Source organism: Pinus tabuliformis, chromosome 8 (assembly GCF_031772625.1).
Source record: "Pinus tabuliformis cultivar Carrire ecotype Pingquan chromosome 8, CPIR1, whole genome shotgun sequence".
Classification (NCBI taxonomy): Eukaryota; Viridiplantae; Streptophyta; class Pinopsida; order Pinales; family Pinaceae; genus Pinus; species Pinus tabuliformis.
Genome location: NC_142294.1, coordinates 225,180,908 through 225,252,996, shown reverse-complemented (window position 1 = coordinate 225,252,996; position 72,089 = coordinate 225,180,908).

Genomic DNA, 72,089 nt, shown 5'->3' with positions numbered 1-72,089 from the left:
GTTATACGTTATAAATCGCTTCTGGATTTGCTCAATCTTTCTCGAGGATTCTCTAGAGATGCTGCAACCAAAAACCTCACATCCATATAAGATAACAGGAGTGACTAAAGTTTCAAGGAGGAACTTATTTTTGTCCCACATTACGAGGTTTGTTGTTTTACAATTATTCTCAAGACCAAAGTAATCTTTCCATCCCCCATTAATCCTTTTCTCAATTCTATAGTTCCAGTCAAGCTTGTGATGAATATCAATTCCTAGGTACTTTTAAGAATAGACTTCCTCCAAGTTATTATTGTCATACATAAAATTAGCATGGGTGTCCTTCTTGGATTTGATAATCATAACTTTTGTTTTGTCAGTGTTAACAGTCATACCCATGGTAGAGTAGAAATCCTTAAGAAGCTTAAGTAACTTATCAAGATCGGATGGACACCTTGCGAGGAGAACAATATCGTCAGCATAGAGAAGAAGGATGACGACTATCCTAGCTAAGATCGTGCCAACACATCTTGCTTCCTCTAAATAACCTTCGAGCTTGTTAATGTAAACTCCAAATAGGGTAGGGGAGAGATGGCATCCTTGTTTAACTCCGATATTACACTTAATATCTTTCGACCACCCCTCATTGCTCTTTAGCTTGGCAATTACATTCTCATATAACTTAATAGCAGCAGCTCTCAACTCGTAAGGAACCTTTAGCTCTTCTAATCTATTCCAAAGGTTGTTTCTAGGAACCATATCGATAGCCTTTCTAAAGTCCACAAAGCAACAAAAGAGATTGGATTTATCATTACGAAATTCCTCCACAATGATCCTAAGCGTAATGAGGTGGTCTGTTGGTTAGTGATGCCTTCTAAAACCCACTTGGCCTTTAGCCCGCTTACCTTCACTTTCAAGCCATATGCTCAACTTCTTTTCCAAAATACTACCATATAACTTAGCTAAGAGAAGGCTGATCATAATTGTCCGATAATTAGAGGGGTTATTTGTATCCCAATTTTTAAAAATAGGAATAATGAGGCTCTGAGTCCATAGCTTAGGGAACCCTTGCTTGACTGCTTGATTAAAAGGCTTGTGGATGTGGGCGATGAGGAAAGGGCCTCCAATTTTTAAGATTTCCGCCTGGTAACCTTCAATGTCCTTAGCTTTCCCATTATCCAGGCGTTTAACCCCAAAATCAATGTGTTTTAGAGAGAAAACTTCTTTCATTGTGGACAGGGTTTCAAAGATATCCATGACACTTGGACATTCATAGAGCTTTTTAAGATAGGAATTTCACTCGTGTAAAGCAATTTTATTATTATCTTTAGTTTTCCTAGTTAAAATCTGCCTCCAAAATTTCTTAGGAGCTACCTTAGAGAGGTGTGAGAGTTTCTCTTGTCCTTTACGAATGTACTACCTCTTTTTTCTTTTAGTTAGTGCTTTGTGTATTTTTATCTTGTCCATTTTAAGAGATTGATCAACAACTTCCTTAACAGCTCTCCTGGCATTTTTACAATCTTAACATACCGTGGGTTGGTTTTGCTATTTATTTTATTATTTGAAACTTCAATTGAAAACTTGTTAATAGAATATGAGAGGGTTGTAGTAAAATTACGGTAGAGGTCTTTTATATCGTCTATACTAAATAAAGAAAGCAAATTAGTTTTTAACTATTTTAGAAATCCGTTTTAAAAATAAAGGTGGCCTTTATTTTTAATAATACATATGAAAAATAATTATGTTTCCGTCTCCAACGCTGTCCTGCTCCTACGAAGCGGCTGAAATTCATGATTTACACAACCACCCGGCATGACCCGCCTCGTCAGCAATTAGAAGAGGAAAGCGAGATCAGGTATTTCGAAGGTAGTGCTATATTTTATTGCAAGGGTTAACATCACGAACCAGCTATGTTAATTAACGGAAATGATTTTTTTTTTTTAATTTAAATAAAAGGTTATTTTACATTATTAATTTATATTTTATAAATAACGTTTATTTCACATTTAAATTAATTATTGTTTTTTTCCCTCTCACCTAACCTCTATTTGAATCCTAATAATGATTTTGAATGATATTTTTGTAGGTGAGGTAACACTTGTATGATTTATGGATAAAGAAATATATATCAAGCATATATGTTTACGGGAAACCATACTAGTGATACTTTTAAAAGTAGAAGTTTTATCCATTTGAATAGTTTAAATTTGACGGGAAAATATAAAATATAAAATATTTAAATTGCTATTAACATTTAAGATGGTAACATTATTTATATTAATAAATATTATATATATATATGATGTGATGATGATAATGGTGGTGGTTAACGTGCATTGAGACTAAACATTGGTTTATTGGACCTAAAGAAACAAATTATTTATTTCGATTTAAGATTTTATTTCTATGTTCAAAAAGCTTGGAGAGAAGCCTCCCGAGCTCACTATAATTTTGACATTGTAAAAGGCTAGGAAGGCTAGTATTGTAACAAAGATTGTGAAACTGAGATCTAATGTGGTTGTACGCGGGGCACTCTGAGGGGAAGTGGTTTTCATCCTCGATGTTCCTATTCTCACATATATGGCAGATCCTTTCCATCCATGGCATTTTAGGAATTGCCGAACGACCTGTTTTACTATGGAGCTCATGAGAATTCGTTCTAATCTTTGCTATATTAATTTTCTTCTTTGAGCTAGTTAAAATAGAGAGATACTTTTGATCTTCTAGGGTGGGGTTGATGACCTTCTTATAATAACTTAAGTTTCTTTTAGCCGCTAAATCTTTCTCACACCACAATTTTTCTTTGAACTTAGAAGTAACAATATCTTTAATGTTATTTATGTTTTGCAATGCATCATTCTCGTTGATCTCCCAATAGTTTAACCAGGTCCTTGTGTCTTTATGTCACCCCGATTGAGCCTTAGGTGGTTTTGACTGGAATTTAAAGTTAGCTTAGGAAATCTATGATTGTCTACGTTATTGAGAACTTGCTCAACGATATTAGTTATGTCATTTTTTTCTTAAAAATAAAGAATTCAAGTTTTTAAAGTTTTTTTGCTAAAATAAAGATCATATCTATTAATTTACTTGTTTCTTTTCGCATTTCTTTAATGTACAAAAATTTCACTTGCTAAATTTAGTCTGTGGTTTGAGTTATTTTGGATAAGTTTTTAGTAGAAAAAGTTTAAATATTTTTATTCGGTTTATTGTAATCAGCAAGTGCGAATAATTGAAGAACTAGAGCTAGTGTTATTGTGTGTGTCAATTTTGTGTTATATTGTGTTTTACCATTTTTATTTTTCAACAAATTAGTAAGTAAACAGACTAACAACAATAATAAAAATATCAGCTCCAACAGAAAAAGAAGAAGAAAAAAAAACAAAAAAAAATCTCTTAGTTGAACTATAACACACCTTGCCGTGATATTTCTAACGTTATAACGAAAGAGAGTTGAGTGTCGAGGAGCGTTACTACGTCAGCTTCCTATATTCTACGGCGCGTTAGCATGAATTTTGCCTTCCTATATTCTACAGGGCGTTAGCATGGAAAATTCACGCCAAAAAAAGGACAAAACCAAAAGTTCGTTGGGTGACGTTGATTTTGTTTGAGTTATTCATACATACTATAGTGATTTCTGAAAAGGTCTTTTAATTATGTTTATAAGTGTTCGCTATTAGAATTGGTTACTTTAATTTATTTTCTAATTATTTTTTTATACGATGGTTTACACAAAGATGTTAGTCTACCAATAATTGGAATTTACATTATTAACTTCTATGCATATTTAAATCACACATTTAAATTATATTAAATTAATTTTTTACAAAATATGATTAAAAATTTACTATTCACATTCAACCATTTGCCAAATGTAATATTTACTCCATTAGATGCATGCGTCCTCATCCATTCCTTTGTGAAACATATGCGGACTTATCACTGTAGTGGATGATAAACGGAAAAGTACAAACTCAACACAACTTTTATTATGGTAATAATGTCATAAATCGAGTCCAAGTTCAAGGTTTGGAGTGCAATATTATTTTTTCTTGGGCATTCTTTATTGTATAACTCCTGGATATGATACACTTTCTTTAATGTATAATAATTATTTTTTATCTCCTTCAGGTTTAAGTTTGGCTCTACATAATTATCAATTAGGGTTTTGTTCTCAGTTTTAATGTGGATCATTCACATAAACTACTAGATCGCAGCTGCTGGAACTTTCATTGCCTTTTTGTGTTTCTATTCCTGATATATATGTAGGGTAAAATCTTTATGATGTGAAGATTTTTTTTGTAAATTAATAGAGCAATAATTGTGATGGATTTTTATCCAGTCTATCAATGTAGCCAAATCATTGGTTAATGTGAAATGCAATAATGTATAAATGAACCAGCATTGCCTTGTGTTAATTAAAAGGTTGTGGCCATCTGAATGATAAAAAAAAAGCAAACAATGGATTCCAAAGAAATCACGGATGGGCGCATTCACTAGAACCCTGACAAATTACGGATGAGCATCGCTATCATAAGAAAATGTAGATCTAGCTCCTAAAGGAAATAGAAATTTATAATTTGCACAATGTTGAGGCAACACGATTTAGATTTATGAATGGATGGATTTCCGCGAAAGAAATGTTCAGGCTAACGTTTAAAGAACGCTAATAACAATGTCGAATTTTTCCTGCAGTAACCCAACTCCTATTTATTTTGGTAACAATTAATTTGTTAATTCAGTGATTATAATAATTTGGGCCAACTCCTATTTATTTTGGTAACAATTAATTTGTTAATTCAGTGATTATAATAATTTGGGCCAACTCCTATTTATTTTGGTAACAATTAATTTGTTAATTCAGTGATTATAATAATTTGGGTGATTATAAGAAATATATCAGTGAATCTCATAGAAAATAGTCTCTCCTCACAATTAATTTGATTTTCAACTTTTAATACATCTTTTTATGGAATAAGAATGTGGGTTTCCTAAATGTATTAGAACACAGGTAGATGGTTAAGATTCAAGGCTTTTTAATTAAATAAATGGCAATAATTTCATATTTAAAATAGGTGAGGATTTGTTATTAGAAAATATTCCTTTTGGTCATACAAAATGGAGAGGTAGATTTAACTAAAACTCTAACTTTGCATGCTACTTTATGAGTTAATAAAACTAGCAATTGTCCCAAAAGGTACAAAGAGAGGCCGATAGACTTATGAAGTTAGAATTGTTGAATTTTTATAAAAGATTTAAAAGTACAAGTATTTTTGTAAAAAATATTAAAAATAGAAAGTAGTGAATGTTGGAAACCATATAAAATATTTTATTAATTAATATATACACACACACACACACACACACATATATATATATATTCATTCTTCCAAACCAAAAAGTATGTAGTATAGTCAAAATTTATATGCTAATAATTTATCTAGAAAAGATTTTTGGTCAGTCCTCTTTGTTTAATCTTATGGAATCAGAGTATAAACATTGTCGTATTTATGGGGATTTTAATACAACTATACATCCTTGGAAAAAATGGGGACTCTTTCTAAGAGAAAATGGAAGATTTCAGGAATTCATAGACATCACCCCAATAAACAGCAAGTTCAATTGGAGCAATAAATGTGTGGGCACTTGGAAAATTGCTACGTCGCTGGACCGTTTTCTTCTTATCAGTGATGTCCTAGAAGAATGCTTCCCCTTCTCATCTTAGATTTTGGCCTGGAGCAGTTCAGATCATCGATTGATCTCTTTTTTTCTCCTTCCAGATGTAGATTACAGTCAGTTGCCATTCCAGTTCAACCCCCAATGGTTTCAAAAGAAGATATTTATGGAGGTGGTATCAAAAGCAAGGGAAAATGGGTGTCAGAATCTTTGGTTTATATATCATAATAAAAAAATCAAAGAAGCAAAGATATCTTTAAAACAATGGGCAAAAGAAAATCATACAGAATGGAAGAAGGTAGTGCTTCATCATATAAGTAGATTAGAAGTCATTCAACAAAGAATCGAACAAGACTGTTTCTATGGAGGTTGAAAAGGGTATTTTCTCTCAATCATAAGTCATTGAAAGAAGAAGAGGAAAAGTGGTGTTTGAAGTCTTGTAGTTTGTGGCTTCGTGCGGGGGATAGAAATACAAATTCGCGCTGAAAGGAATAATATTAAATCGTGATGACAGTATCACTGAATATCCCAAAATTAAAGCAATTGCTCAGCGTTTCAGCCATTTCTACAAGAACCCAAGAAATCATGAAGACGAAGCAGCTCACTATGTGTTGGAACACATCCCACTTAAAATAACCCAAGAAGATAATGATGCTATTCTTAGACCAATTTCAAAAGAATCTATTTGTCCTTAAATCCTTTGTTTCGAGCAAGGCTCCCTAGACCTGATGGCTTCTTGGTGCATTTCTTCTAACAATGTTGGGATGTTATAAAGGTTGATCTTAGTAGGATGATTGATTATGTTCACAAACATTGCAACGTACGAGGTGGAATTAATTCCTTTTTCATGGCACTAGTGTCGAAGGAAGTGACGCCTTCATGACTTGCAACATCCAAGCCTATTTCTCTGTGCAATGTGTCTTATAAGTTGATAGCAAAAATTATTGCCTCTAGAATAAAACCCTTGCTTCCTAAATTGATCACTGAAAACCAAAAATTTGTCACTAGCGAACAGATTGTTAACAATATCATATTAGTGTGGTAAAGCAAGGAGGAGAAAACAAATGATTATCAAATTATACATAGCAAATGTCTTATGAACCATCAATTCTTATTTGAGGTTTTGAGAAATTCTAGCTTTGGGGTGCAGGTGATAAAATGGATTTCTACTTGCATCTCAAGCCCATGGACCTTTGCTTCCTAAATTGATCACTGAAAACCAAAAATTTGTGACTCTCGGGCAGATTGTTGACAATATCATATTAGTGCAGTAAAGCAAGGAGGGGAAAACAAATGAATATCAAATTAGGCATAGCAAATGTCTTAGTTAACCATCAATTCTTATTTGAGGTTTTGAGAAATTCTAGCTTTGGGGAGTGGGTGATAAAATGGATTTCTACTTGCATCTCAAGGCCATGGACCTCTCCATTGGTGAACAGGCAGTCTGCTGGTTTCTTTGAATTCTCCAAGGGATTGAGGCAAAGGTTGTCTTTTATCTCCCATTCTATATATTTTAATGGAAAATTCACTCAACGGGAAACTACATTATGAAAGGAGAAGAGAATCACTTCCATGAATAAGGTTTGTCAGAGAAACAAAGAACATCAATCATTCGCAATTCGTGGATGATACTTGTTCCTGGGAGGAGCTTCAGTGATCATTGCTGCGAGGTTTAAAGCACTTCTTGTAATAGTATCATGGCTAGTCTAAAAACCAAGAAATGATAGTTCTTTTGTGCATAAATTCACTCCTCTGTGTCATTGTGCTACTCAAGGTTTCATCTTTCAGCCTTCTTTAAAGCGGTAGAGTAAGAATAAAGGTAGAATAAAGCTAGAAGGCAGATTGCCCAAGAGAAATTGATGAACCTCGTGCCTAGGTCCACTTTGATGGTGCATCACAAGAGTACCCCTGAACTTGTGGAGCTGGTGGGTCCTAACTAAGAGATGATTTTTTTTTTGTTGAAATAGGGCTGGTACATGGAATTAACAGTATTGCCAAGTGAATGGCCTTGTGGTTTACCCTTTTGTTGGCTGTTGAAAAAGGTGCTAACATATTGCAAGTGTTTGGAGACCAATAAAGAGTCCTTCTTAGTTCTTGACTGAAGTGCATTTTGCAAATTATCCTATGTTTTCATGTCAATGTTGTCAGGTACCCCACGCAGAACAGTGTCAGACTTGAACCTTGGAATATCTGATATACCAACACTGCCAGAGAGCTCTGGACCATTATTTTCAGGTTGATTATCCTGGTGCTTATCAAAATACTCCATTATATTCAAAAATAAATTGAAGTCACTTTCAAAGAAGGATCTGTAAAATTAATCAATTTGCAATTGTCTTCATCTTGTATATTTTTTTGAAGAGGAAAACAACTATGATTGTTGCAGACCCCTCCCTCCATTCACTTGCAGATGTAGAATGCTCCTTTTGTTGATGGAGAAGCATTTTTGTAACAGATAAGGCTATAAGTTATTTTTTAGCATCACAAAACAAGGGATTTGGTAATGACTTGTAGGTGTTGTTAGTTAAAGTTAGCTTAGGTACAACTACTAGTTCATCAAAAGATCCATGTGATATTAATTTGGACTCATCTGATTTTTCCCACAATACCCCCAGCTTCAGAAGCTGAATTAGTCTACAACATGGGATACCCTCTATCACTACTCCACTCAAGCCTTGCTTAATGCAATCATGAGTTTCCCAATTTGGTTCATTGTTCTTAAACAAACTCAGCCCATAAACATAATATTCCTTTCCCTCCCTTGATCTACATTTTTTATCTTGCTCCTTGTCCAAATTTTCTCCCTGATCCCAATCAAGGGCATGAAGCTTCAAATTTAGTATAGATATTTTCTTTCGTAGAGGGAAAAATGCACTTTTTCTGGACACAACCAAGACCTCGTGATCACTCCGAGGCAAGAAATATGATTTAAGTATCCTTTCAAGTGATGATAACATAGGATCTAGTCCTCTCAAAGTTGTATCATATTTCAAGGAACCTATTTGGGAAACCCTGTCCTTGATCAAACTCATTAGCTCTACCTATTCTTTTTAGCTCATTATCTAACTCATAAACCATTTCATAATCCGTTCGAATGCAATCAATAATGTCTATGACAGATTTGGACATCTCAATATGATGAAGTTGTATCATGTTCTTTTGACAATAAAAATCGGATGAAATAGTATTTGAGAATTCATTGAGATCAGTATGCAAAGAGTTTTGCATGCTACTTGTTTCTTTTGTTGAAGGATCTCCACATCTTACATAACTTCTTTTCACATTCAAGTAAAATGACAGTCAAAAGTACAAATTAAACTTTTGGATGCTAGCTTCTTAAACGGGACAGTTTTGAGTTCAGGTCAACCCTGTGTGATACATCACTAAGGTCAACAATAGCCCTAGAAGTTGAAATGCATACACAAATGTTGGTGCAAAAGTCCAACTTTGGGAAGCATCGGATGGTTTCCTTGCACTCTGCCATCTATTCACAATAGTGCTAAAGTAGGACTCGATATCCCAAAGAAAGGTAATATATATTTGCATTGGCATTCAATCATCCTTATCAATGTAGAGACGTTTCATTCATTTAGAATTAATTCTCATGTTCAAAATATGTGGTCTTGAATCAGCCCTCATTTCATAGAGTTCATTATTTATGCTCGTCTTTTCCAATTTATATACTAAAGTTTGGGAGCAGCCACTTATAAAGATAGAAGATATGCTAAAGGAAGATAATGATGTATGAATGAATTGAACTATTATTATTGCCTTTGGAAGACATTTACAGGATCCAAAAGCAGAGTGCGAAAGATTTATATAGCTCCATATAACTGTATAAGATATGTGATGTGAAAATATGAAATATAAATATCAAATTAAATTGTCAATTAATAAATTTGGTAAACTATTTATTCTCTGCCAGTGTTAGAAAAAGACTTTTTTCCTGCATTCGAATAGCTCCATGAGAAGCTTTCTACATGCTTGGCTGGAAAATTTAGTAATTATACAGTTCCCTAAGATGAAATTGAATTTGATGTGAAAATCATAAAGTTTCTTGTGATGGTATTTCTCATGGTAAGGAAATATATAATCAGGGAAATTTATGCAAATGCCTAAACTATTTGGCAAAGTTGCATGTGTGGGAAATTAGTTTTCTCTGATTTATGAACAAAAATGAGTTTGTTTTTGCAACTTCAATCCATGCGAAGATGATTTAGTTCTTGAAATTCTATTCTATCATCATGTTCGATATATCTCTTTTTAAACATCTTTCAATCCATTTATTAAAATCTCACACTACAACACTCAAAGCCTTTGTATACTTTCAAACACTCACTCCATAATAAGGCAGTGACATTGTTTCATGATCAGGTTTAAAGGTATAGGGTGACAATAGTACTTTATCGAAGGAAAAAATTAAACGTGATCTTCTGTCAAGAACACTGCAAGTTAGCAATATAAGTCTGTTGCTTACATTGGAGCAATTGTGTTAGCTTTTTAGTTACTATGGAACTCTCATTGAATTCATGCTAACAGATTCAAAAGAATTGCTTTATGTAGAGTATTCCAAGCCAGAAGAAACCCAGGATGCTTTGTCATTGAACAATATGGACGTTGGTAGGAAACGTTTAAATGTTGAGATGAAAAAAGTAGTGCCTCCAAAGATCGTAACATCTGCTTCTAATGCAAGTAGAAATACTACTCAAGCAGGGTTTTTGCCGATGATGATGCAGCAAGAAGTTGCCATGCAGCAATTGCAGTTTCAGCAAGCATTGATGATGCAACAGGCATTGGCATCACAGCAAGTTGCCAGCAGGGCAGCAATAATAAAATTTGCTACTGAGGCAGTTGCTCTCCGAGCTACATAAATAAGCAAAAGGCTCAAAGGAGAATTTGTTAACAAAGAGGAGAAGGAAACTAGGAAAACGAGAAGGCAGGTTTTTCCTCTTCAGATGCAACTGAGAGAAATGAAAAAAGGAAGAGAAAGCACAAATGGTGATAAGCTGCATCTTATTCAACAGAAAGTTCATCTAGATTGTTTTCATGTCTTGACAAATATTACAAGTACAGGAAGAAAGAGAAGCATAAGGGAGTTTCTAAGGCTATTTTCCCTATTCGAAGTTTATGAGACTCATGGCCAATTGAACAAGGAACTGTTGTCATTTGTCCCTGAATTCTTGGCAAGTGTTTATTTCTGCATGTCATCAATTGATGCTAAAGTCTTAGAATTCTTAGCTTTAAACCCTTCATTTCTCTGAAGAAGAGATTTTTCATCACCAATTTCCCACAAACGCTGAGAATTTGTGGCAACGTATGGGTAAAATATGTAAATTAACGCTAAAATCCTGTACAAAACCCCTTAAAACTCTGGAATGAAATTCCCAGCTCGAAATTCAAGATCTAACGCTGACAATTCGGAGGAATTTGACCTTAGGAATGAAAGGCGTGTTGTTCCCAGCCAGTTGCACTAGATAATTAAGATTTAGCAGGCTCCTAGCATATACTATTAAAAGTGGCTGGTCATAGTGGGGGTGAGGAAAACCTCTAGGATTTATAGCTTCAAGCTTTAATGGGGGTGAGAATGGGATAAAATTGAACATGTTTTTCCGTTATACTAATCCCCAAAAGAAAAAGCCCTAATTTTGAGCACTGTTCGCAGTCCAAAGTAGAGAGTGGCTTTCTAGAGCCTGTTCACTACCAAGAACCCTGAAAGGCAAAGTGCTTGGATCAGGTTGTGAATAGTGTGGTGGCTGGGAAAATTGTAGGAGGGTGAAGAAAATAATATTACAATCACTCGTATGCAAAACTTCAGACAAACTACCATTTTTATTGCTATTCATGGGCTATAGAGAGTGCATTCAACAAAACCTAAAAAAGATGAGATTCATTGAAAGAACTATATGCAACAGAGATTCACATTACATTTACCTATAGGGCTCTAGTGCTTCGCTGTATTTTCTATATGTATTCTGAACACAGCTCCGGCTCATGAACTCCGGCTCCATTCGTGAAATTGTCAAACAAGGCTCCTCTATCAGTTTCAACACTGGTATACTTTGTGGGATTGTCAAACAAGGTTGTCTGTTTGTTGATGAAGTTTGATCCAAGAAGGCCACCGGTAAGGTCATGGAAGCACGGAATAAGCACATCTTAATTGGTCGTGCACCGCAGAACAGGGTTTTCAAAGCACAAATTTGTTGATCGTGCACCGCAACCAAACCATAACTGGGTTTTGAAGTAATAATGCCACCAAACCGTAACTGGTTTTTGGAGAAAGTGTCAAACAGCAAAAGATATAGCCAGATGTCTAGTAGGAAACCATATGCCAGATGTCAATAAGAGAATGAAAGTGTTGACGACTGAAGTCATTCAAAAGGAAGGCCTATCGGCCTAATAAATAATATTGTTGTTGCTTCATGAGGTCAGGTTTGAATGGTGTGGGGACACTCCACTTACTAGGGCCACGACATGGTTTCCATTCACATGATAGTTCATTTAATTTTGATGTCTCCCCTCCAAGCCTAAGGTGCTCTCGTCCAATTATTCCCACGATGAATCTCCATAGCAGGACCATCATAGCCATTGTATCCCAAGTTGACAGTATTTGTGTATCTCAACGTGTCTCGGTCCTGTAAACTGTATCGGTCTTCCCAATTCCTGTGATTACAAATTTTTTTGTTTGTCTCTAGATCTATTTCTTTCACTGTATGTGGTTATGCTAATTAAATATAATAATTAAATATTATTATATATAAAATTTCACTTATTATATTAGATTTCATTAATATTACTATAATATTTAAATAATAAAATTAACATTGGTTAAAAATAATAATAACACATTATTATTAACAAAATAACATTATTATTATTATTATGATTAAAATGATTAGTAATAGTAATATTAATCTAAATTTAAGAATAATTTCAATATATTAATAATTATTAAAAAAATATTATATATAATATTTTAATTAATAGAAATATTAATTAATACAGTACTATATTAACTAAAACATTAATTTATTAGTAATTAGTTTATTAATACAATATTTAATATGTGATTTACATATTAATATTTAATTATGACATATGTGTATATATATATATTCCACCATAGTGAAGGTCAAGCATAATCGAACCATGATCAAGCATGACCAAGTATCATTACAATGATTTTCTATAGTTAGCTTGAGCATACTTAATCATAGTCACGTACAATTGAGCATAGTTAACTATGGTCACCATGGTCAACCATTGTCAACTATAGTTGACATTAGTTAGCATTGTCGACCACTGCCACCCATGGTTGAGGGTTTCGAAATGAATAGTCTAAGTTTTTTGTTTCTAAAATGAATGGTAGAGTTTCTATGTGACATGTGAGGTGGAAACAAAAACCATTTCAAATATGTCCATGAATCATTTCAAACTATTCAATGGACATATTGGTTTCAGTGGTAATCGAAAATAAAAATTTCATTGTAGGGTTGGTAATAGTAATCCCTTCGGTTTATTAATCCCAAAGGTTTATAATATTAATCCCTTTCATTTATTAATCTATTGGGATTATAATACTTATAATCACTCAGGTTTATTTTACGGTTTATAATATTTATGTTAGGGTTTCTATACCTTTGGTTTATAAATTTTATCCCTTGGGTTTATTACTCCCTTGGGTTTATAATATCAATCCCCTGGTTTATTGATCTTAGGGTTCATATTGCTAGGGTTTAATATTTCTCAACAATGGTCAACCATTGTCCAGCGTCACATTGTGACAAGGATTGTCTCAATATGAAAAACACCCATGGTCAACCATGTTTATTTTAGTTTTTTTTAATAACTTTCTTAGAGTTTACATACCTTGGGTTTATAATATTATTCCCTTAGGTTGATAATCACTTGGGGTTTTAGTATTAATCCGTTGGGTTTATTGTTTCTTTCGGTTTATAATATCAATCCCTTGGGTGTATTATTCCCTTAGGTTTATAATATCAATCCCTTGGGTGTATTATTCCCTTAGGTTTATAATATCAATCATGGTCAACCATCGTCAATCATAGCCAATCATGGTCAACCATTGTTGAATGTCGCATTGTGACAAGGGTTGTCTCACCATGAAAATCAACCATGTTAATGTTAGTTTTTATGATATTTAGCTTAGGGTTTATATACCTTGGGATTATAATATTAGTTCCTTGGGTTTAATATTATTCCCTAGGTTCATAATCCCTTGGGTTTATTTTTCCCTTCGGTTCATAATATCAATCCATTGGATTTATAATATCAATCACTGTCAATCGTGATCGAATGTTGCATTGTGACAAAAATTATCTCCATATAAAAATCATGGAAAATCATGGACAACCATGGTTGCTCATGGTCAACCATGTTTTATAGAATCAAACATGATCAACCATGGTCAAACGTCACATTGTGATAAAGACTGTCTCAATATGAAAGTCAACCATGGTGAACCATGCTTATTTTAGTGTTTATAATATTTATCTTAGGGTTTATACTATTAGTCCCCTGAGTTTAATATTATTCTTTTGGGTTCATAAGCCCTTGGGGTTTTAATATTTATCCCTTGGGTTTATAATATAAATCCCTTGGGTTTATTATTCCTTTGGATTTATAACATTAATCATGGTCAATCATGCCCAATCATAGGAAACCATGGTCAACCATGGTTGAATGTCGCATTGTGACAAAGAATGTCTCAATAATGAAATCAATCGTAGGAAGCCATGGGCAATCGTGGCCAACCATAGTCGAATGTCACATTGTGACAAATATTGCCTCAATATGAAAATAACTTATGGTCAACCATGGTCTGACGTCGCATCATGACAAATATTGTCTTGATATGCAAATCAACCATGGTCAACTATGGTCCAAGATTGCATTGTGACAAGGATTGTCTCAATATGAAAATCAACCATGGTCAACCATTTTTATTTTAGAGTTTATAATATTTATCTTAGGGTTTATATACCTTGGGTTTATAATAATACTCTCTTGGGTTTAATATTTTTCCTTTGGGTTTATAAACCCTTGGGCTTTTAGTATTAATCCATTGGGTTTATTATTTCCTTTAGTTTATAATGTCAATCCCTTAGGTTGATTATTTCCTTGGGTTTATAATATTAATCATGGTCAATCATGGTCAATCATAGGCAACCATGGTTGCATGTCGCATTGTGACAAAGATTGTCTCAATATGGAAATCAACCATGGTTGAATGTCGTGTTCTCACAAAGATTGTCTCAATATGAAATTCAATGGTCAACCATGGTCTAATGTCGCATTATGAAAAGGATTGTCTCAATATGGAAATCAACCAGGTTCGACCATGGTCAACCATGTTTATAAACTGATAGGCGTCCTCCCTATTGGAATTGGCTACTTTAATCCATTTTCTAAATAATTTTTTTGATCTGATCATTTAAATTGAAAGATGCAAGTATATTCTCGTCGTCGCCACACCATCAATGGATGGAATTCACACCATTAACTTCCATTCATATCTAAATCACATTTTTAAACCATACTTATATTATTTTCGTACAAAACATGGTTAAAAATTTACTGTACCTATTATTCATAACCACGCATCATAATTACTAGAAATAAAATTAAAGAAACATGCATTGAAATGTTATTATAACGATTCACATTCAAGCATTTGCGAAATTTAATATTCACTCCATTACCCGTCCCTATACATTCCTTTTTGAAATGTATGTGGACTTGGATGTTAACTATATTGGATGAAATAGTGGATGATAAACGGAAAAGTGCAGGATACATCCTAAGGTTTTGTGCCTACTTCCTTGAAATGGATGACCGTTCATATTCTCCCAACAAAGCGAACTCAACAAAACCTTCATTATGTTTGTAATGTCATAAATCGAGTTCAATTTCATGACTACTGCAAATATTGAGATTTCCATTTCATATGTTAGATTTGATTGAAAATTTCACTCATGTTTGATTTGATAGACAGGTTTCCCATGTTCAAGGTTTGGAGTGCAATATTCCTTTTTCTTTGGCATTCTTTAATGAATAATTCCTGGATATGATACATTTTTTAATGTATAATAATTATTATTTATGTCGTTCAACTTTAAGTTTGGCCCTGCATGATTATAAATTAGGATTTTGTGCTCAGTTTTAACATCGATCATTCACATAAACTACTAGATCACAACCGCTAGGACTTTCATTTCCTTTTTGTGTCAACGATTTTCTATTCACGATATGTATGTAGGATAAACTCTTTATGATGTGAATATTTTCTTGTAAATTAATAAATCAATAATTGTGATGGGTTTTTACACATTCTATTAATCCAACCAAATCATTGGTTAATGTGAGTTGCAATAACACATAAATGAACAAAGATGGGCTTTGTGTTAATTAAAAGGTTATGGCCATCTACGGGAACCCTAACAAATTACCTATGGGCAAATCGCTATCATAAAAAATGTAAATCTAGCTCCTTAAGGAAATAGAGGTTTATAAATTACGCAATGTCGAGGAAATGCGATATAGATTTATGGATGGCTGGATTTCCACGAAAGCTTAATGTTCCGGTTAACGTTTAAATAACACTAATAACAGTAAGCACAATGTTGATTTTTTCCTGCGGTAACCTAGCTCCTTCTATTTATTTTGGTACAGTAAATTTGTTAATTGAGTGATTATAATAATTTGGGTGATTATAAGAAATATATCATCTAATCTCATAGAAAACAGTCTCTGCTCACTCTTAATTCGATTCTCAACTTTTAATACATATTTTTATGGAATAATAATGTGTGTTTCCTAAATGTATTTAAATATTCTTGAGGCTTACAAAATTCAGGTAGATGGTCAGCATTCAAGGCTTTTAAGTTAAATAATTGGTGAGGATTTCATATTTAAAATTGCTTAGGATTTCATATTAACGAATATTATTTTTGGTCATAGAAAATGGAGAGGTAGATTTTAACCAAAACCCTAATTTTGCATGTTACTTTATGAGTTAATAAAATAAATAATGTTGTTGGTGCTTCCTGAAGTCATGTTTGAATGTTGTGGGGATAGTCCACTTACTAGGGCCACGATAGGGTTTCCATTCACATGACAGTTCATTTCATTTTGATGTCTCCCCTACAAGCCCAAGGTGATCTCGTCCAATTATTCCGATGATGAACCTCAGTAGCAGGACCACCATAGCCATTGTATCCAAGTCGACAAAATATGTGTATCTCAACATATATCGGTGCTATAAACTATATCGGTCTTGCCAATTCCTATGATTATAAATTTTATGTTTGTCTCTCGCTCTATTCCTTTTATTGTATGTGCTTATGGTAATAGTAATAAATTGTCGACACTACTTTCAATCTGTAACTAGCTCCATTGGTAATTAAATATGATAATTAAATAGTATTGTATTATTATATATAAAAAATTATTTATTATATAAGATTTTTTTTTTTTTTTTGAATTGGACTAATTCTATTAATAAAAAATATGGTACAAGAAGATACATTCAAGAGAAACAGAAAACCGGCAACTGGAAATGATAGGACTATCAACCTCGGTTCCGGAGAAGAAGTGAAACAAGCAAGAAGCTACAACATATGGTTGGAAGCAGAAAAAAGACTAACTTCTACCCAGAATGGGTAGAAGCCTCAACACGAAGCTTTTTCCCTTTTCTTTTTTTGACTTCGACCCAACCGTCGTGGGGTGAATGAGCAATAACAACTTGAAGATTGGGGTTCTCCACAGGGGAGCCCTCCTTTTCTGAATCAGAGGAGGAGGTCAAATGGACGCGTTTATGAGCAGTGGCTGTATCGGAGGACTGCGCCGGACCATTGGTGGAAGGGACCACAGAATGAGGGGCTTGATCCATTTCCGCATCGCTACCTTCATCTTCAGAGCTAGAGGAATCAGAATCCACGATTGGAGGTGGAGAGCAAGGAGCCCATCATTTGGACTTGGGCTTGGAGAGGTTATCCTTATTCTTTTTTGCTAGGCGAGATGAGCAGCTGTTCTGCAAATGCCCTGATTGGTGGCAATGGCGGAAACAAAATGCAGTATTTTCGTAATCCAGTGTTTGGGACCAGACAAAGTCGTTTATCTTGAGATTGATTTGGTCTGGAAGTCCTTTGCTCAAATCTAACTCCACACATATTCTGGCATATGAGTAGAGACCTTTGGATTCCCGCCAGTAGTCTCCCATAAGGAAACTGCCCAAGGTGTTGCCTATAGCTCTATAGACACTAGTATGCCATAGGTGGGCAGGTAAGTTTGGAAGCCTGATCCATACAGCTGTCTTGGTAATGACTATAGTTGTTGGGTCAAAATCTAGGAACCAAGGAGTCAAGAAGAGCCCCGCAGTTCCCATGAACCAAGGGCCTTCTTCTAAGGAATTTTCATAATGCTTACTATTATCATATAGAATAATGAAGTAACCTTTTGAACAGAAACTGATCTTGCAATGATGAGTCCAGTTTGCATGGATCCATGCGTAGAGATCGCGGCCACAGTCCGTTAAATCTGCAAATGATGGCTCTTTCTGCGAATTCCTGAAGTTGGGTTGCAAGATTTTCATAGGTGATTTCAACAGAGGGAACTTCTTCTATCTTATCAACCAAAAAGGCCTTAGGTTTAAGGGCCTCCAGGGTTTTGGGGTTCTCAGAGTGTACTGCATCCTTGTATGAGAAGGGATGAGCAGAGGATGACTATCCCACTACACGTTCTCTCAAACGAAGGGTTACCACCAAAGAGTTGTTCCTGATAATGCTATAAGAAGAGAGGGGAAGAAGGTCTTCAAGTTGTTTACCTTGAAAGAGAAGCCTCTGAAGGCCTGAAGGGATCGCAATCTGCCGTTCTAGATCCAGTTTGAGATCCAGCACCAGATCTAAAGGACTGACCCAGTGCAGGATGATTCTGCCTGTAGGCTGAGAAATTTGGATCTGAAAGGAGTCAAAGAAGTGCCTAGACCCCGTGCCAGGGCTTCTTGTGCTTCCTAGAGCAGATCTGCCATGGTGATTTTCCATCTGGGGTGTCAGACCTGCAAGATCTTGGTCGATCTGTCTATTGAGAGCCCGATCTAATTGATCAATGGCAGATCTGGGGTTTTTATACTTGATCAGATCAACGACTTCACTCATAAATGCAGAAATAGCCGAACCCGCCATTGTGGAAGGCGCTGTAGATGAAGCTGAAGACTCCTCCTGCGCCCCGGCCTTGAACCACACAGCTTCCCCAAATTTCACCCCATTTTTGGCCAACAGCTCCGGGAAAACGCAGTCAAGCGCTCCCAGCATGGCCCATTTGTAGTGGATCACCTCCAGCTCTCTGATTTTTGCGAAGGTCTCTGGATCCGCCGAGAGGCCGGCAGTGTCCCACCCGTAGTCGCCGGGAAATTCTCCGGTGAGATATGACGGCGTCTGTTCTGAGAAGGGGCCTAGGTACTTGGGGCGGTCAGGTCCATACCAAATGCTCTCGGGGGCGCTGCTTACTGTTCTTCGCATGGTGATTCGAGCCTGCGACGTGCCCACCTTCTTGACAAGCTCATTCTGCTGCGGCCCTAGGAGGATCTGGCCTGCCAAGCTTGAGCTTTGGCTGGCTGAGGCTGTTGCCATGGTGAATTCGCCCATTAAAACCCTAGCTCAGTCTCGGTTTATATTAGATTGTATTAATATTACTATAACATTTAAATAATAAAAATAATATTTGATAAAAATAATGATATTACTAGTAATTAATGTTATTAATAACACATTATTATTAACAAAATAACAATATTGTTATTACTATGTTATAATAATTAATAATAGTAATATTAAAAACTTATTAATATTAACTTTAATATCCATTAATAATTATTAAAAAAATATTATATATAATTTTTAATTAATAGAAATATTAATTAATAGATTATAATATTAACTAAAACATTAGTTTATTAATAAAATACTTAATATGTAATTTACATATTAATATTTAATATTATTTTTTATTTATATTTAATTATGACATATATATATACAGATATATAACGTAACACCATAGTCAGGGTCAAGCATAATCTAACCATGATCAAATATCATTACCATGATTGGCTATGGTTAACTTGAGCATAGTTAATCATAGTCACCTACGATTGAGCATAGTTAACTATGGTCACCATGGTCAACCATTGTCAACTATAGTTGAATTAAGTTAGCATGGTCGACTATTGTCAACCATGGTTGAGGGTTTTGAAATGAATAGTATGAGTTTTTTGTTTCTAAAATGAATGGTAGAGCTTCTATGCAACATGTTAGGTGGCAACAACAACCATTTAAAATATGTCCATGAATTGTTTCAAATTTTTCCATGGACATACTGGTTTCAATGGTCATTGAAAATAAAAATTTCATTGTAGGGTTTCTAATATTAATCCCCTATGTTTATTAATCCCAAAGGTTTACAATATTAATCCCTTGGGTTTATTAATCTGTTGGGATTATAATATTTATAATCCCTCAGGTTTATTTTAGGGTTTATAATATTTACGCTAGGGTTTATATACCTTGAGTTTATAACTTTTATCCCTTTTGTTTATTTTTCCCTTGGGTTTATAATATAAATCCCTTGGTTTATTGATCCTAGGGTTCATATTTCTAGGGTTTAATATTATTCAACAATGCTCAACCATAATCAACCGTGTTCAATAATGGTCAACAATTTTCCAACACCACATCGTGATAAGGATTATCTCAATATGAAAATCAATCATGGTCAACAATGTTTATTTTAGTGTTTTTAATATTTTATTAGGGTTTGCATACCTTGGGTTTATAATATTATCCCCTTAGGTTGATAATCACTTGGGGTTTTAGTATTAATCCCTTGGTTTTATTATTCCTATGGGTTTATAATATCAATCCCTTGGGTTTATTATTCCATTAGGTTTATAATATCAATCATGGTCCACCATCATCAATCACAACCAACCATGGTCAAGCATCATCGAATGTCACATTGTGACAAGGGTTGTCTCACCATGAAAATCAACCATGTTAATTTTAGTGTTTATAGAATTTACCTTAGGGTTTATATACCTTGGGGTTATAATATTAGTCCCTTGGGTGTAATATTATTCCCTTGGGTTCATAATCCCTTGGTTTTTTAATATCAATCATGGTCAACCATGGTTGAATGTCGCATAGTGACAAAAATTGTCTCCATATAAAAATCATGGACAAGTATGGAAAACCATGGTTAGCCATGGTTGATCATGGTGAACAATGTTTTATAGAATCAAACATAGTTAACCATGGTCAATAGTTGTCAACCATGGTCGACCGTCACATTGTGATAAAGATTGTCTCAATATGAAAATCAACCATGGTTAACCATGATCCAATTTCACATTGTGAAAAATATTGTCTCGATATGAAAATCAACCATGGTCAACCATGGTCCAACATCACATTGAGATAATGATTATTTCAATATGAAAATCAACCATGTTGAACCATTCTTATTTTAACGTTTATAATATTCATCTTAGAGTTTATATATCTTGTGATTATAATATTAGTCCCTTGAGTTTAGTATTATTCTTTTGGGTTCATAAGCCCTTGGGGTTTTAGTATTAATCACTTGGGTTTATTATTCCCTTGGATTTATAACATTAAGCATGGTCAACAATGGTCAATCATAGGAAACAACGGTCAACCATGGTCAACCATGGTTGAATGTCGCTTTGTAACAAAGAATGTCTCAATAAGGAAATCAACTATAGGAAACCACGGTCAATCGTCGTCAACCATGGTTAAACATCGCATTATTACAAATATTGTCTCAATATGAAAATAACCTGTGGTAAACCATGGTATGACATCGCATTGTCACAAATATTGTCTTGATATGCAAATCAACCATGGTCAACTATGGTCCAAGATCGCATTGTGACAAGGATTGTCTCAATATGAAAATAAACCATGGCCAACCATGTTTTTTTTTAGTGTTTATAATGTTCATCTTAAGGTTTACATACCTTGTGCTTATAATAATATTCCCTTGGGTTTAATATTATTTGTTTAGGTTCATAAGCCCTTAGGGTTTTAGTATTAATCCCTTGAATGTATTATTCCCTTGGGTTAATAATATTAATCATGGTCAATCATGGTCAATCATAGGCAACCATGGTTGAATGTCACATTCTGACAAAGATTGTCTCAATATGGAAATCAACCATGGTCAACCATGGTCCAACGTTTCATTCTACAAACATTGTCTTGATATGAAATTCATTGATGGTAAACTATGGTCTAACGTCGCATTGTGACAAGGATTGTCTCAATATGGAAATCAACCATGATTAAACATGGTCAACCATGTTTATAAATTGATAGGCATCCCCCTATTGGAATTGGCCACTTTAATCCATTTTCTAATTAATATTTTTCATATGATGGTTTAAACTGAAAGCTACCAATATATTTGCATTGTTGCCACTCCATCAATGGCTGGAATTGACACCATTAAACTCCATTCATATCTAAATCACATTTTTAAACCATACTTAAATAATTTTTTTACAAAACATGATTACAAATTTACTCTTCCTATTGTTCATAACTATGTATCATAATTACTAGAAATAAATTTAAAAAACCATGCATTAAAACGTTATTATAACGATTCACATTCAACCATTTGCCAAATGTAATATTAGCTCCATTCCTTAGTGAAACGTATGCATTCCTTTGTGAAACGTATGCGGACTTGGATGTTAACTGTAGTGGATGAAAAACGGAAAAGTGAAGGAAACACGATAATGTTTTTGCCTACTTCCTTGAAACGGAAGGGCATTCATATTCTCCCAACAAAACAAACTCAACACAACTTTAATTATGTTTATAATTTCATAAATCGAGTTCAATTTCATGATTATTGCAAATATTGAGATTTCCATTTCATATGTTAGATTTTATTGACAAATTCACTCATGTTTGATTTGATAGATAGGTTTTCCAAGTTCAAGGCTTCAAGTGCGATATTCTTTTTTCTTGGTCATTCTTTATTGTATAACTCGTAGATATGATAGATTTTTTTTAATGTATAATACTTATTCTTTATCTCCTTCAACTTTAAGTTTGGCTCTCCATGATTATAAATTAGGGTTTTGTGATCATTCACATAAACAACTAGATGGCAACCGCATGAACTTTCATTGCCTTTTTGTGTCAATGACTTTATATTCACGATATATATGTAGCGTAAAATCTTTATGATGTGAAGATTTTCCTGTAAATTAATAAAACAATAATTGTGATGGGTTTTTAAACATTCTATCAATCTAGCTAAATCATTGGTTAATGTGAAATGCGATAATGTATAAATGAACGAGGATGGGATTTGTGTTAATTAAAAGGCTATGGTCATTTGAATGATAAAAAAATGCAAAACACTGCATTCCAAAGAAATCACGGATAGGTGCATCCACTCGAACACTAACGAATTATCGATGAGAAGATCGCTATTATAAAAAAATGTAAATCTAGCTCCTTAAGGAAATAAAGATTTATAAATTGCGCAATGTCGGGCAATGCGATTTAGATTTATGAATGGATGGATTCCGAAAAATAAGAATGTTCAGGTTAACGTTTAATGAACACTAATAATCCTATTTTTGGTAACAATTAATTTGTTAAGTGAGTGATTATAATAATTTGGGTGATTATAAGAAATATATCATCGAATCTCATAGAAAATAGTCTCCGCTCACTTATAATTTTATTTTAAACTTTTACTACATATTTTTATGGAATAAGAATGTGGGTTTCCTAATAGCTTTTAGGCTTACAGAATTAAGGGATTTTTTATTAAATAAATGGTGAGGATTTCATATTTAAAATAGGAAAGGATTTGTTAAGGAGTTGTCTATAATGCGATTTTTTGGAGATTCCGGTGACGGAATCCGGCGGAAGAAATTGAGGTTAAATCTTGATTTGTTGCAGTTAAAATGGTTTTTTAACTGCATATTTGGATTCAGCACCCTCGAAAACCCCTGGGACGCTTTCATTGTGCAGAAACTAGCTATCAAACTTGCGATTCCAATAAATTCCTGCCGGATTTCGACTGGAAAAACCCGCCGAAAAAACTTTCAAAAAGTCGCGTTATAGACAACTACATTGGTTAATAACGAATATTCTTTTTGGTCATAGAAAATGGAAAGGTAAATTTAACCAAAACCCTAATTTTTCATGTTACTTTATGAGTTAATAAAATAAATAATGTTGTTGCTGCTTCATGAGGTCAGGCTTGAATGATGTGGGAACACTCCACGTACTGGTGCCACGACAGGGTTTCCATTCGCATGATAGTTCATTTCATTTTGATGTCTCGCCCCAAGCCCAAGGTGATCTCTCCCAGTTATTACCACAATGAATCCCAGTAGCAGGACCCCATAGCCATTGTATATAAGTCGACAAAATATGTGTATCTCAATGTATCTCGGTCTTGTAAACTATATCGGTCTTCCCAATTCCCGTGATTACAATTTTTTAGTTTGTATCTAGCTCTATTTCTTTAATTGTATGTGATTATGGTAATAGTAATAAGTTATCGACATTACTTTCAATCTGTAACCAGCTCCATTGGTAATTAAGTATGATAATTAAATATCATTATATTACTCTATATAAAAATTCATTTGTTATATTAGATTTTATTAATATCACTATAACATTTAAAGAATCAAAATAGTGTTTGATAAAAATAATGATATTACTAGTAATTAATGTAATTAATAACACATTATCATTAACAAAATATTATTATTATTATTATTATTATTAATTTAAATAATATCGAAAACATATTAATAATAATTTTAATATCATTAATAATTACTAAAGAAATATTATATATAATATTTTAATTAATAGAAATATTAATTAATACATCACAATATTAACTAAAACATTAATTTACTAATAATTAGTTTATTAATAATACTTAATATGTAATTTACATATTAATATTTAATATTATTTTTTATTAATATTATTAATTATGACATTAATAATATATATATATATATATATATTCCACCATAGTCAAGGTCAAGCATAATCTAACCATGATCAAGCATGATCAAGTATCATTACCGTGATTGGCTATGGTTAACTTGAGCATAGTTAATAATAGTCACCTATGATTGAGCATAGTTAACTATGGTAACCATGGTCAATCATTGTCAACTATAGTTGACTTAAGTTAGTATGGTCAACTATTGCCAACCATGGTTGAGGGTTTTGAAATGAATAGTCTGAGTTTTCTGTTTCCAAAATGAATGGTAGAGATTCTATGCAACATGTTAGGTGGCAACAATAACCATTTTAAGTATGTCCATGAATTGTTTCAAATTTTTCCATGGACATATTGGTTTCAATGATAATTGAAAATAAAAAAGTCATTGTAGGGTTTGAAATATTAATCCCAAAGGTTTATAATATTAGTTGTTTAGGTTTATTAATCTATTGAGATTATAATATTTATAATCCCTCACGTTTATTTTAGGGTTTATAATATTTATGTTAGGGTTTATATACCTTTTCTTTATAACTTTTATCCCTTGGGTTTATAATATCAATCCCTTAGTTTATTGATTTTAGGTTTCATAATGCTAGAGCTTAATATTATTCAACAATGGTCAACCATAATCAACCATGTTCAACAATTTTCAACCATTTTCCAACATCGCACTATGACAAGGATTGTCTCAATATTAAAATCAATCGTGGTCAACCATGTTTATTTTAGTGTTTTTAACATTTTCCTTAGGGTTTACATACCTTGGGTTTATCATATTATTCCCTTAGGTTCATAATCACTTGGGGTATTAGTATTAATCTGTTGGGTTTATTATTCCTTTGGTTTTATAATATCAATCCCTTGGGTTTATTATTCCCTTAGGTTTATAATATCAATGATGGTCAACCATCATCAATGATAGCCAACCATGGTCAACCATCCTTGAATGTCGCATTGTGACAAGGGTTGTCTCACCATGAAAATCAACCATGTTAATTTTAGTGTTTATAATTTTTACCTTAGGGTTTATATACCTTGGAGTTATAGTGTTAGTCCCTTGAATTTAATATTATTCCCTCGGGTTCATAATCCTTGGGTTTATTTTTCCCTTCAGTTCATAATACCAATCCCTTGGATTTTTAATATGAGTCTTCGTCAAGAATGGTCGAATGTCGCATTGCGACAAAAATATTCTCCATATAAAAATTATGGACAATCATGGACAACCATGGTCGAACATCACATTGTGATAAATATTGTCTCAATATGAAAATATTCCATGGTCAACCATGGTCCAACCTCGCATTGCGACAAATATTGTCTCGATATGAAAATAAATAGTTTAACCATGGTCCAACATCACATTGTGATAAATATTCTTTCTATATGAAAATCAAACATGGTGAACCATGATTATTTTAGCGTTTATAATATTTATCTTCGGGTTTATATACCTTGGGTTTATAATATTAGCTCCCTAGGTTTAATATTATTCTTTTGGGTTCATAAGCCCTTGGGGTTTTAGTATTAATCCCTTGGGTTTATAATATCAATCCCTTGGGATTATTATTCCCTTCACTTTATAACATTAATCATGGTCAACCCTGGTCAATCATAGGAAACCATGGTCAACCATGGTTGAATGTTACATTGTGATAAATAATGCCTCAATAAGGGAATCGACCATAGGAAACTATTGTCAATCGTGGTCAACCATGGTCGAACGTTACATTTTGGAAAAGATTGTCTTACTATGAAAATAATTTATGGTCAAACATGGTTTGAAGTCGCTTTGTGACAAATATTGTCTCGATATGCAAATCAACCATGGTCAACCATGGTCCAAGATCGCATTGTCACAAGGATTGTCTCAATATGAAAATCAACCATGGTCAACCATGTTTATTTTAGTGTTTATAATATTTATCTTAGGGTTTATATACCTTGGGTTTATAATAATACTCCCTTGGGTTCAATATTATTCCTTTGGGTTCATAAACCCTTGGGGTTTTAGTATTAATCCCTTGGATTTATTATTCTCTTTGGTTTATAATGCCAATCCCTTGTGTTTATTATTCCCTTAGGTTTATAATATTAATCATGGTCAATCATAGGAAACCATGGTCAACCATGGTTGAATGTCACATTGCGACAAAGATTGTCTCAATATGGAAATCAACCATGGTCAATCATGGTCCAACGTCTCATTATGACAAAGATTGTATTGATATGAAATTCAATGATGCTCAACCATGGTCTAACGTCGCATTGTGACAATGATTGCCTCAATATGGAAATCAACCATGGTCAACCATTGTTAACCATTTTTATTTTATAATAGTTATGTTATGGTTTATATACCTTGGGTTTATCATTTTTATCTCTTAGGTCTATTATCCCCTTGGGTTTCTAATATCAATCCCTTATGTTTATTAATCTAAAGGTTCATATTCCTAGGGTTTAATATTATTCAACAATGGTCAATAATAATCAACCATGTTCAACGATGGTCAACCATGGTCCTACGGCACATTGTCTTAATATGAAAACAAACCATGGTCAACCATGTTTATTTTAGTATTTTTCATATTTATCTTAGTGTTTATATATCTTTGGTTTATAATATTAATCCCTTGGGTTTAATATTATTCCCTTTAGGTTTATAATACCAATCCGTTTGGTTTATTATTCCCTTAGGTTTATAATATTAGTCATGGTCAACGATTGTCAATCATAGCTAACCATGGTCAACCATGATTGAATGTCACATTATGACAAGGATTGTCTCACCTTAAAAATCAATCATGTTTATTTTAGTATTTATAATATTTATGTTAGGGTTTATATACCATGGGTTTATAATATTAGTCCTGTTAAACACACACATGGCAGCAACAAATATGAAAGATAAAACATGAGAGTACAATTTTATTAACAAAAGATATACATTTATAGTACATGGTTTGACTTTTGAGTTCCACACCCCAAGGTCTCTTGGACTCGTTTGTCTATTCGGCTTCCACACTAACCCATTGAGGATTAAGTGTCCAACATTCCCGCCTTTAATCCGAAGGGTTATGTATGAGTCCAAGAAGAGAGTTGTAATACAAGATGTGCAAAAATGCATGGAAACACTAGGCTGAATGTGCTCTCTGAAGTGTTGGTATAAAGGGTAGTGGTTTAAGGATGACCACCAACACTGGAACTCTTAGTGCAGTTCCCAAAACTCTTCCAAAATTGGAAAAAATCTGAAGTCTTCTGCTAGAGGAAGTGCTCCTATTGTTTTGAAGAGGGAAACCTTCAACCATGAAAGGGAGGTCTCACCCTGCATAAAATGGAGAACTTCAACCTAAAAAGGGAAGTCTCAACCTATGATGGTTTAAGGATGACCAACAACTCTGGAATGCTTAATGCAATTCCTAGAACTCTTCCAAAACTAGAAAGAAGATGAAGTCTTTTGCTAGAGGAAGTGTTCTCAATTTTGTTCCCGGAATTCTTCCGAAACTGGCAAGAAGCTGAAGTCTTCTGCTAGAGGAAGTGTCCCAAATTACCAACTGAAGGCATGCTCAGGGGCATCTTTGTCTCTAGCTACAACTCTGAAACTGTTGTGGCAGGTTGTGGCTCAGGCTCGCTTGATGTCACTTTGAAGCTTGTAGATGACCATCATTTCCCCCCCTGTCAGATACAAGGTGAGATGATGGAGAATACTCAACTGCAAGACTATTCAATACTCCGGAACAAGTTCTGACATGTGATTGCGATATATTCTTGGCTATTGATGTCCATTGCGAAGACGCGATCCATCCAAGATGACTCTTTGTTCTTGCGGGACATTTTTTTCTAAAGCATCTGTGTGAAGAATGGCTGGTTTTATGACAGTGCTTACATGGATGAAGATCAAAACAATGATCTTTCAGATGGCCAAATCGATCACAGTGTTGCCATTTCATAATCTGTTGTTGTTGCTGTGGATGAGAGGCAGAATCTGGAACAGCTAGACGTGAACTGTCATGAGGAGCAGGTGAACTGTCATGAACGAATCCAGCACTCTAAAACTGAATGGGCTTTGAGTAGTCTGGAATATGAAAGGACAAGTCATTCTCATATCCAAGACCGGTTCTATGCTTGTTGTGGATAAGTTGTTCCCAAGGTCTGATGATGGGCTTGGGAAGTGCAGACTGAGTTTGTACATCTGCATGTACAACTCCTGCTTTATTGGGTACTAAATTTGAACCAACTGTAACATTATTGACTTGCTTATGATGGGTTGCAGTCTCAATGTTCTGAAGAGAAACATGTTCAGAATGACTCATCTGTTTTAATTCTTCTTGCTGTAGCTGAGATTCGAGATGCAAAAATCAATTTTCTCTTGTGCATTTTCTAGATAGACCTGAATGTCTGTGAGAGAAACTTTGTTGACTTTTAATGTATCATGAGTAGTAGACAATATGAGTGTTTTGAGGAACTCTAATACTTCATTGATTCTGGAATTTTTTTTTTCTTCAATGTCAGAATTACACCTTAAAAAACTGAACAAAACTACTACTTAATGCAGAAAAGTAATATCACTCATACTACACAAAAATATCCTTTATAAATGTGCAGCAAATGAGCAGTGTGCAACCAGCAAGCACCAATTACAATCCATATAAAAATAAGAGTTTACTCATGACCAACACTATGTTCTGACAATACAACCGAATAAACTTTTCTCCACAAAAGATTACTTTTATTTGTCAAAACAATCATAGCCTTTATACATCCCACCAGACTCTTATGCAACAGTCGAATCAAGAAATCAATGCATATATATGTAGACAAAAATGGGTTTTAAATACAATGCCATACTAGGGCAGCAACAATTGTAAACTTGCTTGGATCCTTCAAATACTCCTTTCACTTTCCAAGTAGAAATGATGGCTATCAAAACTACAACAACTATAGCACCATGTCATGGATAGGACTTGAATGCTCATATACAAATACTTTGACTAGGGTACAATTCAATATTCTTTGATCGTGCCACTTTCTTCAAAGAAAACAATAGTCCATTGTAAGAAATCCAACCAGAATAACTAAGAGGAAACCATAAAGAGTCATGAGTTTGTATTATTTCTTTTTAGTATAAACACAATACCAGAGATTTTAACATACAATATTTAAGGTTTCTCTCAATGTCACATTCCACGCTGAATTATACACGGAGACCAATGCTTCATTCACTATTTCAATTGTAATAGCATCACCACATATGTAATATGATGTTTGGTATTCCACAGAATCTACTCTCACCACACAACAGGCTACTACCATACACATATATACATCATTAAACAAACCTTCTCAAGCAAACGCTCCGTTTGAAGGTTCCAACTATTGTGTTCACACCAATATTCAATCCAAGTTCCAAGCTAGTATGATCTCAATTGTTCAATCAAGTTCTTCATATGTCACCCTCATTCCAGCCATCACTGATGTTGGTGTACTCTAACCCGTTATGATCACTAATAGACTTAACTTTTGCTTAGATACCATAGCATGCATCCTTTTGATACCACTAGCAACAATACTAGAAACTTCGACGCACAACAAGGGTGATTCGTACAACAAAGAGAGTAAAGGGAATTAGCCCCTTTTTACACTATTGATTAGACCCAACTAGAAAGATTCTCAACCAACAATTTACACAGGTGGAAACGCGACCTCTTTTAACTAGAACTTCTCCCAAACAACCACAGAAAATACCTTATACAAATTAATCTCAATGTCATCTCTCAAGATGAAACTTTGGCCAACAAGAAAACAAATATTTGACACTTCAAAACTTCTCTCGCTTGATGGAGCCTTCATAAAAATAAATCTTGACCTTCAGCACTTCGATTTCAACCTCGTAAATCTGAAACATTGCTTCAATAGAGTTTGCAAATATCAGCCTTTTAGGAATATGTTTTTGTGATAGCACACCCAATTTTCACACACGATTTCCAACGTACATCAGTCAACAAATAACAATACTCCTAAATGAGTTTCCAGCATACCATTATTCAATAAAAAGATACCATAACCTCTCTTCTTGGGCTTCAGGGAACCACACCCATCACACAAACACATTGTTTCTTTCAGATTCTGACCATGGAAAAATCGACCCCTTGACTGAAGATGAAGGGCCAGTAAACATCAAACTCGTCTCTACTACACACACAGAGATTTGACCTCACATTCTCCTTCAGAACTCGTTCCTTTCAGCAGTATGGAGCTTGGTCACTAAAATCCTCCTTTTTTTTCGAATAAGAGAACAATAATTCAATTTAGAGAATCGCATGAACCAAGCTCCATTCCCACACTATTTCAATGCACTTTTAAATTGAATTACCCAAATGCATTGTTCAACGATATTCACAAGATAGGCAATGGCTTCAATGTATTTTGTCGCATGTACAGATATATATGAACCAACGTAGCATATAAAGTACGATGTTCAGTGTAAAAGGACTAGTACAGAGATTATTCAATAGAAAATGTGTTGATAAAATGCAAAGGGACAAAGTAAGAGAAGTGATAGTGTTAAACAAAATATGGGACAACATAAATTCTTTTACGTAATACAAGAACGGAGCAGCGTTAAACAACGGAGTTGTGTTAAACACTGATAGCAAATACTGAGTGTAAATATATGGGCAACGTAAAACATATATGTAAGCAGCATTAAAGCTGATGGTAGAACTATCACGTAGTCAAGATTATGAGATTGGAACGGGGGATTCACACCATAAGGATTGCAGAAATTTGTGAAATGGATTCAAAGTTAATAGTAGAGAATTTGGATCATGTTTCACAGAATTTTGAGTTTAGCTTGAACAATATTGAATATCTGTTGTAGACGTGTATGACTACACTCTCTTCAAAGATTGTTAATCGATGCAAGTGTATGCTGGCTGAGATTGTTATGCTAGCGTAGTCAAAGCAGTGCTTGTTGTTGCAGGTTGGACTAGAGAATATAAAACGTCTACGACACTGACACAGTGAGACAACGTTTGCAGCAGGTCTCTTGATAGAGGGCGCAGTCTTGACAGAGGTGAGCAGCGTAGAAGACAATACAGGAATAGTAATGAACAACGTATTATATGAAACAACGTTAGGGCAGCACAGCATTACATGCAGATGATTATAAAAACCGGTCAGAGAAGAGTAGATACCAGCAACGTTATGGGCAGTGTACTAGCAAGGTATTATATGTCAGAGGTGGATACGGCAACGGAATGTGGTAATTAGAGGATTGTCCAATGTTCTTCAGAAACGGTTGCCATTTCTGGCATCAAACACTCAAAGCTCATCAAAATCTCTGATAGAACCAGCCACTGGCGCAAATGCCATGAATAGCCCTTATAATACCAAGTGCTCAAGGCAACCTAAATGATAGGTCAGTTTTCACAAGAAAATAATGGCTCATTATAATGACTCAAAATGGAGCAGGACCAGTAATCGCCTGCTCTGATACCATGTTAAACACACACAAGGCAACAACAAATATGAAAGATAAAACATGAGAGCACAATTCTATTAACAAGAGATATACTTTTATAGTACATGGTTTGACCGTTGGGTTCCACATCCCAACGTCTCTTGGACTCCTTTGGTCTATTCGGCTTCCACACTAACCCATTGAGGATTAGGTGTCCAACAAGTCCCTTGGGTTTAATATTATTCCCTTGGGAGATTATTATTACTCCCTTGGGTTTATTTTTCCCTTGGGTTCATAATATCAATCCCTTGGGTTTATTATTACCTTGGGTTTATAATATAAACCATGGTCAATCGTTGTCAACCATGGCCGATCATCTTATTGTAACAAAGATTGTCTTGATATGAAATTCAACCATGATCAACCATGCTCCAACATGGAATTGTGACAAATATTGTTTCCATATGAAAATAAACCACGATCAACCACTGTCCAACATCGCATTGTGATAAGGATTGTCACAAAATGAAAATCAACCATGGTCTAATGTTGCATTGTGACAAGGATTGTCTCAATATGGAAATCAACCATGGTGAACCACGTTTATTTTAGGGTTTATAATATTTATGTTAGGGTTTAGATAACTTGGTTTTATAATTTTTATCCCTTGGTTTATAATATTAATCCCTTCATTTTATTAATATAAGGGTTCATATTCCTAGGCTTTAATATTATTCTATTAGGTTTATAGTCCCTTGGGCTAACCATGCTTGAATGTTGCATTGTGACAAAGATTGTATCAATATTGAAATCCACCATGGTAAACCATGGACCAACATCAGATTCTCACAAAGATTGTCTCGATATGAAAAAATAAAGGTCAGGGATAGTGGACCATGGTACAACATCACATTGTGACAAGGATTGTCTCAATATGGAAATCAACCATGATCAACCATGTTTATTTTAGGGTTTTAAATATTTATGGTAGGTTTTATATACCTCGGGTTTATAATTTTTATCCCCTTGGTTTAATATTTCCTTTGGTTTATAATATCAATCCCTTGGGTAGATTGAGTTAAGGGTCCATATTCCTAGGGTTTAATATTATTCCCTTAGATTTATAGACCCCTGGGTTTACCATGGTTGAATGTCCCATTGCTGCAAAGATTATCTGAATATGGAAATCAACCATGGTCAACCATGTTCATTGGTGTTTATTTTATTGTTTATAATATTTATCTTCAGGTTTATATACCTTGGATTTATAATATTAGTCCCTTAGGTTTAATATTATTCAACCATGGTAAACCATGTTTTATAAAATCATTTGTGGTCAACCATGGTTAATCATGGTTAACCATGGTCTAGGTCGCATTGTGAGAAAGATTGTCTCAATATGAAAATCAATCATTGTCGCAACCATGATTTAACGTCACATTATGACAAATATTGTCTCAATATGATAATCATAGTCTACCATGGTCAACCATGTTTTATAAAGTCAAACATGGTCAACCATGGTCAACCATGATTTGTAAAGTCAAACATGGTTTTCCATGGTCGAAGTTCGCATTGTGACAAAGATTGCCTTAATATGAAAATGAGCCATGGTTAAGAATGGTCAACAATGGTCCAATGTTGCATTATCACAAAGATTTCCTCTATATGAAAATGAATCATGGTCGAGCATGTTTATTTTAGTGTTTACAATATTTATCTTAAGGTTTATACACCTTGGGTTTATAATGTTACTCCTTTGGGTTTAATGTTATTCCCTTGGGGTCATAATCCCTTGGTGTTTTAGTATTAATCCCCTGGGTTTATTATTCCCTTGGATTTATTGTTCCCTTGACTTCATAATATCAATCCCTTGGGTTTATTAATCTAAGGGTTCATATTCCTAGGGTTTAATATTATTCCATGATTAATATTATGTTAGGGTTTATAATATTTATGTTAGGGTTTATATACCTTGGGTTTATAATTTTTATCCCCTTGGTTTATTATTCCCTTGTGTTTATAATATCAATCCCTTGTGTTTATTGATCTAAGGGTCCATATTCCTAGGGTTTAATATTATTCCCTTAGGTTTATAGACCCCTAGGTTTACCATGGTCGAATGTTGCATTTCCATAAAGATTGTATCAATATGGAAATTAACCATGGTCAATCATGGTCCAACGTTGCATTGTGACAAGGATTTTCTTTATATGGAAATCAACCATGATCAACGATGTTTATTTTAGGGTTTATAATATTTATTTTAGGGTTTATATATGTTGCATTTATAATTTTTAGCCCTTGGTTTTAATATTCCCTTAGGTTTATAGTCCTTGTGTTTTTTTATTAAACCCAAGAATTTTTTATTCCTTTGGGTTTATAATATCAATCATGGTTAACCATAGTCAACCATTGTTTACCATGCTTTATAAATTCAATGATAGTCAATCATGGTTCAATGTAGCAATGTGACAAATAGTGTCGCAATATGAGAATCAACCATGGTCCAATGTCACATTATGACAAATATTCTATCGATTTGAAAACTATTCATGGTCAACCATGTTCTACTGTCACATTGTGACAAGGATTGTCTCATAATGAAAATCAACCATGCTCCAATGTCACATTATGACAAGGGTTGTCTCAATATGAAATTCAGCCAACCATGTTTTTTTTAGTATTTATAATATTTATCTAACGTATTATATAATTTGGGTTTATAATATTAGTCCCTTGTGTTTAATATCATTCTCTTGGGTTCATAATCCCTTTGGATTTTAGTATTAATCCCTTGTATTTATAATGTTAATGCCTTGGGTTTATTATTCCCTTGGGTTTATAATATCAACTATGGTCAACCATCATGAATCATAAGAAACCATGGTCAACCATGCACAAATGTTGCTTTGTGACAAAGATTGTCTTAATATCAAAATCAACCATGGTCAGCCACGATCAAGAATGGTGAATCATGGTCCAGCATCATATTGTGACAAAGTATTAATTATTATTATTAGTATATATAAACTAATTGATTATTAATATTATTATTTAATTAACTAATATTATTATTATTATTATTTAGTAATATTTAATTAAGAAATTTTATTATTATTTAATAATAATTAATTAATTAACTGTTAATTATTAATTATTATTAGTAAATTACTATTAACAATATTATTAGTAACTACTACTATTATTATTATTAACACAAAATAATATAAATTATAAGATAACATATAAATATTTATATTTTTCTAAAAATAATATTAAAAATTAATTATTTTTTAATCAAATAAGTAATTATTAAATTACATTTTATAAAATATAAAAACAATAAATTATTATTATTATTATTATTTATTATTATTATTATTAATGGTTTGTGTCATAGATACAAGTTAAGCCTTATACCTATATCAACCACATTTACCAAAATAATTATTGTTATTAAGATTATTATTGTTAATTAATATTACTATTATTATTATGAGTTAATATTATATTAAATATTTAAATTATATTAAATAATTTAAAATATTAAAATATTAAATAAAATATTATAGAGTAAGTTAATATTATTTTAATATATTATATAATATAATATTAATATAATAATCATAAATATATAAATATATAATAATATGGTTGTTATTATATATATAGTTATTAATAATTAGAAAAAGTTAGCTTTTAACAAAATAAACATAATAATTATTAATTTGGTTGATACAGGCCTGCGACATATATCAACCACATTAGTAAATGCGGTTGTAGATATGCCTCATATATGCCTATCAACATATATCAATCACATTGGTAAATGTGGTTTTGTTGGTATATAAAAGAATCAAAGTTTTTTTATTACAAAGGCTTGGTTATGAAGTTTCTTATGGGGTGGTTTATAAACGAAACAAGATTTAAAGTTTCTAATCACTAAAAGGTTTCTCCCATACATATTTGAAGTGAGTGCTTGATAAAGTTGTTTTGAAAAGGTTTTTTGTTTTATAAAAACAAAAAAGGGGTTTATTAAAATGAGAATTTTGTTTAAGGGTTTTATTATTATTTGAAGGGAAGATTTGTTTGAAGATGGTTTGATCAAATTTTCAGCCATAGTTTCCTCCATTTACAAGAAAATAATATGATGTGTGGGTCATTAGATGGAGACCACATTAAAGGAAACTAATATTTGGTAATATGTCATAGATGGATTTCGAGAACCTAAAGATGAAGCAACTAAATGAGCCCTGAGTAATGCAGAGAGGGAACAATGGAAGAAAGACAAAAAGAAGGATGCAGAAGCGTTGCAGTTTATAGAACACAAAGTGGACCGAGCAATGTTCCAGAAAATTATGATCATGTCTTTAGCAATCACTGCATGGGAGGCTTTCGCGACAAGCTATAAATATATGGCTAAATCAATATTTTTAAGTTGCACAATACTAGAAAATATTTTGAAAGTCTACAGATCAAGGCGATATAGGACATCGATTCATTCTTGAATCATGAAATAACTGTCGTAAATCAGTTAAAAATTTATAGTGATGATATTGAATATCAAACAATGATTGAAAAGGTACTCATATATTTGTCTACCAAATTTGATGTTGTGGTAGTAGCCATAGAAGAATCCAAGGATTTGCAAACATTGTTAGTTGATGAGTTGATGGGATCAATTTTATCCCATGAGGCAAGGATAGACAAAAATAAGGATTTCACTTTAGAAATGACTTTCAAAATTCATATTTCTATTTTAAGAGATAGAGGTCAAGGCAAAGGTAGATCGAGAGGTGGACGACGAGGCAAAAGACATGGTGCTCAAAGATATGGAAAAGAAGAGCAGAGCATGAATGTGGAAGCAATAGAAGGATCTTCAATAATAATCAAAGAGTTGACAAATCAAAGGTGATATGTTATTATTGCAATAAATTTGGTCATTATGCCCGTGATTGTAGGAAGAAGATTGTTGATCAAGGAAAGAAGAGAGCTAATGTCATTACAAAGAATACTGACTCTATGTTCCTAGCTTGTCATACCATTCATAAACATTTTGAAAATGTGTGACTATTAGACCGTGTTTGCAATAACCACATGACATGCAACAATAAATTTGTTGCAAACTTAGATCAATCTTTGAAGACAGACATAAATTTGGGGACTGACAACACTATGAACGTAGATGGAAAAGAAGCGGTCAGCATTCTGACCAAATAGGGGGAGCCAAAGACAATTTTAGAGGTATATTATGTTCCTGGTCTCCAACATAATTTGATTAGTGTTAGTCAATTGATCCAAAAGGGATACATAGTTATTTTTCATGGAAAATATTTTGTTATATATGACTATCCATAACAAAACAATTGATAGAAAATGTGCAGATGATGAAGAACAAACTATTTCCTCTAATCATGAATTATAGTGATCAAGTTAGTTCTTTTACAGTTTCATGTTCTAATGAGTACTGGTTATGACACTCTTTTGGACACTTTCACTTCTCTCTTTTAAGATTGTTGCAGTAAAAATATATGGTTAGAGGGTTACCTCCCATCAAATATCCTGCTAGTACATGTGAGTATTTCATCTTGGGAAACCAACACCGTGACAGTTTTTTGAAGGAGTTGCGTACAAACAAAAGTAGCCACTAGAGCTCGTTCATACAGACTTGTGTGGACCTATAAGGACATAGTTCATTGGTGGAAGTTTTTACTTCCTCAGTTTCATTGATGATTATAGCAGAAATACATGGGTTTATTTCGTGAAGCAGAAGTCTAAAACTTTTTCAAAGTTCAAAAAATTCAAAGCCTTAGGAGAGAACCAAAGAGATCGACATATCAAGGTATTAAGGTAAGATCGTGGAGGAGAATATGTTTCAAAGACATTCTATGATTACTGCAAATAACATGGAATCAGAATGAAATCTACAACTAGATACACACCGCAACAGAATGGTGTAGTAGAGAGAAAGAACATGACAATTATGAACATGGAAAGGAGCATGTTGAAAGGAATAAACTTTTCTATTGAGTATTTGGTAAAAGTAGTTGCATGTGTTGTTTATGTGATAAAACAATATCCTATAAAGAGTATAATGAACAGAGTATCAGGAGAAGCATGGTTAGCTATTTCTTGTAGTGTATCTCATCGCAGAGTGTTTGGATGTGTAGCCTATGCTCATGTTCATAAGGATCCAAGAGGTAAGTTGGATGATAAAAGTGAAAAATGCATACTTACTAGTTATAGTGAGTAATCAAAAGCGTACAAATTTTATAACCCTGTCACCAAGAAGACCATAATCAACAGATATGTTTCGTTCAAAGAATAAGTGTCATGGAATGGGAATATAGAAAAGACAACTATTCAAGAGTGCCACTGATGGAAGAGGAGGATGTAGTAGAAAAGGAGCAACAAGAATCACAGGTGAAGACACCAAACAGAGTCACACCAATAAGGACTCCAATATATTCTAAACAACATGGATCTTCAAGCGTATCAATAGATCAAAAGTATCCTGATAGTCAATTAGGTGATGAATCAGACATTGGTAAGTGAAAAATGAGAAGTATGAGAGATATTTATGATGATTTGGATGTTAGCTCAAACTTTGCATTCCAGTCATTCAAACCTTCCTTGTTTGAAGAAGAAATTAAAGATGAAAATTTGGTGCAAGACACGGATGAAGAAATCGAAGTTATTGAAAATAATGATACATGGGATTTCGTTGATTTTGCAAAGGATAAAAACCTCACTAGTGTGAAATGGGTGTACAAGATAAAGTTGAATTAGAAAGGTGAAATTGACATATTTAAAGTAATACAAGTAGCAAAAGGATTCTTGGAGCAACCAGGAATAGATTTCGAAGAAATGTTTGCATCGGTAGCCAAATTGAATACTGTAAGAGCAGTATTAGCAACAACAGCTCAAAACAATGTGGAAAGTATATCAGATGGAAGTGAAATCAACCTTCTTGAATGGATTTATAGAAGAAGAAATTTATGTGAAGCAGCCTCTAGGTTATGAAATTGAAGGACGAGAAGATAAAGTTTACAGGTTGAAGAAAGTGCTCTATGGACTTAGGCGAGCACCTAGAGATTGGTATAACATAATTGACAACTACATGAGCATGGACAAATTTTGATTGTTTTTTTATATGTAGATGACATAATTTATACTAGTGATATTGAGTTAGATGAATTTAAAGAAGCCATGAAGAAAGAATTTGAGATGACACATCTTGTTCTTATGAAATATTTTCTTACCATAGAAGTTGAGCAACCTGAAAAAGGAATTTTTATTTGCCAAAATAATTATGCTAGAGATTTGCTGAAAAGCGTTAGGATGGAGAATTGCAAATATGTCCCTACACTCGTTGCAATGGGTGAAAAGTTAAGCAAGGATGATGAAGGGTCATATGTCAATCCAACTCTATTTAAAATATTGGCTTCCAACCTCATGTATCTCACAGCTACAAGACTAGATATTATGCAAAGAGTGAGTTTTATTTCCAGATTTATGGAGACTCCAAAAGACACACATTGGAGAGTAGGAAAAAGAATTCTCAGATACAAGTAGGAACAACATATTGTGGCATAATGTAAGGAAGCAAAAAGAAGAAGGATTTGATTAGATATACAGATAGTGATTTTACAACCATTTTTGATGATAGGAAGAGCACTTATTGTTATGTGTTTTATCTTGGTTCAGGTGTGATTTCATGGGCATCTAAGAAGTAACCTATTTGTGACACTTTCATCAGTAGAAGCAAAATATGTATCATAGACATCCGTGGCATGCCAAGAAATGTGGTTAAGAAGAGTAATTAATGAAGTGAAGCAGAAACAACAAGGATCAACAACAATCTATTGTGACAACACCTCATCCATCACACTATCAAAGAGTACTTTGTTTCATCAAAAGAGAAAGCATTTTGATACAAAATATCATTTCATTAGAGAACTTGTGAGAAATGGAGAAGTTCACTTGAAGCCTTGTAAATTGAGTGATTAATTGGCTAATATATTTACTAAGACATTAGCAAAATATGTATTTGTGTATCACAGAGGAAACTGGGTGCTGTAAGCCTAGCTAAGACTTAGACCAGCAGGCATGTTTGAGTTGCCATGAGTCATGTCATAGTTTAGCGATCGTAATTAAGGGGGGAGTTTTAAATATAACTAATTACTCTCGCATGGAGAGTTATATAAAATTAGACACTTAGTTAACTGAGTCAAGTTCAGTCAAGTTGAGTTAAGTCTTATTTTGAGTAAAGTCAAATTCAATGTGTGGTTGCATGTTGAGTTATTTTCGACAAGTTGCTAGTCGAAAAGGTTTAATTATGCCTCACTGGATTCATTGTAATAATCAAGTTTGGGTAATCTATTGCATCTCATGTTATTATTTGTGTCAATTTTGTGTTATTGTGTGACTTACCGCCTTTTCCTTTCCAACAGAGATGTATGTTTTTCAGAATGAATTTGATTCTTACGCACTGCAATAAATGTACAACAAGGATGCTATATTTTCACTATGTAGAAATACGTGAGTGCATGATTCAATTTTTATCATTCGTTAATTCCCTAGTGATGAGTACATCAAGGACGCTATATTTTCACTATGTAGAAACATGTGAGCGCATGATTAAATATTTATCATTGGTTAATTTCCTAGAAATGATGTTTGGGTCGAATTTGTGTATCAATGAGTAGGGAAACACTTTAATATAGCATGTAATGTTGAGCACAATTTTATTTTATACTTTATATTTTGTTTGACTATTATGTTTAAGTATTTTTGAGATTGTCCGAATTATTTATTATTTCTTAAATGCCATAAAACTAGTATAATTTAAAGTTATAATGCATTAAATGCCATAAAATTAGTATAATTTAAAGTGATAATGCATTATAATTAATTGATTTGTTAGTGATTTTGAGTAGGTTGTTATAATATATTTTATATTATATGAAATTATGATAAAATTGATTTTCAAGGTAGTTGAAATTATTTAAATTAGCATAGTTACAAAAATTAAATGATTGATAAATGTTAATATTCATCAATTTATGATAATTATCAAAACATTTTTTTCTTGATACATGTCATATAAATAATACAAGTTAACTACATTACAACTTTATTTTAAATTGTTATTATTATTAATTATAAGAAGTATTAGTATATGAATTAAACATATATACATTTAAGAAAAATAGGTAACAATATTTTTATCCATACAATATTCACTCCCAATTAATAATGGAGATTCTTAACTTGTAAATAAGAGTTTTTACAATACCATGAGCCAATACTATGGATTATCATTTCCATCAACTCAGAAAACGATAGCTCATTTTATCTGACACTTGTTCATATGACATAACTACTTTTTAGATCAATATCAACCTTCGATATGTGAATGCTTTTAAGAATAAAGACCTTAAATTCAAGAGGGATTGCCTAGAAAATAAAGCATGAGAGAGGGATATATGCTTTCATATCAAGTTTGGACAAGTCCATATACTCCTCAAATCTATCATGCATAATGAATAACTAATAATAAGCTTGTCTTACAAAAATTAGCTCTTTGGAAGTGAAATATTTCCGAAATACCAACAAAATCAAGGAAAACCTACATTATGACCATAAAAATTAGTGAGGGACCTTGGCATTTTCCACCTTCTTGTCTTCTTCCCAAGTATGTGCATTCAAATCTAGAAATTTCCTTCTCTCATGGATTTCTATGGCTTCTATGGGGGACATCTAGAGAGACATATTTTCATTAATGCCCCAATATCTTCCATTTGTTGTTGCAAATCGCATAAATCATAATCATTGTGTTATGGGTGCTTCTTTTTCTCTTCCAAAACTTCCAACAAGGTCATGACTATGTTTTCCAACTGTTGTATTTAATGTAGAAGGTTTGAACATTTTTTATTGGTGCTTCCACCATGAGAAAAATTTCATCCATTGATGTTAATCCATGTGACAAAGCCAACAATATTTTCTAAACAAAAGGATTTACCACCTTAATGTATTCCCTGTCAAGGTATGGAGACCACACTAATAAATACTATAATGAATTGTATGAAACTAGATTTTCCATTATGTATAACATTCCTTTGACATTATAGTAATGCAAATCATCAAATGGGTAGCAATAGAAATAAAATACATATATGTTAACATTGAAGTGTGGGACTTTCTCCTGGCCCCTGATCATGAGTACCCCTAGATACTCAGGACCTTCATCATTCTATGCAAAATTTACATAGGAACCATCTATTTGAAATTTACTCTCACAATTTATACCTTTTCCTCAATTGCAATAGACTTTACCAATCCGACCAATCACATCATTCTTACTCTATGAGAGAAGAAAGGGATTTGGATGATGAGCATGCCTCTGAGAGGCCTTTCCCAATAGAAAGAGAGGACTCTCATCCCTGGAGAGAGGCATATAAGCAGATGTTCCAACACTGAATTACCACGGTTCCATTCTAATTAATTCCCTGTCTTGGCCAATTTTACTTGCAGATTTGAAATTTCATAGTTGAACATGCAATTTATACCAACTTCACAAGTGAGCCAATAAAAAATGACCTAAAATATTACTATTCTCTTTCAAATTGGGTAGAGGATGAACATAATAGATGTCACAATCCATAGAGATGCCATTCCTATAAAAAGAAAAATTTTCTTCCCCTACTAAAGAAGTGTAAATCAAGCTAACTTGATCAGCTGACGCAAGTTCGCTAGGAGCTCAAGCCAACTTCTATGAGTTTTTAGAAGAAGCTTTTACTGTGATGGAAGAAATATAACTCTATAGGGGCTATTCTACTTGCAGAAGGAGAAGGAAAATTGAAATGAAACGTAAACCCTAGCAAACCCTAGTTTACCCACTAACCTTACTTTTGCAAGAAAAGAGATGGAAACTATTGAAATGGGTGCCATTGACTACTGAAAAGGTAAATTGAATTTATGCAAGCTACTTCTGAAGAGAAATGAGAATAAATCATCTTTTTGTACTTTTGGGTATTTTTATGTGGAACTATTATGCTTGTGATTTGACTGGTTGTGACTGTGCAGAGGTTTGGTGGCAAAGGATGATGGAGTTGGCTTTTGCAGAAGGTAAGGAAGGTGTGGAGGGGTCCTAAGAATCCCCTAGTACCCTTCTGAAGACTTCCATTGCGATCAGACTTCAAAAAATCACTCACAATAGTTTCTACAAGAGGTTGCAGGGGATCTACAGGAGGTTCTACAGGAGGATCTACAGGAGGAGGCCAAAGGCTGTTTTTGGAGTTTTGAAGGTGGAAAAATGATGAGGAAAGGGAAATGAAGGATGGATGAAGGTTTTGACATGTCTAGAACTTGTCAAGGAAGACCAGGAACGAAAGAGATGGTTGGATTTGTTCCAAGGGCAAGGAAGCAACTTTGTGAAAAACCACAGAAATTAGGGCAGATTGGTGAAATGTGGCAAATGAGTGGGGAAATCTTGGAGAATTGAGTTGGTGTTGGCTGTTTGATGGAGGGATATTGAGGTGAGATGTCCTATAATAGATCTGCACATTGACTTAGCAAAACTGACCATAGCAAGAACAAAAAAAAATAGAGTTTTGTCTAACTTAACCTAATTTCTGACCTAAAACTAGAGAAATGTTGAACAGTATCTTATGAATAGGAAAGCATGCGAGAAAACCATGGTAAATAAATAGGAAATTATCTAAGCATGTGAATCTAAACTAATCTCAACTTCTCCAACTTGAAATATCACACTAGTAGTTGCATTGGAATAGCAAAAACTGTGTATTTGGTGGGAGCAGTAGTGCCTTGACATCAAATAATGGTCCCAAGGAGGGAGAAAGGAGATCAGGACATGTTGTTGACCTTTTTGGATCTTTTTCTATCACTGCAGCAAACTACTTAAGCAACTCGAAGAAAAAAAACCATTCTAACCATCAAAAGCAACTAAATCTAATGAAGCAAAATGAACCTAAATAACATAAATTATCTTAGGAATGAAAGAAAAAGTATATAAATACACAAAAGAGGTGTTGGGCAGCTAGGGTTGGGCCCTAACCTAAGAGCTTCATCCCTCTAGAAAAGATCAGTGCTGGTTCAAAAGTTCGTTCATCTTCATTTATCAAAAAGTAGCAGTTACATCACAAAATTGTCTTCAAAAAGAGCTCAAAAATGAGCTGAGTACAATGCTCCACAAAAGTGAAAAAATATACGAAGAATTGGCTAACCTACTGAGGCTTGAAGCCCTCTTATCTATATAAGTGGGGACTCCCAATAGTCCTCCCCAACTTAAGGGACTTGGCTGTCTAGAATTGAAGATAACAGCAGCCCTACTTGACTTGCTCGGCTGCCCCTTGGAATCATCAATGTGGGCCTTTATTCTCTGAGCTGCTAATGGAGAATTCAAGGAAGTGGTCATTAATGAAGGAGACACTCCTCCTACAAGTTCTCATCCCTATTTCCTCGAGTTTGGCTGCCATTTTGCTGATAAATTCCTGGTCCTTGTCCAAAATTTTCCAAAAAAATCTGCAATAAATACTCATTAGACTACATGGAAAAGTGACTATCCCCATTCACTCTATTGACATAAATATATTCAAAAACATGCACAAAACTATTGAGAATGGTGGATTAAATGAAAATAATAGGTAGAATAAGCGCATATAATTACCCATTTCTGGGGCTCATCATCACCCCCCTGTTGAATGGGTTGCTCATCCTCTGAGCAACTAATATAGTTCTTCATCTTTAATAGCTCTAATAGATTCCTTGACATCCCAAGCCTCTGATGTGATGTCTTCCTCTCTGTCATGGAAACTTGCTTTCCTGTCCACTTCCTCCCATTATTTCTGTTCTTCCTCCTCCTTAACTCCTTCCAATAGTCCTCGCAGCAGTGGAGGATTGAATTTAAGACCAATCCAGTTGGCTTTCAAGTTTTGCATTGATTGTTTATATAGGGGTACTCTCCTCATAGCTTCCCTCATTCTGGTTGGGGAGTGATACTCCATGATCCTTAGGCTATGTGACAATGTATTCCACCTTCTCATGCAGGCATGAAGGCAGTCATTGCCAAATAATCTCTCCATATCTTCAAAATGAGCAATAGCCTATGCTTGCTTGTCAACATAGTCAGGAAGAACTTGAGGATTGGCTGCTAGGTGTTGGTGGGCATAAATGAGATCCAATGGTTCTACTAGTTCTGCCCTTATCATCAGGGGCTCACTTAGCTCCTTTGCCATGATTTTCTGAATTTCCACTGCCCTCTTTTCTTCATGGTTCAACCAAGAAGCCATAGCCATGAGCTGTAGGTCTCCCAATGCAGCATTTGGATCCCATAAATTCATGTCAGGAAGTGCCATGTTGTGAAGGTAAAATTCTGCTAGCTTGGCTTTATCTTCGGCTAAACTATTATCACATAAATGCATAAATTGGCCATAATCTTGAAATGGTGTTGTGCCCCTCTGGGCCAATGTGTTAATTTGGAATTGGAGCCACTGATCTTTGAGATATAGTGCATATGATCTAGCTGGCTATCTGCACTGTAAGGCCTCCATTGCCCAGTTGGCCATGCAGGCCATCTGGGCTTCCTTTTCCTGCAGCTTCCTTTTCAAAATCAGCACTTCAGTTGCTGCCTGAGATTCTTTTTCTTGCTGTTGTTTCATCAGTGTCTCACTATCTATCTGTAGTTCTTCTTCTTGCTGTTGTTTCTCTGCTACTTCACTATCTACCTAGGGTCCCTCTTTTTGTTGTTGTCCTTCCAAAATTGGCAGCTTATCTCCTCCTTGAGGTCCCCTTTCCTGTAGCTGCTTTTTCAACAGTTCATTTTCTTCCTGTAGTTGAGCTCTTCTAATGCTCTCTGTGTGCCTTACCATGCCCAATTCTCTGCTCATCTCTCTCAACCTATTTTCCATGTGCCCTATATCTTCAACCCCTTTAGATTTGGCAATCTGCATCCAGGTGTGGGTCCTGACTCGTTCCTTTTCCAGTTCGAAGAAAAGAGGCACCGCAAATTTTTGTGGGATGATCTTCCCACTTTCTAGAAGATAGTAATAGGAGCCTAAATTAGGCTGAGGGCTTGGCTAAGGTATTTCTTTGGCCTTACCTTCCTCTTGGGACTATTCTTATGCCCTCTGTTCCAATTTTTTAGTTTCTTTGAGCTTGGCCAGTGTGTCCTATAGAGAGGTTTGTGCCTCCTATAGGACTGCTTTAGAGTCCATCAATTTGATCCTTTCCTTCCCGGTGGAGGTCTTAGGACTCCCTCTCTCGTAGGTGATAGAGGTTTTGGAGGGAGATTCCTCTCTTGTCATAGTAGGTGCATCCTCAATGATAATGGGTTCTTTTGATGGTGGTTGTGGCTTGCCTACCTTAATTCTGGTGCTCCTCTGGGCTTTGAAATACATAGATGTCTATCTTTTTCTTTCCCCTTTTGCTTAGCTGGAGTGCTCAATGCAGCAAGGACAGCTGCTGCTTCCCTTGCTAGTGTCTTACGGGACACTTCCTCTTGCTGTTCTTCTTCTTCATCCTCTACAGTTTTTCCTATGTTTGCTACCTCTTTTTTTTTTCCTGTTGTCTCTGGTGGTGTCTTCTCCTTTTCTTGCCAATTCTATGCCTTTCCTGTGGCATTATTTTTCATAGCTTTCTTGGGCTTCTTCTTCTCAGCTTTTGTCCTCCTCCTCTTCTCTGCTTTTGATGCTGTTTTCTTTTCTGCCTTAGGTTCAACTGTGGTTTTGTCTGATTTCTCTTCTTCTTTCTGTTGTTCCTCTTTTTCTTCTTTTATTTGAATATTTTGTGCTTCCTCATGAATTTTTTTTCCAAGTTCCTCTATTTGCTCCTCCTCTTAAATGCCAGATGGACTAAGGTCATCAGTAAGAGTTTTGATGTCATCTTCTCTGGACATGTTCCTGAAAATTTCCCAGGCTATAGGGATGGTGTATGTGTGTAGGGCATCCTCTACCAACAACTTGATGAGCCCATGGTGGTCGAGTTGGTCTGGAACTCCTGCATTCAATTTGGTGCCACACTCTATCAAAGACTGAAGGAGAAAGTATGGCAGAATGAGTTATTTAGCTGCAGGTAAGTCCATTCCATATCTTAATTCATGCAATAATCTGAAGTGATAACCATACACTATACTGAACCTTCCTTCACAAGTGATATATTTCATGATTTGGTAGCTGAACTCACCCCATGGATGAGGTAAACTTGTCCTTCTGACCCCATTCCTATCCTCTACAGAATGTTCATCAAGCTGAAAAAATGTCTTTTTAGCAACCTATCCTAATGATTTTTCTTCTTTGCTTCAAGGGAGCCTAAGTGGAAGATCTGTGACTCTACTGATGAATTCTGGTGTAAGCTGTATGGTCAAACCCCTGAAACTGACTGTAGCATGGGTTTTTGAATGTGGTCTTAAGGACATTAAAAATTCCTCTGTCACCTCCTCATCATATCCATGAATTTTCTCAAAGAAAGGCATCCAAGTTGCCCTGGTGAAGAGGGCTACCACTTCTGGGTGTTCATGCAATTTGTTGGAGTTCAAAGGCTCCTTTCTCATAAAACCTCCTAGCATGGTGTTTAGTGACTGCTGGAAATGTTCAGGTGAGGAGGAAGGCAACAAACTTCAAGACCGAAATCAGAGGAATAGCTGAGGTTTATCTTTCTGAAACCAGAGAGGGAATTTCTTGTGTTCTTCTTTTTTCACAACATCAATTTGCAATTTTTCCCTCCCTTCAACCCAGTTCTCAACCTGAATTTACTTCTCAACTTTTGGAAGAAATCAATATTTTGACAGAACAGAGAATATATAAAACAATGTTTTTTCACAAAGTAGACAGACTTGCAACTTCGTTTTTTCATAGGCTTGGTTTCTATGGTTGCATCCATTTTTTTTATAGGAGAATACGGGAAAGGGAGAAAAAACAGATTTTTGAGTGCAGAGAAGAAAATTGAGAGACTGTATGGAATTCAGGAAAACACAGGCAGACTTTTGAGCTCTCTTTCCTTTCTTTTTTCAACCCAATACTTTGCTTCTAATCCACCACCTTGTATAGATATATCACATGCAGAGTGGGTTTCTGAGCCTACCTCTTTTCAAGCTCGAATTTGACAAAAAATCCAAATTTTTCCTCTGCAAAGCTGCTTTCTGGCCTTCTTGTAGAAAGCCTCCTGTAGATGGTGTTCCTGCTCCTGTAGAATGCAATAATGCTCCTGTAGAGCCCGATAAGTAGGAGGGTTTTGAAAACTGGTAGAGAACGACTAGTTCGTTGTTTTGAAGGTGGTAGGTGAGTGCTGCAGTCGAGAACCCGTCGATGCAAATGAAAGCAAAAGGTGGTGGAGGCTTAGACTGCACTATACTTAAGCTGATGGCATGATCTACGGTGATGAGGTGAGGTGGAAGGATGGGTACGTAATCCCCATCTGGACCATTGGTCCTACTCCAGTGCCATTATGGTATTTCATTTCGCCTGACTGCCATCACTTCCATTATTCCCTTATACACTGCCACCACTACCGGTTCTGAGCCTTTTTCTTCCTGATTTGATGGACCAAACATGCTAGCTGCATATCTGAACTGCTACTTGAATGGGACAAAGCTTGTTTGGACTCAAAAAGGGTGATTTGAACTGAACAAGGGTGGCTAGTTAGCTGGCCACCGATTTCATTTAATCGTGACCATCCCAATAGTTCATGCAGTTCCTAAATAATATTCATTCAACAGAGGAATAGGTTTAGCCACTTACCTGTTAGTCGTTGCTGTGCTCTGCATGCTCAGACTTTGGCACTTCATTTTCTCATTGCTGCTGCTGCTGGTGCTTTGCATGCTTGGACTTTGGCACTTCATTTTCTCATTGCTGCTGCTGTTGGTGCTCATGGCCTCTGAATTGGTGGCTTATGCTGGTGATTTTTTGATTAGGCTCTACTCCTTGCATGTTGCATACATCTTGGCTGTGCCGACCCTGTCTCTGGAGCTTTTTTATTAAAGGGATTAGCTGCTATAGGAACCTTACATGATTTCCTATAGCTGCTTCTCCCTCTGAAAATATCAGGCTGATGCCTAAGCAGGGGCTGAAGAGACAACTGAAGAAGGTTCCGAATGAAAGGAATAACAACTGGAAGGCATCAGGTAAGAACAAGTGAAGAATGTTGCTGTTTTATTCATTATTTTTTTATTTTCTTGTTAAAAAGCAAAAGAAACATAATTCTGTGTTTTTTTTTGTGTGTACGGAAGATAAGATCAGTGGAAATGTGGGTGTGCAGGGATGGAATGGAGAATCAGGAGGGTGAATGGTGGCAGGGAGGTCCACAGGCCTTCTAAACAAATTTCTAGCCCTCAGATTCTTTTCTAAACTTGATTTTGAGCTCTCTGTGATTTCTACAGGAGCCTCCTATAGAATGCACAGAGTTTCCTGTAGGATGTGAAATCTTCAGGACAAGTGAGACCAAGGCCTAGGAAAAGATAATGGTGATGGAGGAATGGACTATGAAGGGTGTATGTAGCCTGGCCATGTCCTTTTTCCCTCTGTGACCCTCCTGCAATCTGTAATGCATTCAAAAGAAGTTAGTTTTTTTTTTTTTTTTTTCCTGTTTTTTCTCCTTTTTTTTTTTTTTGAGATAGCTAGGGTGCCTCCAAGAGGTTTTCACTCAAGAATTTTTGATTCCTTTTTCTGTTTTTTTCTTTTTCTCTGTATATATATATATATATATATATATATATATACTTTTTTTTTTTATCTCAGGGTGTGGGTGGAGTGGAGACAGAGACTTGCTCCACTACCAACACTGTTTTACCTAGATTCTCAATGAATTCCTGCTTGGAAAGGGGCTTCCTATAGATCTTCAACCTATGCCCATTGATGAGCATGGGGATGGCTTCTTTGTCAATGGTCTAGATCAGGACTGAACCATTGTCATTGCATTTTTCTATTGTGTATGGTCCCAGCCATCTTGTCCTCAGTTTGCCCTTGAAATCTTAATATCTTGAATCATACAGCAATGCCAAATCTCCTTGCTAGAATTGTTTTTCTTTGAGGTGTCTATCATGCCATATTTTTCTTTGAAGTTGGACTACCTCTAAGTGGAGACGGGCCTGTAATCTCTATTCATCCAATCCATTTAGCTGAAGCAATCATTCCTTTTGTGCATGGCTAAGATCTAAGTCTAGCTAAGCTACCATCTTTAATGTGTGATATTAAAATTCTATTGACAGCAAAGCCTTCTTCCCATAAACTAGCTCATACGGTGTGAACCCTGTGGTGGTTTTCCAGGTGGTGTTATAGGCCCAGTTGGCCTCAACCAATTGATCTGCCTAATCTTTTCTACTACTGCTCACTACCTTAGTCAAAATCCCTTCCAAAACTCTGTTAGTGACTTCCACCTATCCATTTTCTTGTGGATGATAGGGGGTGGAAGTTCTGTGCTTAATCTTGTGATGTGTGAGCAAGTCTTCAACCAGATTAGATGTAAATTGACTCCCTTGATCTATGACGAACTCTCTTTGATAGCCAAACTTGTAGAAGATATTTTCCCTCAAAAACTCAACTACTTTTTCTTCTGTTGTTGCCTTGATCGTCTTTGTTTCTGCCCATTTTGTTAGATAATCAGTACACATAATGATGTAAGATTTCTGTTTTGAAGGAGGGTTGATAGGACCCACAAAGTCCATGCCCCACTTCTCAAATGGCTCAAAAGTCACTTGAGGCTACAAGGGCATCTCATCCGTTGGTGTAGGTTTCCCCATCCTTTGACATCGGTCACATTCATTGATATATCTCCTGACATCTTGATGAAGAGTGGGCCAATAGTAATCTGCTTGCAGAATTTTGAAGGTAGTCCTCTTTGCTGCAAAATGGCACCCACAGGGCCCATCATGACAGGTTAGGAGGATGTCAAAAACTTCCTCCCCCTGACATATCACCTCAAAATATAATCTGGGCCAAGTTTAAAAGGATTGCCCCCAATCCAGGTGAATGGGGCACTTTTCCTCACGATCTTGCTCTACTCTTTTGAGGACAGGTGTGGCGGAAACTGTGATGAAACAAAATAATTTGCTATATCAACAAACCATGGAGAGAGTACTGAAATAGCAAATAGGTGTTCATCTGGCATTTGATCATCCACCATTCCTTCTTCACTTGCAGGCAGATCTAGTCTAGATAGAAAATCAGCAACAACATTTTCCTTACCCAGCTTATCAACAATGGTCAAATCAAATTGCTGCAATAAAAGTAACCATCTAATGATACGAGAATTTACATCCAGTTTATTCATCAAATACCTAATTGCAACATGATCAGTGTGTATGAATGTTTGATAGCCGGTGATGTAGTGTCTGAACTTATTTAGGGAATGGACTACAGCTAGGAGCTCCTTTTCGGTTACAGTGTAGTTTAGTTCTGCCTTGGACAAATTTTTACTTACAAAGTATATGGCATAAGGCAGCTTCTCATCAACTTTCCCTAAGGCTTCTCCTATTGCTTTGTTCGAGGCATTTGTGTGAATGTGGAAAGGTAGGGCCCAGTTTAGACCTCTCAAAATTGTGGTAGTTACCAGTTTACCTTTCAAGGCATCCAGAGCCTCTTGACAGTTGTCAGTCCATATGAACTCAACATCTTTTCCCAAAAGATCAAACAATGGAGAGGCTAGCTTACTAAAATCCTTAATGAATATTCTATAATACCCTACTAAGCCTAGAAAACTCCAAACATCTCTTACCTGTTGAGGAGGTGGGACCCTTTAGATGATAGCAATCTTGTTGGGATCCACTTGTAATCGTTGCTAAGAAATTGTATGACCTAGCACAGTCCCTTCACTCATCAGGAATTTGCATTTTTTAGGACTGAGGGATAGGTTCATTTCAATACACTTGGATAAAACTTTTCTGAGGTTAGTCAAAGCTTCCTGGAAGTTAGAAACATAAGGAGTAAAATCATCCATATAGATTTCCACTGAATCATGAACCAGTTCAACAAATATGCTCAGTATTTCTCTCTGAAAATGTTAGGTAAACTTGACTCAGGATAGAGTCAAAGTTGACCAGGTTAAACGGTGATGCTTTTGGGGCACATGGTATTGTGCACCCATAGTATTTTGCCCGTGGTATTATATGTACTGGAGCTTATAAAAGGCTGAAAGGACTTCATTGTAATGCAAGCCCTGGAGGTGAGCAGTGAAGGCTCACTTGGTCAGATTGGCTAGGGTTTTGGCCAATGATAATAAGATCTTATTAGGTTGGGTTTTTCCAAGATTTTGGGTTTTCCTGGATAAAAATCTATGCTTATGTGTTTATGGTTGTTGCTGGTTATTTTTATATTTATTCCTCTCAGTAATTATTTATGTTATGCAGTAAATTTCTTAACAACTGGTATCAGAGCTAGATATTGCTTTCAAAGGGATTCTTTGATGCCAAGGGTTTATAGTGCTTAATGAGATCAATGCAGCCTTTTTACAGATCTGAGTTCGAAAATAATGGTGGAACAATGGTACGTGGAAGAACCTCGAGGAGAATGTGCGGAAGATAGTGCCATAACTGCCAGGGATAGCAGTAGGCGTCGGCTACATGCAGGTCAGTAGAAGAAAATTGTTCATGCGGCTTCAAAAATTGTTCATTTTCTGCTACGTGAGGCCACTGGTGTCTACGAGGTTCTCATCGGGCTCGCAGTTGGAGCAGTTTGATAGAAGTTTTTGAGCAAATCAAATTGAGAAAGGATGGATCAGAATCATAGCAGCAGTAAACAAAAAAAAATTAATGAAGTCAAAATTATTGCATGTAAATGGGCATACTACTGTAAGATTTGGTAAGGCATGTGTACCCCTCGGTGATCACCGCTAAAGTCTGGGTTAGACCTAGGTGATAGGGGGGATGTCAAGTTAACAATACCCTGGGTAAAAACTCTGAGGGGGGTAAGAGCTACAATGAGTGGGATTGTCTCACTTAGCAGGTTTGGCTAGAGTTAGGGAACCCCAAGTCAAGTTTAAGGGGGGAATTGTTAGGTAAACTTGACTCAGGATAGAGTCAAAGTTGACCAGGTTAAACAGTGATGGTTTTGGGGCACATGGTATTGTGCACCCATAGTATTTTGCCCGTGGCATTATATGTAATGGAGCTTATAAAAGGCTGAAAGGACTTCATTGTAATGCAAGACCTGGAGGTGAGCAGTGAAGGCTCACTTGGTCAGATTGGCCAGGGTTTTGGCCAATGATAATAAGATCTTAGTAGGTTGGGTTTTTCTAAGATTTTAGGTTTTCCCGGATAAACATCTATGTTTATGTGTTTATGGTTGTTGCTGGTTATTTTTATATTTATTCCTCTCAGTAATTATTTATGTTATGCAGTAAATTTCTTAACAGGAAAGTGGCAGGAGCATTGCACAACCCAAAAGGAAGGAACCAATATGCAAAAGTACCCAAAGGACAAGTGCAAGTGGTCTTATCTTGGTCTTTCGGGCTTATTTGGATCTAGTTGTACCCACTAAACCCATCTAGGAAGGAGAAGAACTTCTTCCTTGCCAGGCCATCTAACACTTGATCTATGAAAGGCAAAGGGAAATGGTCCTTCTTGGTGGCCTTGTTTAGTTCTCGATAATCTACACAGATTCTCCACTTCCCATTTTTCTTTGGCACTAGCACTAAAGGAGAAACCCATTCACTATCAGAGATGGGGTAGATGAATCCTACATCCAACAACTTTTGCAGTTCTTCTTTGACAATGTCCTTAAGGGCTGGATTCATCCTCCTTTGAGGCTACCTGACTGGTTTACAATCTTCTTTAATGTAAATGTGATGAGTACAGACTGAAGGGTGGACTCCCTTCATCTCCTTATAGCTCCAAGGAAAAGCATCCCAATGATTATTCAATAAGCTACACAGTTCTTTCTCCCGAGAGGTGGATAGGGATGAGTTTATCTTCAAGGTTCTTTTTGGGCCAAATTCCACATCCTTAACTCGAAGAGAGATCAGATCAGTGACATAGAGATCAACTAAAGGATTGGCTTGGGTTTCTTCCACCAAATCTTCTAATGGCAACCCACTAGGGGGTGGATTTTAAATCAAGTTCTCAATAAGATCATCCTCGGTTTGTGGACTCCCTATGGTAGCCTCTATTATAAACAATGGTGCGGAATATACTTCATCCTCATCTTCCTCCTCCAACTAGAGAGGTAAATCATGTCCTAGCAGAGGTTTGGCAGGAGGATATAGGACCAGCTGCTTGGACATATGCCCATTATTGATTGTCATGTTCCCAGCTCAACAACTGATGTAGGAATCTGCAGTAGCCAACCAAGGCCTTCCTAGGATGAGAGGATACCCAGTGAGCTTTGCCTTTGGCTGGAGAACCAGGAAATCAACATGGTACTCCCAGGAATCAATAGAGAACTTTACATCTTCCACAATCCCCTCGGGGGTCACGATGGAGTGGTCTGCTAACTACAGTATTGTTGAGGTCTTTCTCAGGGAACCTTGAAGGTTGACTTTGAGCATAGCATCCCTGGTCATCACATTAATGGTAGCCCCTAGATCAATCAAGGTATGGGGGATTATGGTGCCATTGATGTGGACATCGACTACAGGACTCCCAGGGTCTAGATATTTCAGACAGATCACCTGCCCCAACATCAGGTCGGACAGTTGTCCTATGACATTGATAGTTGGGGCATCTCTCTTGTGCTTGCCTGGGTGCCTGAAGCACTTCTCCTTGATCATCTTGTTGTATATAGGCACATCCTTTATGGCTTGGAGAAGTGGTATCTTTACACATAACTGTTTCAATTCTCCCAGAAGTTCAGTTTCTTCTGGGGTCAGTTGTGTGGTTCCAGTTAGTCTCTCAGGAAAGGGTGGAATGACTTTTGGTTCACTCACCTATTTTTCTTCCTCATCCTCCTTAGGACAAGGTTGGCTATCTGGAAGAACCTTCCCCGATCATAGGTTAATGTCCTGAATCTCCACGGCATAGGTCGGGCATGATGTTTCTCTAGTATATACCTGCTGGGGCTGTCTATTATTGGGGTTCGGGTTCGGTTGAGCAAGTATTTAGGGTTGTCTTGGAGGAGTAGGAGGTAATGGTTGTGGTTGAGCAGGTGGTGGAGGCAAAAGAGTTGGAGGAGAGTTGTATTGGGGCCTCCACCCCTGATGTGGTGCATTCCACTGAGGCTGTGGCTGAACATAAGAGTGAAACAAATAAGAAACTAGCGGAGCCTCGTATTAAGAAGGATACAACCAAGGAAGGGGTGTGGACCAGGAAGGATGAGCAGGGGGAACCTAAGAAGGCATGGAAGTGGCTTGATTAGGGTTGTAATAAGTCTGGGATGTCCCTTGCATTCCCTGCTGGTAAGGTCTGGGTCCATGTGGCCTCCTTTGGTTCATAAAATAGAGTGGTTCAGTGGCTCCTTCAGCCCCCTGATATGCAGCTTTAATTCCGGGCAAGGAAGGGCACTGATTCGTAGGATGGTCCTCTTAACAGACTAAACACACTTCTATAGATTACAATGGACATTCATTCCTATGATACTTTCTAGTGCACCTGGGACAAAAGATGCCCAAAGCCCTCTCGACTTTCTCTTGTTTGCTTTTGATATGCAAGGTATCCATTTGCATGGCAAGAGTCTACCTCACCTCGCTCTTGAAATCTTCTAGTCGATTCTCAAGTTCGTTTCTAAGGGATGAACTGGATGAGGATGTACTAGCTAAAGGTTGACTTCCCCTACCTCTCTTTCTAGCTGACCTGGAATGGTTTCTAAACACAGTCTTTATGTCATCATAAGGTAGTTGGTAAATGTCCCCCCCAACCAGCAGATAGAGGGTATCTAGAAGGTCTTCAGGGACTCCTTTGAGCAGAACCAACTTCAAAGATTCAGGGTCAAGTGTGCACCTGGCCCTTTAACTGAGTTGAAACCTCTCTTCATAGTCTTCTAAAGATTCATCACTTCCCATGGTCATTCCAAAGATTTCTTCCTTGGTATCCTTTGACCTACAGTAGTCCCGGTATTTGTTGTTAAAGGCTTGTTGCATCTAAGCCTAGGTTGTGATGTTGCTTCCAAGTAACCCCATGAACCAGTGCAATGTTGCATCCTTGAGGGTAGAAGGAAACAGTTTCAACTTCTGCTCATCTTCTACATAGTCATAGGTGCGACAGAGAGCAACAAATTCAAACAAGAAGGTATTAGGATCTTTGGTAGTCAATCTATGGAAGTGAGGTAAGGCTGAAGGGCTTATGTTTTTCATTTTTGTGTCCCCATTGGTCTCTCAGATAGGAAAGACACCTTCTATTCTTTCCCCATTTCCTCTAATGTTTCTGTTTTCAGCCATGGTCTTAGGATGAATGGTTTCTTGCTCTTCTTGTATTATAGGATATTTGTATATCTCTGGAGGTTCACCTATAGGTTCTTTTGGATCACTACCACCAAAGAAGAGACAAGGGTGACTCAGTGATGTGGTGGGGGTGTTGGGTAGGAATTTTCCTGAATTGTCTCTATTCCTACGGGGCATGAAAGGAAATCTTTTTTGGGTGATTTTTTTTTTTCTCTACTTGTACCTGCAAAACCGAAATGGATTGAACAACAAATTGCAACTAACTAAAATAAATCTTGCTGAAAGGGAAATTGTAGAATTGAAATGGAGGCAGGAAATGACTAATCTACTTTGTTGAAATGAAATTGCAGAATTGAAATGAAAGAAGAAAATGACTAATCTACTTTGTTGAAATGAAATTGCAGAATTGAAATGAAAGCAGGAAATGACTAATCTACTTTGCAGAAAGGAAATTGCAGAATTGAAATGAAAGAAGGAAATGTATAATCTACTTTTGCATAAACGAAATTGCAGAATTGAAATGAAACAACTACTGTACTTTTGCTGAAATAAACTACTTAGCAGAATGTTGTAGTAGAAAATAGAAGAAAGCAGTAATCACAAAATACTCTGACGCTTCCCCGGCAACGGTGCCAAAAAGAGTGGTGAGCTCCAATATTGCAGCAATAATTCTAAACTCCTGGGGCTTCTTTCTTTACTTTTATCAACCTGGTAGTTCATAACAAACATGGAGGCGACGGTGTTGTATGCACAAGTACTAGCTCTTACTGCAAGCTGTCACTTGATCAGCTGGCGCAAGTTCACTAGGAGCTCGAGCAAAATTCTATGAGTTATCAGAAGAAGCTTTTACTGTTATGGAAGAAATATAACTCTATAGGGGCTATTCTACGTTTAGAAAGAGAAGGAAAACTGAAATGAAACGCAAACCCTAGTTTACCCACTAACCCTAATTTTGCAAGAAAAGAGATGGAAACTACTGAAATTGGTCCCATTGACTACTGAAAAGGTAAATTACATTTATTCAAGCTACTTCTGAATAGAAATGAGGATAAATCTTCTTTTTTTACTTTTGTGTATTTTTATGTGGAACTATTATGCTTGTGATTTGACTGGTTGTGACTGTGCAGAGGTTTGGCGGCAAAGGAAGATAGAATTGGCTTTTGTAGAAGGTGAAGAAGGTGTGGATGGGTCCTAAGAAGCCCCTACTACCCTTCTAAGGACGTCCATTGCAATCAGACTTCGAAAAATCACTCAGAGGAATTTCTACAGGAGGCTGCAGGGGATCTACATGAGGTTCTACAAGAGGATCTACAGGAGGAGGTTGAAGCTTGTTTTTGGAGTTTTGAAGGTGGAAAAATGATGGGAAAATAGAAATGAAGGCTAGATGAAGGTGTTTAGGTGTCTAGAACTTGTCAAGGAAGATCAGGAACGAAAGAGATGGTTGGATTTGTTCAAAGGGCAAGGAAGCAACTTTGTGAAAAACCGCAGAAATTAGGGTAGATTGGCGAAATGTGGCGAATGAGTGGGGAAATCTTGGAGAAGTGAGTTGGTGTTGGCTGTTTGATGGAGGGATAGTGAGCTGAGATGTCCTACAATAGATCTGCACATTCACTTAGCAAAACTGACCATAGCAAGAACAAAAAAAACAGAGTTTTGTCTAACTTAACCTAATTTCTGACCTAAAACCAGAGAAATGTTGAACAGTATCTTATGAACAGGAAATCATGCGAGAAAACCATGGTAAATAAATAGGAAATGATCTAATCATGTGAATCTAAACTAATGTCAGCTTCTGCAACTCAAAATATCACACTAGCAGTTGCATTGGAAGAGGAAAAATTGTGTTTTTGGTGGCAGCGGTAGTGCCTTGACCTCAAATCATGGTTCGAATGAGGGAGGAATGAGATCAAGACCTGTTATTGACCTTTTTGGATCTTTTTCTGTCACTGCAGCAAACTACTTAAGAAACTTGAGGCAAAAACAACTATTCTAACCATCAAAAGCAACCTAATCTAATGAAGCAAAATAAACCTAAACAACAGAAATTATCTTAGGAATGAAAGCAGAAGCATATAAATACAGAAATGAGGTGTTGGGCAGCTTCATTTGGGCCCTAACCCAAGATCTTCAGCCCTATATAAAAGATCAATGCTGGTTCAAAACTTGGTTCAACTTCATTTATCAAAAAATAGCAGTTACATCACAAAAATGTCTTCAAAAAGAGCTCGAAAATGAGCTGAGTACAAATGCTGCACAAAAGTGAGAAAATATACTAAGAAATAGCTAACCAAATGAGTCTTGAAGCCTTTTTATTTATACAAGTCGGGGCTCCCACAGTCCTCCTAAACTTAAGGAACTCGGCTATCTAGAACAAAAGATAACAACAACGCTACTTGACTTGCTCGACTGCCCCTTGGAATCATCAATGTGGGCCTTTGTTCTCCCAACTGCTGATGGAGAATTCAAGGAAGGGGTCATTAATCCCTATTTCCTCGAGTTTGGTTGCCATTTTACTAATAAATTCCTGGCCCTTGTCCAAAATTGTCCAAAAAAATCTGCAATAAACACTCATTAGACTACATGGCAATGTGACTATCCCCATTCACTCTATTGACATAAATATATCCAAAAACATGCACAAAACTATTGAAAATAGTGGATTAAATGAAAATAATAAGTGGAATGAGCCCATATAATTACCCATTTCTGGGGCTCATCACTAAGTTTCCAACTTTCCTTGTACCTAAAATAGAATGTCACAACCCAAAGGGGGAATCAAATAAGGAAATCCCACTTATATATCTTCTTATCTCTTAATTTCCCTTGCAAAGATAATCCTGAGACATCTCATCTAGATGTGTTATCCCTGTCATGGCAAGCCATTGTAGATGGTCACTACTCTCCAACATTAAACTCAATCCTCTTTAGGATATATACAAATTTACTCCTCCCTCCCTCATAATACATGGTAACATAAATATCCACAACAAAATACCATATTCACAGTGAATGTTTAAGATGTTTAAAAGATTGCATGCGAAATACTCTTAAGGGGATGCATATGAAATGAACCTTGTCCTCGGCTTGAGCTATTTCATTACTGAAATATTATAATGCCACCAAATCTTATCAAAATTTTGTTATAGATAAGGGTCTCATTCACCATGAAGACATCCACCTCTCACTTAGTTCCTTCATTTTCCATGTTATCAACATCAATATTGATGATTCTAAGAATATGAAAAAGCAAACTGCAAAGAAGGATTGAATGTAAATCTTGGTTCTTTTAATTATATTTCTTAATTTCCTCTATTTGGAAAAGGGTTGTGTTATGCAGCTAGCTCACAGAATATAAGAAGAGATATATCAAAGACTCCAAAACAAGCCTCTTCAAGGTGGAAACATCCTTTACATTACACAAATGAACAATTCTTAGATGATATGAATGAAAAGACCTCCTTTCTATATGGGGTAATAAATAATTAGAGCCGACATAGCAATAATATTGTATGGGCACAAAAATAACAATAGTGGGATTGTAGGGCTCACAATAATAACAATATGGGGACTACACCGGCACAAAAATACAATAAGGGGGTTACACTAATAACAATAAGGGGCTACACTAGTAGTATAGGGACCTAACATGCCCCTCTCCTTCAAAAAGTGTTTTCTTCAACGCTTGAGTAGTTCTAGATGCTTCTGTATAAAATTCTCATCCTCCCATGTGAGATCTTCAGTGGGTAAGTTCTTCCACTTGATGAGATGCTCTAAAATTGATCGATTCCGTAGTTATTGGGTTCATGTTTTTGTGACTGCTTTAGGTTCCACTATGATTTTTCCTTCCTCTTCAAGTTTTGAAAATATTGTTTGAACTAGATGCTTGTCACCTATAACCTTCCTTAAGCATGAAACATGGAAAACTGGGTGCACTCAGGAAGATGCATGAGGCTCCAATTTGTATGCCACAGTATCAATCTTTTGCAACACCTTCTAAGGAAAATAGTACTTTGGTGATAAATTATTATCCTTCTTAGCTTTCTTGAGGGACATTTGTTTGTATGGTTATAGCCGTAAAAATACCTAGTCGCCTACATCAAAACTTCTTTTGCTGAGATGTTGATCTGCCTATTGTTTCATTTGATATTTCACCAAAGTGAGGTTATCCTTTAAAAGTTGGATAACTTGTTGTTGATTCTTGATGTGATATTCCATTGCTTGAACCTTAGAATTTTCTCTTAAATATGATGTGATGGATGGTGTATGATATCCATAAAGTGAAATAAATGGGGTCATTTTTGCTTAAGTGTTATACCACCATGCAACCAGAGGTAATCGCTTTACTCATTGTGTTTTTTTATCAGATACAAATCAAAGAAATATATCCTTCCAAACATTTGTTCACTATGTTCGTTTGTCCATCTATCTTGAGAGTTTGAGGAGTGGTAACTCCTGCCAATGCACTACAAGATATAGTAGGATTCATTTCTTCTTTCTCTAGGGTTGGTTCTTGGTGTATATCCTCTTCTTTTAACATTTCTTGATCCTTTCTTCCTCCTCTTTTTAGTTTATGTAAAATAATTTCTTCTCAGCACATTTATGACCTTTAGTGTATTTTCTTTCACAACTATAACAAATCGCTTTTTCTCCTTTTTATTCCAATTGTTGTGGTGTCAACCTTATATGGTATGGAAGGCTAGGAGCAACAAAAATTCCATATTTATAGTTTTCAGTGGTAGTATTCCTTGTTGACACAATTTTCAGTCAATTTTTCTTGCCAACTTGAATGCCTTCTCCAATGAATAAGGTTCCGAAAGATGAACCTCATGTTGAATGTTATCATTTAAAGTCCCTACGAAGACATCAATCCTCTACTCCTATGGAATATCTTTTGCCCTTATATTCAATTTTTGGAATTCCTCAATGTGATCTGCCATCGAACCCTTTTGTTTCATATTTATCAAATGGCTACAAAATTTGTTTCTCTTTGTATCCTCATAATGTGCTATCATTTCCTTCGTGAAAATTGACTAGGTGATAAGTGGTTTATGATAACAAAGCCCTATATACCATACAAACTGATTTGTTTCTAAATATAAATATGTAATGTGTACCTTTTGTAACAGTTTCACATCATGTAGATGAAAATATTGCTCCATTTGTAGTATCCAAGTAATCGGATCCTTGCCATCTAACTTCCTCATATCTCTTTTTCTTTCTTTTTCGGAGATCGATATTTAAACATATGTAACTGTGTAATTTTGGATCTCCAAGTTCTGAAATTTCATCTTGTGGTAGTCCTCTAAGTCCTATTTCCAACCCCATAATTCTGATTGATATTGGATTCTTCAATAAATAGTTATGCCCAATATCCCACGATGACCTCATTATAGACTAGTTCAATAAAGTGAAGTTGTACAAAGTGCCATGTGTCATTGTTTTGACCTTCCTCCCTTATAATGATACCAAGGAAACTACCATTTGTCCTCTTTATATCACTTTTTATGAAATTTAAGTCTGATGTTTAGAGTGCATGTTATGACAATTTTCCCAAGGTCACATGTTTGAGATGGAATTTTGGAGCCTGCAAAAACCCTAATTCCCTCAGTTCATATCTCCAAAAATGTAGTAATACAAGATCTGAAATTCGGTCATGAGGTTCATTCATATTGCATCTCAAATAATTTTTTATTTTAGCTTTTGAAGCTTCATTGAAAAATAGTTATAGCGAAAATTCCATGATGACCTATTTGAGATGGAATTCTGGAGCCTGTAAACACCCTAACTTTCTCAACTCATATCTCTAAAACTATAGTGGTATGAGATACGACATTCATACAAGAGGTTCATCAAGAGTTTGGATCAAATGGGTTTTAATTTCATCTTTTGAAACTTTGTAGAAACAAAGTTATAGAGAATATTCCACGATGACCTGTTCGAAACAGTGAAACCCTGGAATCCAAAGCTCTAATACCAAATGTTATGAAACCGGCTCACAAAATAGAAGAAGAGATAGACCAACGACTTCAAAATAATCCTCTCCGAGGGGGAAACCTCCTTTACATTAAAAAAAATGAACAATTCTTGGATGATACAAATGAGAAAACCTCCTTTCTATATATAGGAGTCTAAGGGGTCACAATGTGATCAGAGTTGACATAAAAATAATAATGTAAGGGCACAAAAGTAATAATAGTGGGCTTCTATGTGGCACAATAATAGCAATATGGGGACTACATGGGCACAATAATATAATAAGGGGTTTTCACTAATAACAATAAAGGACTACACTAGTAGTATAGGGACCTAACAGGTTGCTCATAATATGTTGAATGATTAATTGAAAGTTTCTTATGAGTTGAAGGATATTGATCTTAGAAAATTTGGATAAAAGAATTCCTTTAAGAAATCCATATGCCTTTGTGTGATTGTTGTCCATGTGTGATAGTCCCCAAGATTATTATCATTCATGTCTTTCCATGAGGTTTAGTAACAACCCTTCCACACCTTCTACCCATGGGTTTCCTCTTTGATGCAACATCAAAGTGTAGAGTATAGGAAAATTGTTCTTTCCTCCATTTTTTAAATTCCTCCTTGGCCATCCTTAACTCCCATGATTCCTATTTCATTTTTACTTTCCATTTTAGGCTATGCTTTCTAACATGTTCTGCGAAATATTGTGTAAACCAATCTTTCTCCCAAGGGTCTAGGCATTGGTCCAAGTAATGGGGTCAATGGACCTTCTTCCAAAGCTCTGTGTAGAGGGAAAATGATCTCATGGAAAGTGACTATGAATGGATATTATGATTTTGAAAGGTATTATTATTTCTATAAATACACACTTTCTAGCATAAGAACTTAGGAATGGACGACCATATTTCCTTAAGGGAACTTTTCCCAGCAAATTTTCCCACATAACATTGTTTTTGTGAGGATAAGAAGTGTGGTACTTGATCTAGCCACAAAAATATGCCAATAAGTGAGCCCAACACATGTGACCAGACTTCTTGTGTAATGAGGCAAGCCAAAAAATGTGATAAATCAATTCTTCTCAGAGTGAAGTATAGGGGGAGATAAGATGGCTCATATTATGCCTCTCTTCTTTCTTATATTTTCAATTATGAATAACTTGTTTTTTGTTTACATCAAACTGATGGAACTTATCTTTTCTGGAAAATTGTTTTCTAGAAAATTGATTATCTGACATTAGGGAGGAGCACCCTAGAGAAAAATAAGAGACGAATAACCTTACTTCATTAACTAAACAATTGTTTTCCATCTTATTATATCTTATAGCTCCCTACATTTTGGCACTCATCATGAAAGGTGTTGTTTGAATTTTAGCACCTGCCTTTGTAAGTGATGGGGGATTATGTTAACATCCCACCCACTCCAATTACCAACTTGTTCTCACACTTATACATTTACTAAGAAAGACATATTTTGAGATACCAACCATTCCATCAATGGAGAGACATCTGCATATATACTTATTAAGAATTCAAGAGAATTCACACAACATTCTACAAGCAACACATGAGGAGACCAAATATAGGTGTACATACATAAGGGAGAAGACCAAGAAATTTTGGCTAAAAGTGATGTGAAGGAAAGATCCTACTCTCTTATTACATCAAATTTTCTATAGGCTCCAACCTACAAGATTTAAGCATCCTTGGAGAGAGGCATATAAAAAGATGTCCCAACATCCTAATTACCATTGTTCCATCCTAAATTACCGTGTCTTAGCCAATTTTACTTGGAAAAGGGAAATTTCATAGTTGAGCATGCAATTTATACCAACTTCACAAGTAATCCAATGAGAACTAACCTAAAATATTACTACTCTCTTGCACCTGGGTTATAGGATGAACATAGAAGACCTATGCACATGAACAGAAAAAAAACATAAACTAGCCTTAACACTAAGCTTAAGGAAATTACCATAATATAGTAGCTTGATGTGTTCCCTAGTAGTTCTACCCTTCCTTCCCTACCTTTCCTATGACGCTCCAACCGATCCACGAAGACACAACATGTTAACTATGGAAGCCACCAAAAACCTAGATCCCAAATACATTTTCATTCAATCACCACACTGGAATTCACAATGTCACCAAACTTGGCTTGAGATCCTTCTGAGCTTGTTACTACTTGAAGGGAAGGGTTTGGCACAACCATAATCATGTCACCTTGTGAGTTTAAACACCCAAAAACTTTGACCACCTTTGATCCCATAACCTCATGCAACTAACAACAAGGCAAAGAAATTTTTCCACCAAATATATCCCTTGTTACTTCTAGAGGCTTCGACACATGCTTGTAGCTAAAGGCGTGCATGCCATGGTTCATAACTACCTATGCCACGTGGTTGATGATGACAAGGCCCCATTCATGCCATTATTTCCATTAATTTTCACCCACATCGTGGAATAAAAAATAGTTTTAAATATAAATAGAACTTCTCATTTTATTAATAAATCAATTAAATAAAATATCAATATTTCTTTTTATTTGATTAACAATCCAACGAAATAATTTGCCAATAAGTCAATCAAATATTTCATTAACATAATCCTATAAAATGGATAATAAAAATATTAAAGGGGAGCAACTAGTGACTATTTCTATCATATTAGTAAGGGAACCCAAATTTATACATCATGAATTAGATGAGTATATCACAAATTTGTATTAAACTTATAAGTGTGGCATGTGGAAAAATTTTGTCAAAAAATTATAAAACAAGTTAAACAAGAAACACGTGGTGCAAACGCCAATGCTCTTAGTTTTTTTTGCATTACCGTCACATAATTTTCATTTACTGAAATATCCAAAGCTCTATGTTTATCAACTAGAATATCACTCAACACATTATTTTGTACATTTAAATAGGATTAAGAAATATTACTTAACATTATAAGAAACTTGATAAATAAAAATCACCATTGTTTTGGATCTTAGACAAGCCATGGAATGACAAAACCTTGTTCATACCATGACAACATTAGGGTCTGAAATACCAACAAGACCTGGGATTACAAGGGCTCTACCATGATCAACTATTTTTTGCTGAAAAAGGTTTGAAAATTCAGCTCTGCTAATCAGTTCAAGGATTCACGCCTTATTTAAAATATGCACTAGCAGAAACCATTTCCACAACAACAAAGAAAGAGAAATCCACAACTTTACAATATTACTTTTGAACATGAAATGTCCCAAGGAAATTATGAAGAGATAAACCCTATATTAGAGTTTGACAATAATAACAAAAGAAAAAAAAAAAACAGTAGTCTTTTGAATATGGAAAAAATCATATCACAAAACATTGTCCCTATCTAAAGGACTAACCGAATACAGAAATCAAAATGAGTCTCATTATAGGGGAAGGTAAGTTTTCCGTTTAATTTCATACTCTATGAAGTTGGTAAGAATCCTTTGAAAATCCATATGGAAACTAAGTTATTTCTCCGTCAGAAGAACCATTAATAAGATCAAAAGCTCACATCTTATTATATCGCAGATGAATTGTTAATTTTTTTCCAAAAAACATAGATTGATGTAGATCGTGCAGGATCACTTTAATTTTTTTTTAGATTAATCTCTCACATCTTCTGCTAAAATTTGTCCCACAAAAATTAAAACAACAGTAAGCTCCAAAACTAAAAAAAAATTGTGAAAAAACAAAACTAAATTCCAAAATTAAGAGAAATTTGTGAAAATAGTGGATGATTTACTTAGAAAAGAAAGGTTTGTTCTAATTACTCTTCGGCCTCAAATGCCCAAGTTTAAGCCCACTACTATTTCCACATGTGTCGTATATTATTTATATATATATATATATATATATTTTTTTTTTTTTCTTTTTTCTTTTTTCTTTTTTTTCCTTTCATTTTTTTTGTGGCTAACTGTGCCATATATTCTTGACCTTTACCTCTATATGGATTTTCATTTCTGTAACAAATAATAAACAACAACTTATCTATATTTTTGGATAAATAGTAAGAACATATTTTTATCGCAAGACACCTCCATATATTCAAATAAATAATCAAAATTTTTCCAAATGAGCAGTAAAATATTCACCACAAATAGTTTCAAACACAAATACATCAGCACCTTGACGAGAGAGGCACATGGAAAAGAAACTTGTCTATACAGTTTATTCATTGGGTGAGGAATGTAAGACAACTATCGTGAGGTTTCTGAATAACCCTGTCCCAAGAGGGAAAAATTATTTCTACTGAACTCAAAACCCTCAACTCTTCATCAAATATGGTTGTTACTGCAAATGTAATATCACTTTCCTCCACCAAATATGATGTCAATCCATAAATATGAGTTATAATATTCGAAACCTCTGTATAGGCACCCCTGCAACCGACCTCCGCCTCTTCCCTCAACAATAAGAAGTATTTGGTGAGCTTCTGATCCATCCTATAGGAGAAATAAACATTGCTAACACTATTTATATCGGTAAATCAATGTGCGCATAGATTATGGAGAGAACCAGGTAGAACATAACCGAAGTGGTTTGAAATAGTCTTCCACTCTATTAAAAACATTGACAGAAAAAAGTTTATTGCTTCTCTGATGGACAATTGGCATTGCCTGGATGTCTAGTAGCCTAGTGAAGGCATCTGCAAGTGTGTTGGTATTGATGTCAATAGTCATGCTGGGGAGATGTGCTGGGTAGTTAGAATTGCCTAACTGTTGGCAGGAGTATTGCCTAACTATTGGCTGGAGTGTTGGCAATGATTTCAACCAGACTAGCTTGAATGCTTGTCGCAATAGATGTTGGTCGTGATGGACTAAGAGGAATCTCATGATAGCTGCAACGTTCATGAAGAAAATCATCACAGTAATAGGATTATTGGAGAAGCCATCAAATGATGATTATAGTGACGGACTAGATGGAAGTCCATGGCTTTTGCAGGCTTCATGCAGAGGATCACCTTGGTGGTTGTGAGTTTAGTTGTCCAAAGAGTTAAGGAGTAGAAGAATGGCAGAGAGTTGGAGCCATCTTATTGGTAACAGATGGACTTGAAACCTACAACAGACTGTCTCCATTGTAAAGTGCTCTAGAAGAGCCATTAGGGGAGTTTTGATGTCTAAAATGGGCCTCCTAAGGAAATTATAAAATAATAGTGGAAATAATAAAATAATATTAAATTACATCATCAAATTTTACAGGGAAGAAAGAAAAACATATTTTTTCAACTCGCAGTGTCAACTTATATCCCTATGGGTTTACTCAAATTTCGAGCAAAAACACTCGTTGGATGAAAAGTTAAATTCCTCATCCAAGGAATACCTAGTTTTCACACTTTCGATGGACACTTCTAGACGAAAAATAAATACATGAAAAACGTGATTGTAATCACATTTTTTCATATAGTTCTCATTTTTCGTGTAGCAGGGTCCATCGAAAGTATGCAACATGGATCTCCTTAGATGAAGAATTAAATTTTTCATCCAAAAAGTACTCACTTGAAATTTGAGTAAAAACTTAGGGAGGTAAGTTTAAATTATGAGTTCAAAAAGTATTTTTATTATTTTTTAATCATTTCACCTTTTTACTCCAAAAATAGTGAATTATCCCCCATGGTTGACATCATCATATTGAAACCTATTGGTTTTTATAGAGTTTATTTTGGTTGTAAATTTTTCTTAGGAGGCCCATTTTAGACCTCAAAATTCTCCTAATGATTCCAACAATATGCGGAAGTCCAAAAATGGACTGCTCGATCAAGCGTTATGGCTTACTGATGATTAGGGACTTGAAGTCTTAAGAAGCATGGAATACCAGAGGTCCAGGATCTCAGATATTGGCACATCCAGAAAATCAACATATTAGAGATTAGAATGTCGTAGGTATATCATATCGGTGCATCAGAATATCAAAGGTCAGTATATCAGCGCATCAATGATTAGAGGTCATCGTAACGGTACATCAGGAGATTGACATACCAGAGATCATCATATCAGTGATATCATAATATCAGAGTTGCGATAAATCGGAGCAAGCTATATTGGATGTTGGAGGATATCAAAATACTAGAGATCATTGTATCAGAACTTCAGCATAACGGAGATCACAATATCGGAACTTTGTCAAGTGAGGAACCTTTAAAATATTACGATATCGATAGGTTCTGATAAGCCTTTAAGAGCGCCAAGGAATGCCAAAAGAAAATTAACAAATTAATTCGGTGCAAAACCAAGGTTGACGGGTTCTCCTCTCTCTCCTCTAGTAGGACACATGATCACATGTGATTGGCTCTGATAAGGACACATGACAACATTTTGTTGGCTCCGATAAGGACACATAGCAACATTTTATTGGCTCTGATAAGGTATAGTGGCAGTTGACATTAGCATGACTTGGAAGTATGGTAGGACTTGTGGTAGGCATATTCAATCTTATTGGGTATGCTAATGGGCTAGAATCAGGTGACACGGGTCACCACTAGGGAGTTTCCACGTGGGGTGATGATGTCATATCAAAAGTCAGAAATTAAAGGTTCAAGACATCAGAAGTTTATAACAGTTAGAGTTTGAAAAATTTCTGATATAGAGGGCTTCCAATAATGGGCTAGCACATGGTCGCAAGAGGTAAAACAACCAAGGGCACAAATTTGTTGACAAATGGAGAATGGCCACCGGTAGGAGTTGAACGTTTAATGTTGGTCGTTTAATTTTCATGTTTTTACCCACCATTTTCTCTCAAGATTTGTGCAATATGTGAACAAAGTCATTCCACTAGCACCTATCCCTATCTTCGTGGGATGAAGGCAATTTTTCAGGGAACAAATGAAGAAGTAGATTAGCTATATTTTACAGGATCAAAGAAACCATGGAAATCACGGCCAGAGAACATGAATCAAGGTATGCGTCATGAACCTCAGTATTTTAATAATTTGAATTTTGGGCCTCAGTCTGTACCTTTTTCACCTTCATGGTTGCAGCCTTATCAATATCCAATTCCCTGGTAACCATGGTACCCTAAGTCTAGTCCAAACCCTTCATGGTCCTAAAATTAGCGTCGACATCCTCCTCCTCTAGTAAAATTCTCCCAACCTATGCCACAAAAATAGCTTCAACTGACTTCTAAAGCATGCACTAGTAATCCTCCTATTCATCCACAACTTCCTGTTCAATCCAATCTAAATCTAAAAAATAGAGGGGCTCAATAGGTTGAGACACTCAACCTCCCTGCATATAGTATTGCCACTATAGAATGTAACGAATTGAATCTCCGATCTGGATGGGTGGTGAATGCTCAGACTTCACCAATAATTGTTGAACTTACAGATGATGAAGTATAAAAACTAGAACTTAGAGATTCTACTAGAACAACTGGGGATGAGTTAATACAAATTCCTATGAAACAACAAACCCCTTCAGAAATAATTGTTACTAGACGATGTCAGACTGGTCCACCTTATCCCGAGAGATTATCTTTGAGCAAACAAAGACCTCATCCTGAATTTGACTTTTTAGGGGAACTGCAGAATTTATTTGTCAAAATCCCCTTACTTCAAGCTATGAAGGATGTCCTGATTTATGCCAAAACAATTAAAGAATATTTCTTTAAGAAACCTAACAGAAAACCAAAGGATCCACTCACTATTTACATTATAGGAAACCTATCAGACAAAATGTTGGGGAAGCCTATACCTATTAAATAAGGTGATATAGGGAACACGATTATGACATTACACATTAATGGGGTTGATATCCCAAATTCACTGGTATATTTGGGAGAAAAAATTAACGTGATAACCTCTACAAATGTGATTACATTGGGTATGTGAAACCTTAAACCAACTCCCACCATCCTAGAATTGGAAGATCGGTCTACTATAAGACTGCTATGCAAGCTGGAAGATATAACTATTTCAGTAGACTCATGGCAATACCCTATCGACGTTTTGGTTTTACATATTCAATCCCTACTTGGTGGACATCCTATGATTTTAGGAAGACCTTGGCTTACGACCACAGATGCTTACATTGGGTGTCGGTCTGTAAATATGGTAATATCCAATGGGGAAGTTACAAAGAATCTTATCCTCTACCCCCTACAGAACTAAGTTCATGCGATAAACCAGGATTTACCGTGATGCAAAAAATATCTACCTATGACAGAGGTTGAATCTGAGAATGAAGAAGTTAGACCTATCCTTACCATTAGTAAGGCTCTTTCTTTCAAGGATGAAACAAAGGATTATTCCATTAGCACCTTTATTAGCAATGCCAACTCTATTTCTAATCCAACCTGCGAGCTATTTTAATCTGTCATGAGTTGTAGTCTTCAGGAAGATATAAAACAAGAAACATAAGTTGGAAATATTCCCGTAATTGTGCTTCATGAAAGTATTCCTATAGAAACTAAACCAAGAAAAACACTACATATTAATCTAGACCTTTCCCCCTCCCAAACTGAATAGTTATTGAAGGTCCTTCGGGAACATAAGAAGCCTTTTCTTGGGAGCATATAGATTTGAAAGGAATCCTTGCTAATTTATGCACTGATCACATATACATTAAATAATAATGTTTACCTCTTAGGCAACCACATAGAATAATGAATTATTCCTTAAAAAACATTGTCAAAGATGAATTACAGAAGTTATTAGATGTGGGTTTTATTTATTCGATATCGTACAATGAATGGGTTTCCCTGCTGGTCATTATTACTAAGAAGAATGGAAAGTGGCGGACTTGTGTATATTACAGAGAATTAAATAAAGTGACTCTAAAAGATCATTTTCCCTTCCCCTCTATTTACCATGTCCTTGATACATTAGCCAGAAAGAATTTTTTCTCCTTCCTAGATGGATTCAGAAGATATAACCAGATACAAATAGCTCCTATGGATGAGGATAAAACTACCTTCACATGCCCTTGCGGAACCTTTTCCTATTAAGTCCTCCCATTTGGTATCTATAACGCACCTACTACCTTTCAAAGGAAAATATTAGGAATTTATTATGATCTAATAAATGATAGTCTTGAAATCTACATGGATGACTTCACCCCATATGGGGATTCTTTTGAAGAAGGTATAGAAAACTTAGAGAAAGTACTTAAAATATGTAAGCAAGCAGATGTTTCTCTTAGTACAATAAAATGTCATATCATGATGAAGGAAGGAATAGTGCTAGGACACCTGCTTTCAACTGCAGGAATTTGGGTTGATCCTTATAAGGTAGAGGTAATATTGAATTTTCCTACACCTAAAACATTGACACAGGTATGTAGGTTCATCGATTATGCTTGTTATTACAGGAATTTTATAGAAAAAATTTCTATGAAAACATTCCCACCTTTCCAATTGATACCTAAAGATCCAGAGTTTGTGTGGATAGATGAATGTGAAGCAACCTTTAACGAAATAAAGTAACTATTTTGTAAAGATACAATATTATGTCGTTCTCACTGGAAGCTCCCATTTCATATCTCTATAGACGCTTCTCAAATAGATGTAGGGGAAGTCCTGGGACAATAGGAGGATAAGAAACCATATGTGATCTATTATGTCAGCAAGAAC